This window comes from Panicum hallii, chromosome 7 (assembly GCF_002211085.1).
Source record: "Panicum hallii strain FIL2 chromosome 7, PHallii_v3.1, whole genome shotgun sequence".
NCBI classification, from domain to species: Eukaryota; Viridiplantae; Streptophyta; class Magnoliopsida; order Poales; family Poaceae; genus Panicum; species Panicum hallii.
In genome coordinates, this window is record NC_038048.1 from 30,389,859 (window position 1) to 30,461,602 (window position 71,744).

At 48.9% G+C, this 71,744-nt stretch overlaps 2 protein-coding genes, 1 long non-coding RNA gene and 1 pseudogene across 3 annotated transcripts in view; 2 read left to right on the forward strand and 2 right to left on the reverse strand.

Annotated features, from left to right (window-relative positions):
* Positions 1-10,834: 10,834 nt before the first annotated feature.
* Positions 10,835-42,244, reverse strand: LOC112900608. Its single transcript, XM_025969452.1, has 3 exons — positions 42,229-42,244; positions 41,179-42,186; positions 10,835-11,532 (listed from the first exon to the last, which is right to left on the reverse strand). The coding sequence occupies exons 1-3, from the start codon at positions 42,242-42,244 to the stop codon at positions 10,835-10,837; spliced, it is 1,722 nt and encodes a 573-aa protein (XP_025825237.1).
* A 1,197-nt stretch (positions 42,245-43,441) lies between these two features.
* On the forward strand, positions 43,442-47,920 carry LOC112900609. Its single transcript, XM_025969454.1, has 7 exons — positions 43,442-43,456; positions 45,428-45,679; positions 46,023-46,078; positions 46,167-46,215; positions 46,557-46,640; positions 46,735-47,394; positions 47,464-47,920. Exons 1-6 carry the CDS (start codon positions 43,442-43,444, stop codon positions 46,768-46,770), a joined length of 492 nt encoding a protein of 163 aa, XP_025825239.1. The 3' UTR covers positions 46,771-47,394; positions 47,464-47,920.
* Positions 47,921-52,823: 4,903 nt separating this feature from the next.
* LOC112900610 lies at positions 52,824-54,680 on the forward strand (annotated as a pseudogene).
* Positions 54,681-54,689: 9 nt separating this feature from the next.
* LOC112901124 overlaps positions 54,690-71,744 on the reverse strand; it is a 34,807-nt gene continuing 17,752 nt past the window's right edge. Inside the window, exons 2-3 of the long non-coding RNA XR_003230250.1 lie at positions 55,497-55,593; positions 54,690-54,828 (exon numbers count right to left, since the gene is read on the reverse strand). This is a non-coding gene — a long non-coding RNA (uncharacterized LOC112901124). The remainder of the gene's footprint in view (positions 54,829-55,496; positions 55,594-71,744) is intronic.

A 71,744-nucleotide genomic window follows, 5' to 3' on the forward strand; every position in this document is an offset into this window, starting at 1 on the left:
CCGACAAGGGTTCACCTCGGCCTCGAGGTTGCTGCTGGAAGTGGCCCATTTGAGCTTGCACAAGTTGATTTAGAAGCTCAGTTTGCCGGGCCATAACCTCGGCCAAGTTTGGAGGTGGCGGTGGTGGTTGCTGAGAACTACCAGGCTGACCTGCCCGGAATCCTTCCGGGGTTCCTCGAGTAGCTCCAACCATCTGAAATAAAGGAGACATCCACTATCAACCATAATCTTACTCCAATTTCAGATAAACGGAAATGTAATGCATATGCTCCATTCAATCCACTTATAACAATGGGACAGATATTGAACAGGATAACCAAAACTCAGGATTTGGATTACTATACAGATACTGATATCCTTATATCTTACATCAACACATTCAAACTATTACAAACTTTTGCCTAAAAGTACATGCCACACATACAACAAGTGGCTTTATAACTAAATAATCCACACACTACTTATGTTACATCTTATACACTAATTACATCTAAACCATCACCCTCTCAGCCACAACTAAAAGTCATCAAAATTTCCTACTGATGACTGACTTCCAGAAGAGGAATGGTAGGGACTGACGACAGGATCCCCATGCTCAGAATCAAGTTCGGAGACCCCTTCAATTTCCTCGGGATCTTCCTCTTCAGCCTCAGGTACTGCCGGTGCAACAGGAGGAATCGGGGGCTGCTGCAATTCCTCAATCTGAGCTTGAGCATCGTCAACCGCAAGGATCAGATCCTGGACTTGTGTCTGTAGAAATTCAATAACAGTATCCCGCTGAGTGATTATATGGTCACTCTCATTGATCTGATCTTCCCGATGATGGATAGTCTCGTTTTGAGTAGCAATAATCCCATCCTTCTCAATCACCACAGCTCGAAGTTGATCTACCTGGGTGATGTGCCGAGCAGCTTCCCCATGGAGACTTCGCGCAGCATTAATCAGATGGCCTATCTCACGGCATAGCAACAGGTGATAGTGGTACTGCACGCCCGTGAAATGCCTCATCCCTTGCAGTACTTCTTCTGGTGGACCTTCCAGTCTATGACTCTCAGGAATTGTCCCGAGGTCCCGCTCTGCTTCACCAGGATCTGTTGTAGCAAACAAACCAATGGGTTGTCCTACAACTTCCTCGGGATGTTGACTGCAAAAGGCATAAATGGCTTCTAGAGCCGCTGCTTCGATAGTATCCACAATTCGGTAGCCTATCATACTGATCTCAATAGGCTGCCATTGTGAATGAAAAGGATGCTGAGGGATAGTCATCCTGACATGAGCCCTATGGATTCCTTCTTCTAAATGTTCAACAGCGTCGTACTGAGGAGGTTCTATATAATGGAAGGTCTGCAAAGACTCCCAAAGTAAGCGGGGAAAACCCTCCCAATGAAGGGCATTGGTGTGGAGATGCCCTTCTGGATCCCAGAAGACATTAGAAGGTGCTGCCATCTGCGACCAGAATGCAAATGGTGAAACTTTTTATCTTGTTAGGAGAGTACAAGATAAACAGAATAGGATAACCAATTCTGATAACAGCAAGGGCTGAAAATCAGATGAAAACCTAGAATTCTATAAAGGATACCCAACCTAATACAATTGTTAGAACTCCATTAGCCCATTCCAAAGACAAACTACATATTCTTCATACATGAAAGTTCTTTTATTAACAGATTATGCATGCACGCACTACTCGTCCTCACAACCAAAATAACTGCCGAATATGTTCGGACTTACGTAGTTAATTCCGGTAGCATAACCATACGTCTCTCACTATATATAACTAATCGATAAACCCTACGCATCCTAGTAGCGTGAACGTGGTCAGTGTACCTGCAGAAGAATACACATATATATATATATATTTCATGAACCTTTCATGGCAGCACGACATGAAAGCATCCCCAATCATTACTGCTCACTATAGAAACAGCATCTGTACAATTACCGCCGTACAGACAATGTTAACATACGTCATCGAAACAACGTATTCACGGGGGTACCGCAAAATGCGGGGGTATGAACAGCGATCGCCATACACTGCGCCGAACCATATACTCCCAATATAATCAACCTAAGTTGGTATATTGGCAGCATCTCAAGTAGGCATTGTAAAGGCTCTGGTTTATTTTCAGCTGAAAATCATCTAAGAGTACAGCTTACTTTTCAAGTTTTAGCTTTCAGATTCTAGCTTGATTAGCCATTCTAGGTAAGCACCTATACTAAGCAAGCAAGGTATAGATTATCATCCATCAAGATTAATTCATCATCAGTTACTCTTTTTACTCGATCTGGCAGAAGGAATAAGCAGTCTCAATCCTCGTGAGAGGCGGACGATCCGAATCGAATTTAACCTTGCAAGGTAAACCTAACACACACGCTTGGAATACCAACAGGGCATTCCGAAGCAACCGTTTCCCTCATATTCCGGGTTATGGATCAGGGCCACCACAAGCGACTGCAGGACCGTACGCACATCACTCGTGCAGGACATACGTCTGTAGCGCGACTACAAAACCCGTATTCCTGTCTGCCATGCAGAACGTACTCCCACACGTCGGTGCGTGTAAACATAAAATAAAAGTCGAGTGGTGGAGACAAGTCCATTTGCCGGGCCATTCGGGTACTAGGCTTACCGCTTACCATATTTCGCGGTATGTGGCTAGTACTTTCAAAAACTTAGCCACCACTACCACATGGATCGACCTTATCAACTTTTAACAAAACAGACAGGGTAAATTTTTAGGTAATGATGCAGCACATGACCCTATCCGTCATCCTTATAGTGGTTGCAGAATAGTAAACATGCAACTCCTATATCGCGCGAGTGACAGGAAATCACCCGACTTCTACCGGTCTTATTAGCGGAGCATTTATCCGATAAGGACTCAGGAGCATTACATTGGATTCCTAGTGTCCATGCATCTAGGGTTTCAGTACAACTCCTAGACTTAATGCATAAATATAGATAGATAGACATAGATTGCAGTGTAAATAAAATAGTGGGATATGTCCGGGGCTTGCCTTCTTGAGTGGGGTTGGGGGCAGGAGTGTCAGAGGCTTCCGAACTCGGGTTCGGGGCTTCAGTTAGTCCCTCGACGACTTGTGTTGGGTCTTCTGGAAAGCCTTGGTCTTGTCCTAAGACCAATTCGTAGTCCCCGTCGTCGAGCGTCGTTGATTCTATATGAGATGCAATAAATTAAATAAGGTGAAATTTAAATTTAAGATTTCATATTTCAAATGTTATAACTCATCCAATTAACATACAAGAATTTATAAAATAAAGAGAGTTTTGGGTTTGAAACACGATTTATAAAGGAATCACAAAGATACTGTGGAGTTTGTTGCAAACCAGAACTAAAACATTTAAATTAAATTTGAAAAGAACCAAAATTTAAATTTAAAACTTTTAAATAAAAGATCATAGGTTTTGGAAATTTGATTATACATTAAGCATCAAATAATATCACATCAGAGAATGACAGTAGATCTTAATCAGAAAAGGTTATACAATAGGTTTAGTTAATATTTCAAATTTGAAAGTTCAAATTAAAAGAAGTTAAGTTTAAATCAAATTTGAGTTTGAAACTTTGCACAAAGTTATCTAGAGCTTATAGAACATTCATGCCAAATTTCATAAGCAACAAAGCATGAAATATCAAGGTTAAGCATAAACTACTCCTTAAACTTAGGTTTAAAAATAGAGGTAAAAGTATTTTGTTTCAAACTAAACTTCATTAGCAGAAGTTTTAGAGTTTGAAATCTAGTTTCTAACAAAACTAGTTTTGCCATTTTTGAAATTTTCTGTGGATTGTTATGAATTTTACAAGACAGAACATGTTCACACATGAAATAACAGCCACTTCATTACAAACTAGTCCCTAGCTTTAACAGGTAACCCCTGGATAGAATTCAATCTTTGCAATCAGGTCCAGGAGCTATGGCCGGCGATGGGGGCACGGGTCCGGCCAAATTCCGGCCGTGGGGGTCGCCGGCGGTGAGGGGAAAGGGGAGGGAGAGCACGAGGGGGTCTTAAGCTATCTATTGGTGGTCTTGGGGAGGCTTGGGGTGGCCGGAGAAGTGCTGCCCACGGGAGGCCGAGCCAGCGGCCGGAGGTGTGCGGCGGCGGCGGTGCTCCGGCGTGCGGGGGAGGAAGGGGTTGGGCTAGGGAGGTGCGGTGGGGGATGGGGAAGCTGGTGGCGCTGCTGGTTTGGGAAGGGGGAGGGCGGAGGGGGAGGCTCCACGATGAACCGAGGTTACGGCGGCGCTAATGGAGGGCAGCAGGTTTCTGTGCACGCGCGTAGGGGGTCTAGAGCGCCCTTTTATAGGCAAAAGAGGTGAGAAGGAAGGGCACGACAAGCAGAGCTTTGGTTTGCGGGTGCTACGGGGGAAGAAGAACCACAGAGGCTTGGCGGCGACAGAGGCGCCGGCGAGCAGTGCTGGCAACGCGCGGACGCCGTGGTGCGCGGGTAAGGCGCCAACAGGGGGGGGCTAGAGCGGTGGACGGGCAGGAGGATGACGCGTGGGCGAGGGCGAGGCTGGAGGTGACCGGCGGTGACCAAGAATGGAGTACTGCGCCGGCGGCAGAGGGAACCAGAAGGCAGAGCAGAGAGCAGAGGCGCCAGGAGGAAGAAGGGGGAGGAATAGAGCTAGGGACCATTTTGCAATATCAGAGAAAAATAGGGACCTCCCTGAAAAGAACTTGCAAATTTCAAACCAGTGCTCAAATGGAGATGGTCCAAAAAGCAAAAGTGCATGGTTTTTCAAACTCTACAACTTCTCCTTAAGGTTCATCTGTAGTTGAGCAACAGTTTTGAAGATATTATAGACTTAGTAAAATTTTCACATTTTATGTAAGTCCTATGGTTAAAAACACTTTTACATATATACCCAAGGGTAATTTCTCATGTTTTTGCAGTTTGACCATAGATTCCATCTTTTGCAAAACAACCCTCATACTTTTAAACTTTTCCCTCTATCTCCACCCATTTTGCATAAAAGGACCTCTAGTTAAAATTAATTACATAAATATCTCTTTTTCTTTAATATTGCACATAAGAAGCACACCTTTGCTAAACTTTACACATAAAGACATATCAAGACTTTAGAGCGTGACCATGCTAATTACCTGAGTGTCACAACAGCAGGCCGAGATCGCTCATCTTGAAGATGCTCTTCATTTCGTCTTTGAATAGCAAGATGTCCTTGTTGCCGTAGCCGGTGATTACCAGGTCGTCGACGTACACGCCGACGATGAGCCGAGACACGCCCCTAGTGTGCGTGTACACGCCGTGCTCCGAGCTGCTCCTCTGGAAACCAAGAGACGCCATGGCGGTGTCAAACTTGGCATTCCAGGCCCTGGGCGCTTGTTTCAGGCCGTAGAGTGCCTTGCGGACGCGCAGAACCTTGTGCTCAGCGCCGTCTATGATGAAGCCAGCGGGCTGGGAGACGTACACCTCCTCCTTGAGATCGCCATTGAGGAAGGCGCTCTTGACGTCCATATGATGGACTTCCCAGCCTTGGTTTGCCGCCAGCGCAATTAGCAGACGAACAGACTCTATACGAGCCACAGGTGCGAAGACCTCGTCGTAGTCGATCCCGGCGCGCTGGACGTAGCCCTTGGCCATGAGACACGCCTTGTGTCGTACGATGTCGCCGTTCTCGTCGTGTTTCACCTTGAACACCCACTTGAGGCCGATCGGGCGGTGTCCTGGTGGAAGGTCGACGAGGTCCCAGGTGTTGTTGTCGGTGATCGACTTCATCTCCTCCAGCATGGCGCCTCTCCAGCAGGCCTCCTTCTCAACCTCGCGGAACGAGGCCAGCTCCTCGGCTGAGGAGAGGTGCAGCTCCTTGTCAAGTGTTCTGGACGCCAGTCTAGGTGGAGAGGCGCTGCCGAGGATGCTGTCGAGGGCGCGGAACCGAAGTGGGGCGTCGTCCTTGTGATCGGCGTCCAGATCGTCGAGGTAGCCTGGTGGAGGTGAGACGAAGGTTGGAGGAGAACCTGGGGTCAGTGGCATGGGAGCAGGTCCTAGCGGCGATGGCGCAGAGGCAGAGCCTGGCGTGGGCACGCCTGGTGTCGGTGCCTCCTGCTCCATCTCCCCTGCGACTGGCTCGTACTCCGTGGAGTACTCGATGGTGAACGGCTCGGGGTCGATGATCTCGTCGCCGCCGGAGTCGCTCCACCTCCACTGACCCGCTTCGTCGAAGACGACTTCATGGGAGACAGTGACGCGCCTGGTGCAGGGGTTGTAGAAGCGCCACACCTTGGAGCCGCTCTCGTACCCGATAAAGATCATCGTCGAGCTGCGGTCGTCGAGCTTCTTGAGGTGTGGCCGCGTGTTCTTCACATGCCCGATGCAGCTGAATGTGCGGAAGTAGTGGACTGGAGGGCGCTCCCCATGCCAAGCTTCGTAGGGGGTCTTGCCGTCGAGGCCGCGCGTTGGAGCTCGGTTCAGAACATGGACCGCCGTGGTGACGGCCTCCCCCCAGAAGTAGCCGGGCAGGTCCTTCACCTTGAGCATGCACCGTGCCATGGTGACCACACTCTGGTTGCGGCCCTCAACCACCCCGTTCTGCTGCGGAGAGTAGGGGGCAGTGAGCTGCCGCTGGATGCCACGCTCGGTGCAGTAGCGCCCGAAGTCGATGGAGGTGAACTCCCCCCCACGGTCGGTGCGCAGGGTCTTCAGCTTGCAGCCAGTCTCCACCTCGACGGCCGATTGGAAGTTCTTGATCGCCGCCGGAGCGTGATCCTTGCCGGGGAGCAACACGAGCCCCATGTAGCAGCTCATGTCGTCAACCAACAGTAGGAAGTATTGGTTGCCACTGGGAGTCGTTGGCGTGATCGGGCCGCAGATGTCGCCATGGACGAGCTCGATGGCGTTCGCAGCGCGACGACGCGCCTGCTCGGGGAAGGGGGCTCGCCATTGCTTACCGGCGAGGCAGGCGTCGCACATCTGATCCACCTGCTCCAGGGTCGGCAGCCCGCGCACCATCTCATGGCGGGCGAGCTGGCACAGCAACTGGAAGCTCAGATGCCCAAATCGAGCATGCCAGCGCCACGCCGCTTCTTCGCTCTTGGCCGACAGGCACACAGGTCGGCCAATCTTGAGGTCGAGGATGTAGAGGCGCGAAGGTGAGCGCTTGACCCGGGCCAGCAGCTTGCAGCCCTGCTCAAAGATTCTGAGGATGCCGTCCTCGATGTTGATCCGGCACCCTGACTCATCCAGTTGCCCGACGGAGATGATGTTCACTGTGAGACGGGGAAGGTAGTAGACCCCCGTCAGCGCGCGGTGCTCTCCGTTCCTGTAGCTGAAGACGATGGTGCCACTTCCCTCGATCTCCGCCACAGACCCGTCGCCAAAATGGACCATGCCGCAGACGCTGTTGTTGAGCTGGGAGTAGGCGCTCCGCTCCCCAGTTATGTGGTTTGTGGCCCCGGTGTCCAAAACCCATTGATGGGGCTCCAGATCCGCACGAGGGCCGAGCTGGGAGAAGACGTGGTCCTCGCGAATGTCGATGCGGCGGGGAGGCGGCGGAGGAGGCGTGACGGCGCGGATGGATCTCACCGGGGTCGATGCAGGGGAAGAGTTGAGGGAGATAATGGCGTGGGCCATCAACAGGGAATGCTCATCTTCCTCACCTTAGACCACATGGGCCTGACCCTTCTTGGGCTTGTTGGGGCAATAGCGGGCCCAATGGCCCATCTTGTTACACTTGAAGCACGGGGTGCTCGGAGGCTTGTTGGGGTCGCGAGTCGCCCCTCCTCCACCGCTGGCGCCGCCACTGCCGCGACCGCGCCGAGGCTTCCCGGACTTCTTGCCGCCGGAGATGGAGCCGCCACTGCCGTCGTCGCCGCACAGCTTCAGCTTCGCGAGCCACTCCTCCTCACTGAGAAGGAGTCTGCCCTGCTTATCGTAGATCTGGTCCGTCGGAGGCGTTGGCGACAGCCCCAACTTCTTCTTGCGCCGTTCCTCCACCTGGCGTAGCCGCCCCACCACTTCCTCGACGGAGAGGGTGTCTACCGCGAGGAAGGTCTCGATGGCAATTGCAATCTGAGACAGGTGGTCGGGCACTACCTGGAGCTGTCCCAGCCAAGGGTGCGGACCTAGTTGGCAAGGCCGACGATGCGCAGCGAGAAGTCGTCGACGCTCTCCCCGTCCTTGAAGGTGATGTCGTTGAAGTCCTTCAAGAGCTGCTTGGCGTGGGCGTCCCGGACGCGCTAAACACTGACGCGCACCGTCTTCACCGCGTCCCAGGCGAAGCGCGCGGTGCGAGGATGGCGGCCAGTGCGAGGCGGTCCTCGCGGTACTCGATGATGTCGCCCTCCTCCGGCTCGACGGCGTGCCAGAGCCCCTGCGCCTGCATGTTCACGCGCATGAGGAGCGCCCACTCCTGGTAGTTGGTGCGCGTGAGCATGGGGTAGGTGGTGGAGCCGCCGCCGCTCTCCCTAATGCGCTCGATGACGACCTCGCCGCCGCGCTGGCGTCCGCGGCGGGGAGCTGGAGAGGGCGAGACACGGTGCCGTCGTGGTGGAGGGGATGGGGAACGTCCGCCTATTCCCGCCGAAGCTGACGCACTGGACATGCTTGCCGAGGAACGGTAAGTAACCGCTCTGGTACCAAATGTTGGAGTTCGCCGGGAATCCGATCGCCGGCGAGCTCAGGAACTAGCACTCAAGAACACGATGAACTCAAGGTGTTTTGGTGCTGCGAAAGCGGCAGCTTTTCTGTGTTGATTCCATTACTTTATATAGAAATCCTACAGCTAATCATGGCAGCGATTCTGCCTACATGCGCGGCACGCACGCCACTACCAGCCGTGCCATCCCACGACTCACGTGCTGCCGAACAGAGCTCCTAGCGAGCGGAAAAGAAGCACACGATCCCCGCACGAACACAGCGCGCGCCAGGCTCGCGGTGGATACGCTAACAGACTAACCAACCAGCTAACTAGCTATTTACAAGTCCGACTCGATCACATGGTTAAGTTCCAACATAGCAGACCGTGAGTCTGACGGGTCCATTGCTGCGAAGCGCAGGGCGGACGGGCTACCCTCCGGCGCGCGGTCGCATTGATCTGCGGCGCCGCGCGCCCTACTGACTCGCACGACGCGATCAAGAAGCCGTACTGGTGGCGCAAGTGCTCGACCGGCGATGTGAGTCCCCATTCAATTCGACGCGACGGGCGGCGCAGAAGGCACAACAATCGGGATTCAAGGCAGCTGCGTTGGGGACGGGAGGAAGCTCTACTGTTCCGACTGCGCATCAAGGGACGTTGCTTCATTTGCCTTGCCTCGAACCACCGGGCTGCCTCCTGCAGCGACCCGGTCAGGTGCTTCAGTTGCCGTCGCTCCGGCCACCGCTCCTGCGTCTGCCCGTCACGACCTCGCAAGCCAAGCTGCGCTAACTCCTCCTGCTGCTGCTGCTCGGCCTCCTCTGCGCCCGGCTGCAAGGTCGCCTGTCCTTGCGGCGAGGCCTCCCCCGCGCCGTCCGCCATCGTCGGACGGGATGGCGAAAAATTTAAAAGTATCATGGGCATAGGTTTTTAATAGGTCTAAATATATTTTTTGCCGGGATGGGTTAGGGATGGCAAAATTCTTAGGATTTTTGCATGTTGCCATCTCTAGTTATATTAGTTTTGAAATTTGACTAGCTAATAATCATGCTTTTATGTTGCTTTCTTGATCAGAAAAGAAAAGGTTAACATGTTGCTAAATTGGTTTAGCAGTGGGCCTTCTTAATTGAGTGGAAACAAAGATAATTTGAGGTAGCATATATCAAATTCAATGGATCAGTACCAACTAGATCGAACTAGCTCGTACTAGCAGCTAGGGCTAGTACAATAAATCTATATATACGTGTGCGTGTATATTTGGGGATCTTTAATCTTGCTTTGTTTATATTAAGCGTTATTGGAGTTTTCTCATTAGTGGGAGTACTGCTCCGAACAGAATTAATTTTAGTCTAGTTAGTTAAGTAGCCGTGGGGATATATAATAATGTTATATCTTTTTTGACAGATTTTGAGAGAGTAAGGCCATTGATTTCACAAGAATTCAGTAGAGGAGGTGGCGGCTAAGCCCCGCACGTTATGGAGGACGAGAACAGCCACGCGCATTGGGTCGGAGGAGGAGGAGGATGAACCCCTCGCATCGTAGAGGGGGTGGCAAAGGGAGGATGGGCATGGTGGTGGAGCTAGGGCACGCCGTTGCATTGGAATCATTAACATTTTGAATGGATAAAATCAAAATGAATATACCTTAGTGGATAAAGTGGCCTGATATAGAGCGGAATAGAAAGTTATATGAAAAAGTATTGCCTTTCAAGGAAAAACTATGTTAAAATTTTCATTTAGTGTGTTTTGGGTGCCGTAGTTCAAGTATGCTGGACTCAACCGATCGATTTGATTCATTTCAAAAACTATTATGATGATCTTACAGCTTGTTTGGTTTGTGGAATGAATCCGTCCAGGTTGAGTCGATCCAAGTTCTGGGAGGATAAGGTCGTCCTATAGTTTTCAGTGGAATGGTTTGATTACTAAGGCTGAGTCCAGTGATGAGGGAGATATCTCCGCGCCACGTCAGCTCTCACCCTTACTATCACCCCACTGTCACCCCACCCCTCCAATGCACTCGCTGTAGTGCCAGTTCTTACTTCTCTTTCCTCCACGTCAGCTTTTCTTTTCCAGATTTAATTATTTCACTCTCTTTTGTTCGCGTACGCAAAATAATTCAATAAACTAATTTTATTCAACTAAAAAAATTACCGATTATATCATAATTAAAAAAGAAAATTACATCACAATTAAAAATAGCAAAAATACATAATAATTAAAAGAAAATTCTAATCCTCCTCCGAATCCTCGTCTAGTCCAACCTCTTTTTCCACCATTTTGACGGCCTTGAAATCAGTACGTTTTTCTGCTTCGTCCATATCCGCGGTTGATCGGAACTTCATTATGTTCCATTGCTTAAATAGTTTAGCCTTCACTAAGCCACCCCAAATATTCTTCATTGCAAATGCTTTACTTGCTACCGCACTGCTTGACGAGGATTCCTTCCCCTTCTCCTTCCCCTTAGCCTTCTCCTTCTGCTTAGCCGTCTTGGCCCTATCACGGCCTATTGGACGAGTCTCATTGTCCTCCTCGGTGTCTTCTGTTCCGCCGGAGCTGTACTCACCCGAAACGTCGAGGCGGGTTCTCTTGCTACTCACATCGGATCCACTGCTAGGACCATATTTCGCTGCCCACTTGGGTTCGTGGCGAACAGCTCTCCACCAATGATGGCGTTTGAATGCTGTCATCACTTTCGAGTCGTTCTCGTACCTCGCCATTGCCCCCTCCATGACCATTGCATCGTCTGCTCCACTCTGACGTACTCTTTCTTCTTGGATGTAGTATCCATTAAACACGATCACCTCGCGGTTGTACACGTTCCAATAATCTTTCAGCTGCTTCGCGGTGCGACGACGGGATGGCTCCACGGTAGAGTTGAAGGTCTCCGCTATTTGGCGCCAAAAACTCAAAACGGTCTGATTGCTGCCTGTGATAGAGTCATTCGAGTGATAAACCCAAGCATGTACCTAGCCTGAACATATTGTTAGTTATTTAAAAAAATATGATATTTAAATAGATGAACACTAATTAAATTACCAGTTTTTCCTCCTCCGCAATCGTCCAGTCAAGTCTCTTTGGACGCTTTGGTTCGGTCGCTCCCGCTCCTTCATTTTGAGACTCATCGGAGACGGAGCTTGGAACCTGTGTGCCACGTGCGGAGGTGGTGGGTATGGACCATATGGAGGTGGAGCGTATGGAGGTGGAGCATATGGAGGTGGAGTGTACGAAGGTAGTGGGTACGGACCTTCAGTCCCGCTCCTTGTGCTTGGAGTTGGAGCATATGGAGGTGGAGCATATGGAATTGGTGGGTATGAGTATGGACCGTACGGATAATGATATTGCGGTGGAGGTGCCCCCAGAGCCGGAGGTGCAGTAGGGGGAATAATACCCGGGGTTGCAGTGAAGAATGACATCGGAGCGGCGATGCATCGGAGAAGACTCATCTTGGGGAGATGCCTGTGACCCATCGGACTGCAAGAGATCGGTGAAGGTATGGAAATCTGGAGACCAACCGGTCATGGTGGAAGAGATTTCGGATTGTAGAGGAGAGAAATAAGCTCAAATGGAGTGTGGAAGGAGTGAAAATCGGGTAGGGTATTTATAGGGGGTTTGGGGATGAAATTTAGGATTTTTTGCAATTTTTTTCAAATTTTTTGGAGTTCAAACGGTCAAATAACGGCTAGTTCAACGGATAGTCCGCGTGGACCAATCGAAATGCTCCACGTCACTCCCGCCCCACTCCTCTCGCCTGCGCACGCCGACGGCAGCGCACCGCCTCGCTCCCGCCCGCCTCCCGCCCCCGCGCGCCTGCCAACGTGGGCGAGAGCGGGGCAATAGCGCCCGCTCCCGCCCGGCAGGATGGATCCCGCCCTCTCTCTCACTCCCGCCCGCCTCCCGCCTATGCCGCGCCGATAGGGGGGCGGTACCGCCCACCATTGGCACCAGCCTAATAGCGGCCAATCGGATGATCTGGTGACGAACTAGTTTATTCTATGATGCAAAACAAATGCTATGATCAGGTTCGGATCTTGCATCGGATGTTGTGGATTAGTCTGTCCACCTAACCAGATGCGCTATTAGTGTTTTAGACTCTCAAATACAGTAAGTTTTAAAGGGCTTCTGTACGTGCACAAACTCTGGAGGTTTGACCGATCAGTGTGTGTACAGCTCATATGCTATATACTGTCAGTCATATCATGCATCTATCATTTGATAATCTAACACTATGCTCAAATTCTACACAAGTATGTCGCCAGCCTCTTTAATTTGTGTCTAGAGATCTACTCCGGCCGGCCGTGTGTACCATCCGTTACTCGTATACTACACCAAAGCCACTCAATTTCGTCGGCCAGATATAATTTCGTCGGCCAAAAACAAGCTGACGAAAATAACTCATTTATTTCGTCAGCCAACACAAGCCGACGAAATTAGAACTTATTTTTGTCGGCCCAGCGCAGGCCGACGAAAAAGGGTTCATATTTTCGTCGGCTAGAACCTGGCCGACGAAATAAAAAGTACATTTTCATCGGCCTATCCTAGGCTGATGAAAATAAGCCTAATTTCATCGGCCCAGTGGGCCGATGAAAATATCGGTACGCTAATAGCGCGATTTGGATGTCTTCTAGTGCCGCAAGCATGCATTTCTCCGCCCCGCGCCCGAGCCCCCCTCCCCCCCCCCCCCGCCACTGCCGCCCCCGCCGCCGCCCCGCGCGGCCCCCCGCGGCCGCCACCGCCACCCCGCTGTGACGCCCTGAAAATTCACCAAAATAAATCACGCGCTAGAGTGCTTCGTTTAAAAGTCATTCGTCGTCAAAACCCTAACCCTAACCCTTTTTGACCGACAGCAGACTTGACCGCCGTCCCATCCCGCACTGCTCACGCGCGACCGCTTTCCGCGATTAGCGCCGGCGCGATTCTTTTTCCTCGCGCAGCGCGCGAATGCTGCGCGCGTGGCCGACCGGCCCTGGTCGCCGCCGCGACCGGCGCCGACGCGCCTCTCTCTTTCCCTCTCCTTTTTCCTCTCTCCCATTTCTTTTCTTTTCTTTTCTTTTCTTTTCTTTTTCCTCAAACTCTCTTTTCCTTTTCTTTCCTTCTTTCCTTCTTTCCTTTTTTTTCTTTCCTTCCTTCCTTCTTCTTTCCCTCTTCCTCCCTTCTCTCTGTCCTTCCCCTGCTCCCGAACACCGCCCGGCTCCTGAGCCACGGCCACCCCCCTCCCCGTGCCCACGCGCGCGCGCCCCTGCCCCGGCCGTGCCGCGACGTGCGCGCACGCGCACCGCGCGCCGCGCCGTGCCGGCCGCCGCTCGCGCTCTGCCCCTGGCCCGCGCCACGCCGCGCCGCGCGCGCACGCGCGCGCTCTGTTTCCGCGCGTGCCACGCCACCCGCCGCTGCCGCAGCCCGCCTCGCCGCGCGCGCGCCATCGCCCTGTGCCGCACAGCGCCGGGCCCGCGTCCGCCAGCGCACCAGCCCGCGTGCACGCCCCGTTTCCACCGCCGGCCGCCCCTGTGCGCGCCCACGCGCGGCACTGCTGGCCGCCCCCTCCGTCGTTCGGCCACATCAAGCCGCCGCGCCGCTCGCCGCTCGCCAAGACGTCCCGTCCACCTCGCCACCCGTGCGCCGCTCCGCGACGACCACGAGCGGCCGGAGCGCCATTAATGGCACCCCGCACCGCCCGCCGGCCGCCACCATCCCATTCCCCTCCATCCCACCGCCCTCTTCCTCTATAAATTGGCTCCCCGCGCGGCTCACCCACCCCACCACCTGCTCCGCCACCCGGCCCCTCGCTTCCCCCCAGCCCGATGCCGCCCCCACCGAGCCGCCCAGCGCCGCCGCCCCTGCCCCGTGGGCACGCCTCCTCGCTCCACCTCAGCCCGAGGTGAGGCCGGGGATCAGTCATCCTTGCTCCCCTGCCCCTTTTCCCCTGCCCCGGGCCACTCTTGGGCCCTGTCCGGCCGGCGCCGCCCGCCGCCGCCGTCCCTGCCCCTCCTCTGTTTCGGTCACAGGGGAGGAGAGGAGGAAGAGGGGGCATTTTGCCCATAACCCCCTCCCTTTCCCTGTAATCTCCAAAAAGAAACCCTCTACTTACTCTCTTTTGCAAAAGAGGCCCTGTCCTTTCCATTATTTCAAAATAAACCCTCTATTACATAAACCTAAATATATTTAGCATCCTTTAGCATATCCTGAGCATTTTTAGGATTCGCAAATAGGTCCTTACTTCTTCCGGATAATTACGAACAAGCCCCTGGACCCCCGTTTAACCCTTGAAACCATCTTTAGCTCGTCATTTTATGTGCGAAACGATCTCCGATCGACCCGAAACTTTACCACACCCTTTCTAGTATAGTTCTAACCATGCCATTAAGAAAATACCCAAAAATATTATCCCTATCTCCATAACCAAATTATTTCCGATTCAAGCTTAACGATAAAAGCTTTTAGTTCTTTCGCTTGATTGTGTGTCTATTGTTTGCGCCGTAGGACACGGAGTGAACGAGGAAGGTCCCGAGTGTGATCAAGCGAACGAGGACCAGTTCTGCGACCCCGAACCCGAGGGACAGTACTTCGATCAGGACCTCCCGCAAGAGTTTGATGATGGCAAGTTCAATTCCGCCCTTTGATGCATGTTTCTGTCCTAGTTTTTATAAACACAACCCAGTGGCCTGTTTTATAAAATTGCATGGTTTTGCATGCCATAAACATGGTAGGATAGCCACCCTTGTTGTGGTAACCGTACCTTGAACACCTGATTTTTGTAAAGAAAATACGTGTGTGTGGGAAAGGGTAAAATGTGGTTTTGAAAAGACGAGTCGGACGGGATGGATGGCATATCTGTGTGAATTGCCGTTGGTGTGCTCGTACCTGTGTGGTAGGGCAAGGAAGGGAGATATCCATCTTGTCACCCCTAAGGACCGAGTTGATGTGTCATCTCACCTAGCTTCCTGTCGTGCAAACCACTTGACCGTTGTATGGGCAACGGCTTAGCATAAATCCCACTAGTTAGCCTGATAGCCATCAGGAGAGCTGAGATCAACGGGTGATCAAGGAGAAGGGATAAGCTATGTGTGACTTATGCCCCGGTTAAACCTCGGAGGTAGGTCGAATGACCCCTTGATGGATCCCGTGGTGGCTAGTCAGATCTAGCTAAGGTGGGTAATGGATTTGTTGGGATCTGCACCGGCACTAAGGTGTTCGTGCTGTGGTACCCCACCTGTGGGTAAAGTTGCACACCTCTGCAGAGTTAAAATCTATTCGAATAGCCGTGCCCACAGTATTGGGCAAGTTATGGTGTGGTCACATAACTAGTGTTTCTCTCTGAGAATGGTTGGGCTGGTGTGAGTTGTTTGGAAAGTGTCCGGCAGTTGTGCCGTGTGCTACGGCGGACGGGGAGTCCGGTAGCAGTTTAAAACTTGGATCCTGTGCGGATCAACACCGTGTGCTCCTTGATACAAGAAAACTCGTTTCAAAAATGCTTTTAAAACAAACCCCTGCATACAACAGAGTTTTCCGCTAATGAACCATAACCTTATCCTTGGATTGTCCTGTGCATTAATTTCTGTTATACCCCTCCGTGGGTGTGATTGGACTTGCTGAGTACGTTTGTACTCACCCCATTCTTACTTTTACAGTGGAAGACCCAGACTACGTCCCCGAAGACAACGAGTAGGGTTTCGTCCTGCACCCAGTCTTGCCTGTGGTTAAGGCCACCGTTGGAGTTCCGCATGGCGCAAGACTCTGATGATCCTCTTTTCGTAGCTAGTGTAGTAGTATGGGTTTTAGTTGTAATCCTCGCGATAGTGGCGCTTCACTGCCCATTACCGCGTAGAGTTGTACGGTGATGTACCATCTGATGTAATAAAAGTGTTATCAGCCTCCTGGGACTGATAAATCGACACTTTTAAGTCTTCCCTGATGGGGGGGACGCTTCAGGTGGTATCAGAGCCATAGACTGGCCGTAGGACGTGACCCTAGGAGCGAGACCCCTTTTTAGGCCCTAGAACTTGTCCCGATTTAGAAATTTTCTGCACAAACACTCACCACTGGTCTTTGCCTTGTTCCAGATGGCTGGCAATGGATGGGTTAACGGAATCTGCCACGCAGAGCCCGGCCTTCCCAAGTTACTATTGCTCAGCCTGGATGTGACAGTTCGTGTACTTGTAATGCTAGGCAAATATTTTGTTAGTGTGAAATATGTGTTTGTTTGTATATGTGAAACGTTTGAAAATTTAAAGTGCAAGTGAAAAAGGGGTATTTTTGTAATTACAGAAAAACCTAGGGTTATTTTTGTAAAATGTATTTGGATTAAGGTAATTTTGAAATAAGTAAAGGGTGGTTTTGCAAGTATGTTTTTCTTACTTTATGTTTTGTAAATATATATATATTTACTCAAAAGTTGCATTGGAAATGCGCGTGTTGAAATATGCAAAAATTTAGGGTAAAGTGGTAAAAATAAGGGTATTTACGTGATTTTATAAAAGTACAAGTCCTTTTATGCAAGTTTCTGATTTACAAAAGTAACTTTCAAAATTACTCAGAACTAAAGTGTAAAAGTGCAAGTCATCATGACATGTCTATCCAATCATTATGACGAGTCTATCCCGTCATCATGACGTGTCATAAATGCTTGCATTTAGGTCCTGAATTTTATAAAATTTCATTCTTTAGGACAAACACAATTCAAATCTGACTTTTGTTCAAAGATTCACGTGTAAAATTATAGGTTTTGAGTTTTTAAAATTGAGCCCTAAAGCAATGTTGTAAAGCTTGAAAAACTCTCCAACTTTCGTTTTGGGCATTTCCTCATTTGGGTTTTAAATCAACGGGAAATTTTGTTTTACAACCAGGTCCCTGCAGTTTTTGGAAATTACGCATAGGTCCTTGGAGAATTTCATCCCTTCTTCTCCTCTGTTTTTCTTTTCCCTGGTGCTCCCTTATCCCCTGCCGACGCCATCCCCATCTCTATCCCTTCCTGCTTCCCCTTTCTCTCGTCAACACAGGCAGCAGAAGCAGGAGGCAAGCGCTGGGGCGGTGGCGGCGGCAGCAGGCGCACGGCGTGGGAACGTGCGCGCAGGCGCGCGGCTCTGGCGGCGGGCCGCGGGAGCAGGGGCGAGCGGCGGCTCGGGCAGGCGGAGGCGGCGGCTGGCGCTGGGCCGAGCGGGCTGGCGCGGCTTGGCGCGGTGGTGCAGCAGCGGCGCGCGCGAGCAGGAGCCCGAGGCGGCGGCGCGCAGGGGCGAGCGCGTGGCAGCGGCGCGGCGTGCGGGCGCCAGCGTGGGGGTCGAGCGGCGCGCGGCGCGGTGCAGGGCGCAGGGAGGCGAGCGCGAGCGCGGCTGGCAGCGGGAGCTGGAGGCGCGCGGCTGGCGGCAGCAGGAGGCTCGGGCTCAGGCAGCGCGGGTTCAAGGGCGGCGAGCGGCACGGGCTGGTGGGCCCTGGATGGCGCGGCGCTGCGCGCGGACGCGGAGCAGTGGGAGGCAGGTGCAGGTGGGCCGCGGGAGTTGGAGTGCAGCAGGCGGGTGCAAGCGTGCGGAGTGAGGCCGGCTCGCGACGCGGCGGCATATGGGAGCGGACGGCGCGGACGCGAGTGGCCCCAGGCGCTGGAGTGCAGGGCGAACGCGTGCGCGGCAGAGCAGAGCGGGCACAGATATTGGCGGCACTGGAACAGGTGGCCCGAGGAAGCAATGGCACGCGTGAGCGCGTGGTGTTGGCGCGCAGGGCGGATTCAAACGCGTGAGCGGCACGCAAGCTAGGCGGCGCTGGAGCGAAGCTCGCGGCGTGACAGCGCGCGAGCAGAAGAGGACCGGCATGGCACGTGCGAGCAGAAGACGGGCGGTGTAAGCAAGGCATGACGCGGGCCAAGAACGCACGCGGTTCGGGCGTGCGCGGAAGCGATTCGGCAAGACCGGAGCAAGCGTGGGTCCGACAACAAGAAAAGAGGAGTAACTGTGCAGGGTAACGACGTGCCGAGCAACGGCACGCGCAGGAGGAGTTGCGAGGGAGGGCTTTTGCACAAGATGCGAGAACACGGTGACATCGACCCTAACTACGCCACGGAGGTCTCTGGTGACGCAAGAGTGGCTGTATCAAGGACACGAGCTCATTCGCTCGTAAGATGCACGAGGGGCGATGAGCCGGAAGGAAAGATGGCGAAGCAAAGGCGACAGTTATAGCGCGGCGAATTCTGAAGGAGTAGCTGTACAGCGGCAAGGTGATCAGGGCAGAAGTAATGCGGCGCGGGTTCGACGCGCAGCGTATGACCGACGGCGGCGGTAGACCGGTCCTAATGGCATCACAGCGGATGGAGAAGACGGCGGAGTTACAGGATCCGGAGGTCTGAGCGGGATTGAATCGGAGCGTTCGCGAGTACGAGCGGAAGTATTATACTAGTGGCCGGCTCGGCTCAATTCCGCAAGAGTGTGCGCGTGCAAGGCAGCGGGCCACGCGCGAGCAGATTAAAAGCCAACTATCATCGCCACGGATCACGTGAGAAATGTCTCTCCGGTTATCTTCCACCCAGGGCAACCATGCCCGGCAAACTTCTTCGTCAACCACGGAATCTCGTCATCGTCGAGCTCATCTTATCGCCAATTCTGTTCACCGCGGGAATTCACTTTCCGCGTATTCTTCTTCATAACCAAGGCTACCCCAAGGTTTGCCCTGATTCTCTGAATCTTCTTAATGCCGGCGATTCCTTTGCCGGGATATCATCGTTAACATTCTGTTACCTGTTCTCCCGGACCAGGGACTTGATTGCTATGTTTTAGAAAGTTCTAGGGTGTTCTTTGTAAAATTTCCAAAGCTTTCTCTATTTCAAATTGATGAACTTCTACATTTCATAGATTTTCGTAGGAAGTTCATAAAAAGGTAAAATCAGTTTTGTTTGAAATCCTAAGTCAAACTCTACAAATTTTATGTTGTGCTCTTGAATTGAAAATCTTTGATGTGTGGTTTAAGTCAAATGTTAGGGAATGAATGTTTTATTGTGCTTTATATTGTATGCTTGTGTTATAACTAAAAAGTAAGCCATAGAATATAGATCTTAAATAGAAATATGTGATGTTTCATTAAAACCTTTCATATGAGTGCTCATATCCCTGCCATCAAGACATTGTTCTCGTCTTGATTGCAATCTTCTTAAGGCCCTTTTTGTATAAGGATTCCTATTAGTCCATGTGTATCTGCTGTTTAGCTAATACGTCTCGACAGCTATGCTTCAGTGTCAGGTTATCAACCCAACCGCTAAACATCCGTTTCCTTTGAGTTTAGAATACTCCTGTGTAACAGTTATCAGCCGATGCATTTCTTTTAGTATGCTTCTACCATCGGCTGGTTAGCTGATACGGTCGATACCTTTCTAGGATCGGCTATTGCCGATACAATTCTTTTGTCTGTCCTACATCGACTACACAGAGTCGATGTATCAGAGAAACACACACAATCTTAGGGTTCTTGCCATCGACCGACCCAAGCCGATTTTGGTTGTTTTTCCATATCGGTCAAACACGGCCGATCAATCCTTAGTTGCCCCATCCATATCCACACACTTCTATCAGTCAATTTATCGACTGAGAGGTCGGTTTTATACCTATTGATCATATACCCTTAACCACACCCCAATCGGCTGTACGTCACTCAATTATTGTGCTGACGTAGTCGAGTCGATATAACCACACTTAGTTACCTAGAATAACACTTAAGCACATCTTAGTTAAGACCATTGCTTGAGGGATCATCCTTCTGCCAAGGTAATCGATGCTTTCATCGATCATCTAGGAACCCGATGCACCTTTCCATCGGCTAAACTCTCGTTGTTTCCAATCGGCTCTGTTGCAATCTTCAACAAATAGCCGATCATAATTAGATGTCCTCTAAAAACTCTATCTAAGTTTAGTTTCAGATCTTTCGGTTGATATGTGAATAGTGTGTTATATGAATGCTAGGTTGCAATTGTATTGTGAAGTAAGGTAGTGTTATGTGCACGCTTTGAATGTAATGTCGCATTGCATGTAGATACGATTACTTCGGCAACGGTACCTACGAGATCTCCCCGGAGTCTACGGAGGATGTTCCTGAAGACCAAAGGATTATCTGAAGCCCCGAACCAAAGTTCGGAAGATATTGACTTTACTGACATCAGACCCACCAGTAAAGGCAAGCCCCGGACATAACCTACTATTTTATTACACTGCAATCTATATATATTTACGTATTCTATGCATTAAGTTCTTAGGAATTGCTTGAAACCCTAGATGCATAAATCCTAGGAACCAATGTATTGCACCTGAGGTCATATCGACTAGATGCTCTGCTAATAGAGCCGGTAGAAGTCGGGTGATTTCCTGTCACTTGCGCGATATAGGAATTGTAATGTTTACATTCTTGTTATCACTATAAGGATGACGGACGGGAGTTTTATGAAGTATCATGGTTGATATGATACCCCGTCTGTGTTGTTGAACTTGATAAGGTCGCAGCGTGTGGTGATCGGGGTTAAGCGTTTGAAAGTACTAACCACATGCCGCGAAATATGGTAAGCGGTAAGCCTAGTAGCCAATCGGCCCGAGGAGTGGACATACCTCCCACCACTCGATCTTTATGTTATGTTCACATGCATCGACGTGTGGGAATACGTGTTGCAATGGCAACCAGGAGTACGGGTTTTGTAGTCGCGCTACAGACGTACGTCCTGCACTTTGGAAGTGCGTATGGTCCTGCAGTCGCTTGTGGTGGCTCTGATCCACGAGTCGGAATGAAAGGTAAACGGTTGCTCGGAACGACCCTTTGGTGTTCCAAGCGTGTGAGTTAGGTTTACCTTGCAAGGTTAAATTCGATTCAGAATCGTCCGCTTCTCACGATGATTGAGACTGCTTAATCCCTTTGTCACATTGAGTAACAAGAGCAATGTTAAGATTTTCGAAGATGATGTTTGACTAAAGATTATACCATGCTTGCTTAGTTATAGGTGCTTATCTAGAATGGATAATCACATAGAACTTGAAAGCTAAAAGTTGAAATTAAGGACCTACTCTTTGTTGCTTTTCAGCTGAAAATAAACCCAGAACCCTTGAAATGCGTTCATGAGTCTAGTTACGGGCTAAAGTATACCCAAACCCGGGTAAGCCTTTCTGAGTATTAGTATACTCAGCCTTGCTAGTTTTATGTTTTTCAGGTAAAGCCTTTGAAGACCCTACTCTTTCCCTGTCATGGCCCTGTGCTCTTCCAGAAGATTGGTCCGAGGAATGGGATCCGTCCCCGGCCAATACTGATGATCTCGAGTGATGTCGTGGCCGGGCTTAGCATGGCATCCGTCTTGACGACGTATTGTAAATCATCGCGTATGTTTTCCGCTGCCAAAAGCCAAAACTTCAACAGTTGTACTGTTTTCTCTAAGTTTGAAATTTCGTGTTACTTTTGAAAACTCTTATCATGTAATTCCTTGTGATGTAAAATGTGATGGTGATTGTATCTCTGGACTCACCTTCGTGTGAGGTAACCTTATTTGATCCTGTGTATCGGTGGTTTATCGGGACGTTACCCGACAGGCCAAGGGATTATACCGTTTGAAGCACGTTGGAGCCCTCGGGATTGGACTCGCGTACTTGAGCCGGTATAATTCAGGTTGGTTCTACCACAGCTGGTATCAGAGCTATAAGGTTACTCTGGAGATACATTTTACCTTAAAAATACTTTCAGTATAAAAGTTTGACCAACAAAATGTTTGGCAAAGCCGCGTTGGATTCGTTAAGGATTATGCTTAGTACGTAAAGCCCTAGGGTAATGTTTATAAGGGAACTAGAGGTGGCTATAATACATATATATAACTCTAACTACCAGCATTACTTTTCTGTCAAAACTTAAATTTATGCACAACCCAACCTTATATTCTGTAACGACATCTTCGACGATGAGGTAAGAAGGTAAGGATCCTCAGCCAACTGAGGGAGCTTGGCCTTCCTGTCGGTGATGCGAACCGAACGCTGTTTCTCAAGCAGTGGCCTACTTGAGATGCTGCCAATGTACCAACCTCGGTTGACTACATTGGGAGTATATGGTTCGGCGCAGGGTATGGCGATCGCAGATCATACCCCCGCATTTTGCGGTACCCCGTGAATACGTTATCTCGATAACGTATGTTAACGTTGTCTGTACGGCGGTAATTGTACAGATGCTGTTTCTATAGTGAACAGTAATGATTGGGGACGCTTTCATGACATGCTGGCATGAAAGGTTCAATATATACATATTGTGTTTTCTGCAGGAATGCTAACCACGATTCGATAGGTTTTGAACGGTTAGGATTATCGACTAGTTATTATAGGGAGAGACGTATTTATATGATGCCACCGTACTTAACCACGTAAGACCAAGATTACTTGGCAGTTATTTTTGTTTGTGAGGATGTGTAGAACATGCATGCATCATGTTATCTTGGATTAACCTGATTGCTTGTTTGTTATGTTGATGTGAAATATGTTACTTGCATTTGAATGCCTGCCTAGACTTTGTGTTGTAGAAGTTAATGTAATCCGCTGGGCTATCTTAGAGTTAAGAAAGTCTTTTGTGAATCAGGTGAATTGGGTTATGTCTGAACCCTATCACCGATCTTAGCTTGATAGCCAAATCAAATCCTTGATTTTGCTCTAAATCTGTTTCGGCAGAACCATTGAACTTCTCCTTTGATGGTTAAACCTTGATGACTATCATCAAACCCTTGAATCCATCGTTCAGTGATTCACCTTTTCTCTCTTGATGTTGTACCTTATATTGTTGGCTATTTTGGCTACAACATGTGAAAGTTGTACCTTCAATTTTTGCTCAGATGATTTTGGATAAATTAAAAAGATGTATGACAATAGTTACTTTTTGAATACAATTCTCCCAGCAAAAGTCATGCATCATAACACATACCATCTTTGGTCAATGCATGGTGTTGCATCATCATCGGAAATCCGTAGACTGACTAACGGGTGGGTGTCCAGTACAACCTTCGAGTTATTCTTGAGTTCCTAAGTCTATCTTGTTGCTATTGGCACTACAAGGTTGTTATTCCTCTTTTGTGGTGGTGTTTAATCACATGACCATGATGCCGTGTCGGAACCTAAGGCCTCAGGTGTGCTGCAGCCACATAACTGAGCCATTAGGAGCGCACTGGCGACTAGGTATATGTGACGTAACCCCACTGCAAACTCTTCTTATGCAACCTTACTAGTGTCCTAACTTTTGATCCTCGTTTAAGGATATAGGACTGTCCAGGTGTTAGCTACGAGAGAACGGTTGTAGGGTGCGAGTCACGTGCATCATCAACTCATGAGGGTATGCATCATACTTCATGTATTTCATACGTGCATACATTGCAAGTATCATCATCCTTGCATCATAGTGTATGCATCATTTGGTCAGCATCATGGTAATTGCATTGTGTCATATGCATCATCTCGGTCGTACATGGGATTCCTCATCCTCACGTTGCACCATCAATGCAATCATACATCTCAATAGTGCATCACATTCATGGTTACATACCAAGCATTGCACTCTGAATTGGAGCATTCTATCATTATCCCTTGATTGCATCGATATAAATAGGCATGTTTTGCAATCAACCTCATCTAAATCATTCAGATAATAAATTCTGAGCAAGAATGTTTTAAACATCACCTATCAGTCTCTTATGCTATCCTCACTTGCTATCCATGAGCTTTGTGATAAATGTCACTGACATTTATCATCGTCATGGTGATCTTAACTTTATGAGAACTTGATCACCTTTCTCTTTCTTCTCTCGTCATACTCATTCGCTATGCCAACTCCTATGCCATAGACAATCTATCGATGCTCTCGTTGTACTCCTCTCGTCGTACTCCAATGGCTTTTACCATCAACATCAATCATCCCTAGTGTGATTGCTTTTTGTCACTTTTGATGTGTGATTTGCTTTTCTTCCCTTAAAGAGTCTTTCGTCCGAATCTCGGGACGAGATTCTTTTTAGGGGGGAAGGCTGTGACAGTTCGTGTACTTGTAATGCTAGGCAAATATTTTGTTAGTGTGAAATATGTGTTTGTTTGTATATGTGAAACGTTTGAAAATTTAAAGTGCAAGTGAAAAAGGGGTATTTTTGTAATTACAGAAAAACCTAGGGTTATTTTTGTAAAATGTATTTGGATTAAGGTAATTTTGAAATAAGTAAAGGGTGGTTTTGCAAGTATGTTTTTCTTACTTTATGTTTTGTAAATATATATATATTTACTCAAAAGTTGCATTGGAAATGCGCGTGTTGAAATATGCAAAAATTTAGGGTAAAGTGGTAAAAATAAGGGTATTTACGTGATTTTATAAAAGTACAAGTCCTTTTATGCAAGTTTCTGATTTACAAAAGTAACTTTCAAAATTACTCAGGACTAAAGTGTAAAAGTGCAAGTCATCATGACATGTCTATCCAATCATTATGACGAGTCTATCCCGTCATCATGACGTGTCATAAATGCTTGCATTTAGGTCCTGAATTTTATAAAATTTCATTCTTTAGGACAAACATAATTCAAATCTGACTTTTGTTCAAAGATTCACGTGTAAAATTATAGGTTTTGAGTTTTTAAAATTGAGCCCTAAAGCAATGTTGTAAAGCTTGAAAAACTCTCCAACTTTCGTTTTGGGCATTTCCTCATTTGGGTTTTAAATCAACGGGAAATTTTGTTTTACAACCAGGTCCCTGCAGTTTTCGGAAATTACGCATAGGTCCTTGGAGAATTTCATCCCTTCTTCTCCTCTGTTTTTCTTTTCCCTGGTGCTCCCTTATCCCCTGCCGACGCCATCCCCATCTCTATCCCTTCCTGCTTCCCCTTTCTCTCGTCAACACAGGCAGCAGAAGCAGGAGGCAAGCGCTGGGGCGGTGGCGGCGGCAGCAGGCGCACGGCGTGGGCACGTGCGCGCAGGCGCGCGGCTCTGGCGGCGGGCCGCGGGAGCAGGGGCGAGCGGCGGCTCGGGCAGGCGGAGGCGGCGGCTGGCGCTGGGCCGAGCGGGCTGGCGCGGCTTGGCGCGGTGGTGCAGCAGCGGCGCGCGCGAGCAGGAGCCCGAGGCGGCGGCGCGCAGGGGCGAGCGCGTGGCAGCGGCGCGGCGTGCGGGCGCCAGCGTGGGGGTCGAGCGGCGCGCGGCGCGGTGCAGGGCGCAGGGAGGCGAGCGCGAGCGCGGCTGGCAGCGGGAGCTGGAGGCGCGCGGCTGGCGGCAGCAGGAGGCTCGGGCTCAGGCAGCGCGGGTTCAAGGGCGGCGAGCGGCACGGGCTGGTGGGCCCTGGATGGCGCGGCGCTGCGCGCGGACGCGGAGCAGTGGGAGGCAGGTGCAGGTGGGCCGCGGGAGTTGGAGTGCAGCAGGCGGGTGCAAGCGTGCGGAGTGAGGCCGGCTCGCGACGCGGCGGCATATGGGAGCGGACGGCGCGGACGCGAGTGGCCCCAGGCGCTGGAGTGCAGGGCGAACGCGTGCGCGGCAGAGCAGAGCGGGCACAGATATTGGCGGCACTGGAACAGGTGGCCCGAGGAAGCAATGGCACGCGTGAGCGCGTGGTGTTGGCGCGCAGGGCGGATTCAAACGCGTGAGCGGCACGCAAGCTAGGCGGCGCTGGAGCGAAGCTCGCGGCGTGACAGCGCGCGAGCAGAAGAGGACCGGCATGGCACGTGCGAGCAGAAGACGGGCGGTGTAAGCAAGGCATGACGCGGGCCAAGAACGCACGCGGTTCGGGCGTGCGCGGAAGCGATTCGGCAAGACCGGAGCAAGCGTGGGTCCGACAACAAGAAAAGAGGAGTAACTGTGCAGGGTAACGACGTGCCGAGCAACGGCACGCGCAGGAGGAGTTGCGAGGGAGGGCTTTTGCACAAGATGCGAGAACACGGTGACATCGACCCTAACTACGCCACGGAGGTCTCTGGTGACGCAAGAGTGGCTGTATCAAGGACACGAGCTCATTCGCTCGTAAGATGCACGAGGGGCGATGAGCCGGAAGGAAAGATGGCGAAGCAAAGGCGACAGTTATAGCGCGGCGAATTCTGAAGGAGTAGCTGTACAGCGGCAAGGTGATCAGGGCAGAAGTAATGCGGCGCGGGTTCGACGCGCAGCGTATGACCGACGGCGGCGGTAGACCGGTCCTAATGGCATCACAGCGGATGGAGAAGACGGCGGAGTTACAGGATCCGGAGGTCTGAGCGGGATTGAATCGGAGCGTTCGCGAGTACGAGCGGAAGTATTATACTAGTGGCCGGCTCGGCTCAATTCCGCAAGAGTGTGCGCGTGCAAGGCAGCGGGCCACGCGCGAGCAGATTAAAAGCCAACTATCATCGCCACGGATCACGTGAGAAATGTCTCTCCGGTTATCTTCCACCCAGGGCAACCATGCCCGGCAAACTTCTTCGTCAACCACGGAATCTCGTCATCGTCGAGCTCATCTTATCGCCAATTCTGTTCACCGCGGGAATTCACTTTCCGCGTATTCTTCTTCATAACCAAGGCTACCCCAAGGTTTGCCCTGATTCTCTGAATCTTCTTAATGCCGGCGATTCCTTTGCCGGGATATCATCGTTAACATTCTGTTACCTGTTCTCCCGGACCAGGGACTTGATTGCTATGTTTTAGAAAGTTCTAGGGTGTTCTTTGTAAAATTTCCAAAGCTTTCTCTATTTCAAATTGATGAACTTCTACATTTCATAGATTTTCGTAGGAAGTTCATAAAAAGGTAAAATCAGTTTTGTTTGAAATCCTAAGTCAAACTCTACAAATTTTATGTTGTGCTCTTGAATTGAAAATCTTTGATGTGTGGTTTAAGTCAAATGTTAGGGAATGAATGTTTTATTGTGCTTTATATTGTATGCTTGTGTTATAACTAAAAAGTAAGCCATAGAATATAGATCTTAAATAGAAATATGTGATGTTTCATTAAAACCTTTCATATGAGTGCTCATATCCCTGCCATCAAGACATTGTTCTCGTCTTGATTGCAATCTTCTTAAGGCCCTTTTTGTATAAGGATTCCTTTTAGTCCATGTGTATCTGCTGTTTAGCTAATACGTCTCGACAGCTATGCTTCAGTGTCAGGTTATCAACCCAACCGCTAAACATCCGTTTCCTTTGAGTTTAGAATACTCCTGTGTAACAGTTATCAGCCGATGCATTTCTTTTAGTATGCTTCTACCATCGGCTGGTTAGCTGATACGGTCGATACCTTTCTAGGATCGGCTATTGCCGATACAATTCTTTTGTCTGTCCTACATCGACTACACAGAGTCGATGTATCAGAGAAACACACACAATCTTAGGGTTCTTGCCATCGACCGACCCAAGCCGATTTTGGTTGTTTTTCCATATCGGTCAAACACGGCCGATCAATCCTTAGTTGCCCCATCCATATCCACACACTTCTATCAGTCAATTTATCGACTGAGAGGTCGGTTTTATACCTATTGATCATATACCCTTAACCACACCCCAATCGGCTGTACGTCACTCAATTATTGTGCTGACGTAGTCGAGTCGATATAACCACACTTAGTTACCTAGAATAACACTTAAGCACATCTTAGTTAAGACCATTGCTTGAGGGATCATCCTTCTGCCAAGGTAATCGATGCTTTCATCGATCATCTAGGAACCCGATGCACCTTTCCATCGGCTAAACTCTCGTTGTTTCCAATCGGCTCTGTTGCAATCTTCAACAAATAGCCGATCATAATTAGATGTCCTCTAAAAACTCTATCTAAGTTTAGTTTCAGATCTTTCGGTTGATATGTGAATAGTGTGTTATATGAATGCTAGGTTGCAATTGTATTGTGAAGTAAGGTAGTGTTATGTGCACGCTTTGAATGTAATGTCGCATTGCATGTAGATACGATTACTTCGGCAACGGTACCTACGAGATCTCCCCGGAGTCTACGGAGGATGTTCCTGAAGACCAAAGGATTATCTGAAGCCCCGAACCAAAGTTCGGAAGATATTGACTTTACTGACATCAGACCCACCAGTAAAGGCAAGCACCGGACATAACCTACTATTTTATTACACTGCAATCTATATATATTTACGTATTCTATGCATTAAGTTCTTAAAAATTGCTTGAAACCCTAGATGCATAAATCCTAGGAACCAATGTATTGCACCTGAGGTCATATCGACTAGATGCTCTGCTAATAGAGCCGGTAGAAGTCGGGTGATTTCCTGTCACTTGCGCGATATAGGAATTGTAATGTTTACATTCTTGTTATCACTATAAGGATGACGGACGGGAGTTTTATGAAGTATCATGGTTGATATGATACCCCGTCTGTGTTGTTGAACTTGATAAGGTCGCAGCGTGTGGTGATCGGGGTTAAGCGTTTGAAAGTACTAACCACATGCCGCGAAATATGGTAAGCGGTAAGCCTAGTAGCCAATCGGCCCGAGGAGTGGACATACCTCCCACCACTCGATCTTTATGTTATGTTCACATGCATCGACGTGTGGGAATACGTGTTGCAATGGCAACCAGGAGTACGGGTTTTGTAGTCGCGCTACAGACGTACGTCCTGCACTTTGGAAGTGCGTATGGTCCTGCAGTCGCTTGTGGTGGCTCTGATCCACGAGTCGGAATGAAAGGTAAACGGTTGCTCGGAACGACCCTTTGGTGTTCCAAGCGTGTGAGTTAGGTTTACCTTGCAAGGTTAAATTCGATTCAGAATCGTCCGCTTCTCACGATGATTGAGACTGCTTAATCCCTTTGTCACATTGAGTAACAAGAGCAATGTTAAGATTTTCGAAGATGATGTTTGACTAAAGATTATACCATGCTTGCTTAGTTATAGGTGCTTATCTAGAATGGATAATCACATAGAACTTGAAAGCTAAAAGTTGAAATTAAGGACCTACTCTTTGTTGCTTTTCAGCTGAAAATAAACCCAGAACCCTTGAAATGCGTTCATGAGTCTAGTTACGGGCTAAAGTATACCCAAACCCGGGTAAGCCTTGCTGAGTATTAGTATACTCAGCCTTGCTAGTTTTATGTTTTTCAGGTAAAGCCTTCGAAGACCCTACTCTTTCCCTGTCATGGCCCTGTGCTCTTCCAGAAGATTGGTCCGAGGAATGGGATCCGTCCCCGGCCAATACTGATGATCTCGAGTGATGTCGTGGCCGGGCTTAGCATGGCATCCGTCTTGACGACGTATTGTAAATCATCGCGTATGTTTTCCGCTGCCAAAAGCCAAAACTTCAACAGTTGTACTGTTTTCTCTAAGTTTGAAATTTCGTGTTACTTTTGAAAACTCTTATCATGTAATTCCTTGTGATGTAAAATGTGATGGTGATTGTATCTCTGGACTCACCTTCGTGTGAGGTAACCTTATTTGATCCTGTGTATCGGTGGTTTATCGGGACGTTACCCGACAGGCCAAGGGATTATACCGTTTGAAGCACGTTGGAGCCCTCGGGATTGGACTCGCGTACTTGAGCCGGTATAATTCAGGTTGGTTCTACCACACTGGAACGCGTCGGGATTATGGAACCACCGGAGTATGCCTACCGTGAGTACATCGCCGGAGGCACCCTTCGGTGCGACATGATGGTTTTTGTGGAGAGAAGCACCCGCTACCCTGATGTGGACCCTTGGTTCATCTCCACCGTTGGTTTCCGTTTCCCCGACACCTATCGAAAGGCCGCCCGTAAAGCCCTGCGCCGGCTGCGTGTGCTCTACAGGCGACACCTTCAGCAGACTCCTATGCGATTTTTCCCACCCGCTGAGGGAAGAGGACGCACTTGGATTGCCCGGATGAGGGGACTTGGACGAGAAGAAGAAGACCTGGAAGACACGGTTTTCCACCTATCCATCTATCTTACTGGCTTGGATGCACTCTACCGCGAACAGGCAGCACAACTGAAGCAGCTAATCCATAGGATTGAAAAGATAACCCAGGAGCTGGAGGAACAACGGACAAGAGCCGCAAGCGCCGAGTATTCCTTAGCCGCCCTCCAAGCCCAGATGCAAGAGTACGAGAACCGCAACGGAATAGGTGGATGGATAGAGGAAGAAGAAGAAAAACCCATGGAAACCCATTGGGATAAGGATACTCAGACCGAAAACGAGATGGATCAGTTCCTTCCAATAAAGAAGCGCTCTATCAGGACCGAGGAAGAATCCCCGTGATAGGATTAGCACTCTGAACTAGAACTCTACCCTAATAAGCCACGTAGCCCCGGAAACTGTACCCCCATGTTGCAATAATAAATGTTATTTACTCCCTCGTTGTACCTGTGCAAAATTGTTTACCCTGTTCATGTTTCAGATGGCTGAGGAAGGATGGACCCAGGGCGATTGCCAAGCAGCACCTGGCTTTCCCGGCCTCTTAATCAACACCCTGGAAGACCTTGGCGTTACGGAACGCCCAAGGTACTACAGCCGAGAGTACGAGCACCATGGTACCCTCCGCTGCAGGGTGATCCTGGTCATCGCCAGGAGCAACCGCTACCCCGACATTCAGCCTTGGCGAGCGACCGCCACGGGGTTTAGACACCAAGACACCTACCCCTTGGCCATCAGAAAAGCACTCCGTTATTTGTGCCGGATTTTTGAAGAACACCTCGCCCCCACACCAGCGAAGTTCTTTCCGCCGGCCATCAGAACCCCAGTCTGGGAGGCACGCATGAGAAACCTGGAACGACGTCGCCACGAAGAAGGCCCCCTGTACCAAGTGGCTACTTACCTAGCCGCCCTGGACCAACTCTTTGATGAGCAAGCAAACCTTCTGAGGGAGCAGACCCATCGAGCCGAGCAAGCGGAGCTCGCAGTGAGGATATAGCAGATCCGAGCTGCCCACGCCGAGGCAAGGGCCGCAGCCGCGGTCAGCAGCGAAGCCGTCACCCAAGAGAGCCTCAGGCAAGCCCGAGACCGGCGCATGCAAGATTGGACCCGGAGTGGAACACCAGTCCCGGCAATTGGAGAAGATCATGTTTTACTCGGGACGCCCATCATAGGATGGGGACCCCTTTTTGGAAACACACAAGCCCCACCCGAGAACCCTGAAAGTTTCGCTGCCGCCATCGAAGTGGATGCTGCAGCGCAACCCTTGACAGATGGGAACCCAGAGGACGGCGGGCGAGGACCTCTCACCCTTCCCGCCCCGGGAGAAGGCACGCCCCGCGAGTAGAATGACCGACGCCATCCTAGTAAGGCACCCCCCCAGTTTAAGATGTGCCCTTAGACAAGACCCTGGCCGAGTAGCACGAGACCTAGTTGTATCCCCCTTGCAGTAATAAAATGATTTGTGCTTGTTGTTTGTGATGTTGTGTGCTGGTTTGTTGCGTGCTGCTTGTTATATAAATACTGGCAGAAGGTAGGTTCTGCCTTATATACGAATTAAACAACTTAAACATCACATAATAGTAACCCCACTCTACCCAATCAACAGATGGCTCCCCGAAGCGTCGCAAGGGCCTCCCGCAGCCGGAACCCTGCAGCCGCTGGTGCCGAAGCGCAGCCTGTAGGGCAAAATCTTCCACAAGGAGAACAGGAAGTAAGCCAGAACCGAGGAGAAAATCAAGGAGGAGAGCAACTACCACCACCCCCACCCCTCGGAGACCTGGCACAAATAATCCACAACCAGACCCTCATTCTGGAGACACTGGCGAATGCCCTCATTAACCGGCAGCCATGAGGGCAGAATATGAACGACAAGCTGACGGCCTTTCTAAGGACCAAACCACCCACCTTTGCCGGATCCTGCAACCCATTGGATGCTGACGATTGGCTACGAGTGATCCAAAGGAAGCTCAAACCATTCGAATGCCAGGACCGAGACAAAGTCCTTCTGGCAGCCCACCAGCTCACCGGAACAGCATTATCCTGGTGGGAAAACTATTGTGCCGCGGCCGAAGATGCCTCTACCATCACTTGGGGAGAATTCGTGAGGGAGTTCCGCCGCTACCACATCCCTTCAGCCACCATGAAGCGCAACGCGGATGAATTCCGCGCACTACAACAAGGAAGCATGACAGTGGAAGAGTACACCCACCGGTTTATAGAATTAGCCCGATACGCGCCGGAGGAAGTGAACGACGACGATAAGAAGCAAGATATGTTCAAGAAGGGATTAAGCCCAGAACTCCGGACCTTGCTTACCCCCCAGATCTATCCGGACTTCAACACCCTGATGAACAAGGCTATCCTCACGGAAAGGGCCAAAGCCGAAGAGAGGAAGGATAACAAACGCAAATTCCTGGAAAGTAAGGCCCGCCAGCAGGACCGCTTCCAAAAGCCGAGAAACTCCAACTACACCGCACCAAGATCTCAGGCCCCAATGCAGTATAGGACTCAGTCCCAAGTGACAGGATCACGGGCCCCTGAAGCACAGCCTAAGAGTCAGAATACCATGAGGGCCCCGCAGAGCAACACAAGCCTGGTTGCCTCCGACAACAACAATGTAAGGGCCAGTTTCAACTGCCGTGAGACAGGGCATTTCATCGCCAATTGCCCTTATGCCAAGAACAAGCCGGCTACATCAGCCTTCTCCAACACGGTGAATGGGCCCAGACCAGCCCTGACCGGTGCCAACCGAGTGCCCATCCACAACAGCGACAACAGCCAGCAAATGAAGCAGCAAACATTTGGACGAGCCCACGTCAATCACATCGACGCGCAGGAGGCTCAAGAGGCTCAAGGCGTAGTGCTCGGTGAGTACCTAGTCAACTCAGCTCTGGCAACAGTACTATTCGATTCTGGAGCATCGCACTCGTTTATATCCTCGAGCTATGTGGAGAAACACAAAATACCTACAGTACTACTAAAAACACCCCTATTAACCCGGACGCCTGGAGGCGACATCAATTGTCAATTAGGTTGTCCACGGGTAAGGATCAATTTAAGTGGGGTAGACTTTCTAGCAGATTTGGTAGTACTTAAGTCTGGGGGAATAGACGTGATCCTTGGAATGGACTGGTTAAGCCGACACAATGGTCTCATAGGCTGTACCGACAAAGTGGTACACCTAACAAACCCCGAAGGAGTACAAGTGATCTGCCATACCCGGGATAGTAAGTTCGACCCAATGGTGTTTAGCCTGGAAGCCAAGCCCTTAGAAGGAGTCCCGGTAGTAAACGAATACCCGGATGTATTCCCCGAAGAGCTTCCCGGTATGCCGCCGGACAGGGATATAGAGTTCGTCATAGACCTTATCCCCGGGACATCCCCTATAGCCAAGAGACCCTATAGGATGGCGGCCTCTGAGTTAACAGAATTAAAGAAGCAACTAGAAGAACTACAACGAATTGGCTTCATTAGACCAAGCTCATCGCCATGGGGAGCCCCAGTGCTGTTTGTCAAGAAGAAAGATGGGAGTATGAGGTTGTGTGTAGATTACCGAGCCCTGAACGAGGTTACCATTAAGAATAAGTACCCCCTCCCCAGGATCGATGACCTGTTCGATCAGCTAAAAGGAGCCAAGTACTTCTCTAAGATCGATCTAAGGTCAGGGTATTTTCAGCTCAAGATTAGGGAAAACGATATCCCCAAGACAGCTTTTGTCACCCGTTACGGGCAGTTTGAGTTCACCGTAATGTCCTTTGGACTAACCAACGCCCCTGACTATTTTATGAACCTCATGAATAAGGTGTTCATGGACGAGCTAGATAAGTTTGTCGTAGTATTTATCGACGATATACTTGTCTACTCTAAGAGTATTCAGGAACATGAGCAACACCTGCGGGTAGTATTGGAAAAGCTGAGGATGCATAAGCTATATGCTAAATTCAGCAAGTGTGAATTCTGGCTGGAGAGAGTAGCTTTCCTTGGTCACATTCTGACCGCGGAAGGCGTAGCCGTGGACCCAGAAAAGGTCGAAGCGGTCTCTAACTGGCAGCGGCCGACCAACGTTAGTGAAATCAGGAGTTTTCTTTGGATTAGCCGGATACTATCGGAGATTTATTGAGGGATTCTCCAAGATAGCCCGACCCATGACGGAACTTCTTAAGAAGGAGAAGAAGTTCGCCTGGACGGAGTCTTGTGAAAGAAGTTTTCAAGAATTAAAACAAAGGTTGACAACCGCCCCAGTGCTGACCCTACCGGACATTCATCGGGACTTTGTCATTTACTGTGACGCATCCCGACAAGGATTAGGGTGTGTACTGATGCAAGACGGGAAAGTTGTTGCATATGCTTCCCGCCAACTCAGACTCATGAGCAGAATTATCCGACCCATGATTTGGAATTGGCAGCCGTAGTCCATGCCCTTAAGATTTGGAGACACTACCTGATTGGAAATAAGTGTGAGGTTTACACCGACCACAAGAGTCTGAAGTATATCTTCACCCAGCCGGATTTAAACCTAAGGCAAAGAAGTTGGTTGGAGTTGGTCAAGGACTACAATTTGGAAATTCAGTATCACCCTGGGAAAGCAAACGTAGTAGCCGATGCCTTAAGTCGAAAATCCTATGGGCCCAAGAACGACCATCTGCGCGAGGAAATGGCACGATTAAATGTGCACATTGTTCCTCGAGGTTCCAGCCAAGTGCTAAACGTCTAATCGACACTAGAAGATGGGATTAGAGAGGCCCAAAGATCGGATCAGGAGTTAATGAAAATCTGCAAACAAACCGAAGAAAACAAAGCGCCAGGTTTCAGAGTGGACGATAAGGGAACCTTATGGTATGAGAATAGGATTTGTGTACCCCAGAATGGGGATTTCCGGCAATTAATCATGGACGAAGCCCATAACTCGGCCTACTCCATCCACCCAGGATCCACCAAAATGTATATGGACATAAGGCAAAAGTATTGGTGGAATGGAATGAAGGCGGACATTGCACGATTCGTGGCTCATTGTGATACTTGCCAAAGGATCAAGGCCGAACATCAGAAACCGGCAGGATTGTTGCAACCCTTGCCTATCCCGGTATGGAAATGGGATGAAATAGGAATGGACTTTGTAGTGGGTCTACCTAAAACACTGAAGGGACACGATTCCATATGGGTAATAGTGGACCGACTCACTAAATCGGCTCATTTCATACCCGTAGGAACTAATTACGGTGGAGAAAAGCTGGCAAAACTCTATGTGGAGAACATAGTAAAGCTACACGGAGTACCTAGCAGGATTGTCTCAGATAGAGGGACCCAATTCACCTCTAGGTTCTGGAAAAGCTTGCATCAAGCCATGGGCACCAAGTTAGATTTCAGCTCTGCATATCATCCACAGACGGATGGTCAAACCGAAAGAATAAATCAGATTATGGAAGATATGCTGAGAGCATGTGTCCTGACCTACGGAAAGGACTGGGAGCAGAGTCTGCCCTATGCGGAATTCTCGTACAATAATAGTTACCAAGCCAGCTTGGGCATGTCACCATTCGAAGCCCTCTATGGGAGAAAGTGCAGAACCCCTTTGATGTGGTCGGAAGTCGGAGAACGTGCACTAGTAGGACCTGCACTTATAAAAGAAGCAGAAGAAAAAGTAGCGGAGATCCGCGAAAAGTTGAAGGTGGCTCAATCTCGACAAAAGAACTACGCAGATAAGAGAAGGCGAGAAATAAGTTTCGACCCAGGCGATTTTGTTTATCTCAAAGTCTCACCCATTCGAGGGACACGAAGATTTCAAGTACAAGGAAAATTAGCCCCTCGATACATTGGACCGTATCGAGTTCTGAAGAGAGTCGGAGCAGTGGCATACCGACTAGAGTTACCAGGAGAAATGACAGATATACACCCAGTATTTCATGTCTCGCAATTAAGGAGGTGTTTAAGGGTACCCGAGGGAGAACACGTGCCGGTAGAAACAATAGATCTGCAACCGGATCTGCGGTACCAGGAAGTACCGGTCAAAATCCTAGACACTATCACTAGAAGGACAAGAAACTCCGAAGTACGGATATGCAGGGTTCAATGGAGCAGACATGGAGTCGAAGAAGCGACATGGGAACGCGAAGAGGCGCTAAAGAAGGAGTTTCCCCATCTATTTATGAGCCAGCCGAATCTCGAGGACGAGATTCATTTAAGTGGGGTAGGTTTGTGACGCCCTGAAAATTCACCAAAATAAATCACGCGCTAGAGTGCTTCGTTTAAAAGTCATTCATCGTCAAAACCCTAACCCTAACCCTTTTCGACCGACAGCAGACTTGACCGACGTCCCATCCCGCACCGCTCACGCGCGACCGCTTTCCGCGATTAGCGCCGGCGCGATTCTTTTTCCTCGCGCAGCGCGCGAATGCCGCGCGCGTGGCCGACCGGCCGTGGTCGCCGCCGCGACCGGCGCCGACGCGCCTCTCTCTTTCCCTCTCCTTTTTCCTCTCTCCCATTTCTTTTCTTTTCTTTTCTTTTCTTTTTCCTCAAACTCTCTTTTCCTTTTCTTTCCTTCTTTCCTTCTTTCCTTTTTTTTCTTTCCTTCCTTCCTTCTTCTTTCCCTCTTCCTCCCTTCTCTCTGTCCTTCCCCTGCTCCCGAACACCGTCCGGCTCCTGAGCCACGGCCACCCCCTCCCCGTGCCCACGCGCGCGCGCCCCTGCCCCGGCCGTGCCGCGACGTGCGCGCACGCGCACCGCGTGGCCGTGCGCCGCGCCGTGCCGGCCGCCGCTCGCGCTCTGCCCCTGGCCCGCGCCACGCCGCACCGCGCGCGCTCTGTTTCCGCGCGTGCCGCGCCACCCGCCGCTGCCGTACCCCGCCTCAACGCGCGCGCGCCATCGCCCTGTGCCGCACAGCGCCGCGCCCGCGTCCGCCAGCGCACCGGCCCGCGTGCGTACCCCGTTTCCACCGCCGGCCGGCCCTGTGCGCGCCCACGCGCGGCACTGCTGGCCGCCCCCTCCGCCGTTCGGCCACATCAAGCCGCCGCGCCGCTCGCCGCTCACCGCTCGCCGCTCGCCGAGACGTCCCGTCCACCTCGCCACCCGTGCGCCGCTCCGCGACGACCACGAGCGGCCGGAGCGCCATTAATGGCACCCCGCACCGCCCGCCGGCCGCCACCATCCCATTCCCCTCCATCCCACCGCCTCTTCCTCTATAAATTGGCTCCCCGCGCGGCTCACCCACCCCACCACCTGCTCCGCCACCCGGCCCCTCGCTTCCCCCCAGCCCGGCGCCGCCCCCACCGAGCCGCCCAGCGCCACCGCCCCTGCCCCGTGGGCACGCCTCCTCGCTCCACCTCAGCCCGAGGTGAGGCCGGGGATCAGTCCCCCTTGCTCCCCTGCCCCTTTTCCCCCTGCCCCGGGCCACTCTTGGGCCCTGGCCGGCCGGCGCCACCTGCCGCCGCCGCCCCTGCCCCTCCTCTGTTTCGGTCACAGGGGAGGAGAGGAGGAAGAGGGGGCATTTTGCCTATAGCCCCCTCCCTTTCCCTGTAATCTCCAAAAAGAAACCCTCTACTTACTCTCTTTTGCAAAAGAGACCCTGTCCTTTCCGTTATTTCAAAATAAACCCTCTATTACATAAACCTAAATATACTTAGCATCCTTTAGCATATCCTGAGCATTTTTAGGATTCGCAAATAGGTCCTTACTTCTTCCGGATAATTACGAACAAGCCCCTGGACCCCCGTTTAACCCTTGAAACCATCTTTAGCTCGTCATTTTATGTGCGAAACGATCTCCGATCGACCCGAAACTTTACCACGCCCTTCCTAGTATAGTTCTAACCATGCCATTAAGAAACTACCCAAAAATATTATCCCTATCTCCATAACCAAATTATTTCCGATTCAAGCTTAACGATAAAAGCTTTTAGTTCTTTCGCTTGATTGTGTGTCTGTTGTTTGCGCCGTAGGACACGGAGTGAACGAGGAAGGTCCCGAGTGTGATCAAGCGAACGAGGACCAGTTCTGCGACCCCGAACCCGAGGGACAGTACTTCGATCAGGACCTCCCGCAAGAGTTTGATGATGGCAACTTCAATTCCGCCCTTTGATGCATGTTTCTGTCCTAGTTTTTATAAACACAACCCAGTGGCCTGTTTTATAAAATTGCATGGTTTTTCATGCCATAAATATGGTAGGATAGCCACCCTTGTTGTGGTAACCGTACCTTGAACACCTGATTTTTGTAAAGAAAATGCGTGTGTGTGGGAAAGGGTAAAATGTGGTTTTGAAAAGACGAGTCGGACGGATGGATGGCATTTTTGTGTGAATTGCCGTTGGTGTGCTCGTACCTGTGTGGTAGGGCAAGGAAGGGAGATATCCATCTTGTCACCCCTAAGGACCGAGTTGATGTGTCATCTCACCTAGCTTCCTGTCGTGCAAACCACTTGACCGTTGTATGGGCAACGGCTTAGCATAAATCCACTAGTTAGCCTGATAGCCATCAGGAGAGCTGAGAGCAACGGGTGATCAAGGAGAAGGGATAAGCTCTGTGTGACTTATGCCCCGGTTAAACCTCGGAGGTAGGTCGAATGACCCCTTGATGGATCCCGTGGTGGCTAGTCAGATCTAGCTAAGGTGGGTAATGGCTTTGTTGGGATCTGCACCGGCACTAAGGTGTTCGTGCTGTGGTACCCCACCTGTGGGTAAAGTTGCACACCTCTGCAGAGTTAAAATCTATTCGAATAGCCGTGCCCACGGTATTGGGCAAGTTATGGTGTGGTCACATAACTAGTGTTTCTCTCTGAGAATGGTTGGGCTGGTGTGAGTTGTTTGGAAAGTGTCCGGCAGTTGTGCCGTGTGCTACGGCGGACGGGGAGTCCGGTAGCAGTTTAAAACTTGGTTCCTGTGCGGATCAACACCGTGTGCTCCTTGGTACAAGAAAACTCGTTTCAAAAATGCTTTTAAAACAAACCCCTGCATACAACAGAGTTTTCCGCTAATGAACCATAACCTTATCCTTGGATTGTCCTGTGCATTAATTTCTGTTATACCCCTCCGTGGGTGTGATTGGACTTGCTGAGTACGTTTGTACTCACCCCATTCTTACTTTTACAGTGGAAGACCCAGACTACGTCCCCGAAGACAACGAGTAGGGTTTCGTCCTGCACCCAGTCTTGCCTGTGGTTAAGGCCACCGTTGGAGTTCCGCATGGCGCAAGACTCTGATGATCCTCTTTTCGTAGCTAGTGTAGTAGTATGGGTTTTAGTTGTAATCCTCGCGATAGTGGCGCTTCACTGCCCATTACCGCGTAGAGTTGTACGGTGATGTACCATCTGATGTAATAAAAGTGTTATCAGCCTCCTAGGACTGATAAATCGACACTTTTAAGTCTTCCCTGATGGGGGGGACGCTTCACCCGCGTCCCTCTGCCCCACGGGCCCCCGCGCGGCTCTGCCTCTGCCCCCGCGGCCCCAGCGGCCGTCGCCGCCGCCCCGCGCCTGTGACAGTTCATGTGTTTGTAATGCTAGTCATATATTTTGTTAGTGTGAAATATTTGTTTGTTTGTATAAAGCTCATGTGCGTTTATGTGAAGTTTTTGCAAATTTAAAGTGCAAGTAAGAAGGGGTATTCTTGCAATTACAGAAAAACCTAGGGTTGTTTTTGCAAAATGTAAGTGGATTAGGGTAATTTCAAAATAAGTGAAATATGTTTTTCTTACTTTATGTCTTGTAAAAATATATACTTATTCAAAAGTATGGTTTGAAATGTGTGTGTTAAAATATGTAAAAATTTTGGGTAAAGTGGTGAAAATAAGGGTGTTTGTGTAATTTTATAAAAGTGCAAGTCCTTTTATGCAAATGTTTGATTTACAAAAGTAACTTTCAAAATTTACTCAGGACTAAAGTGCAAAAGGTGCAAATCATCATGACATGTCATAAATGTTTGCATTTAGGTCCTGAAATTTTATGAATTACACTTCTTGGACAAAAGTAATTCAAATCCGACTTTTGTTCAAAGATTCACGTGTAAAAATATAAGTTTTGAGTTTTTAAACTTGAACCCTAAAGCAATGTTGTAGAGTTTGAAAAACTCTCCAACTTTCGTTTTGGGCATTTCTTCATTAGGGTTTTAAATCAACAGGAAATTTTGTTTTACAACTAGGTCCCTGCAGTTTTTGGAAATTACGCATAGGTCCTTGGAGAATTTCATCCCTTCTTCTCCTCTGTTTTTCTTTTCCCTGGTGCTCCCTTATCCCCTACCAATGCCATCCCCATCTCTATCCCTTCCTGCTTCCCCTTTCTCTCGTCAACACAGGCAGCAGAAGCAGGAGGCGAGCGCTGGGCGGTGGCGGCGACAGCAAGCGCACGGCGTGGGCGCGTGCGCGCTGGCGCGCGGAGCGACGGGGCCCGAGCGCCAGGTCGGGGTGGAGGCGGGCCCAGGCGCGCGGCTCCAGGCGCGCGGCTCTGGCGGCGGGCCGCGGGAACCGAAGGCGAGCGGCGGCTCGGGCAGGCGGAGGCGGCGGCTGGCGCTGGGCCGAGCGGGCTGGCGCGGCTTGGCGCGGTGGTGGAGCAGCGGCGCGCGCGAGTAGGAGCCCGAGGCGGCGGCGCGCGCGAGCAGGAGCCCGAGGCGGCGGCGCGCGCGAGCAGGAGCCCGAGGCGGCGGCGCGCAGGGGCGAGCGCAGGGCGGCTCAGGCGCGCGCGGGCGATTGGGGCGAGCAGAGGACTGGCGCGTGGGAGATGGCGCCGTGTGTAGGTGCTGGGCGGCGCGGGAGCAGATGTTGGAGCAGGCGCGTGCGCGGAAGGGGCTGGATGCGCAGCGCAGCGCGCGGGAGTAGGCGGCCCGAGCAAGCGCATGGCGGCGTGCGGAGCAGAGAGAGCAGGAGCTGGGCGGCACAGGAGGAATGGGTGCGCGGGAGCAGAGCGCACGACGACCGCAGCTGTGTTGGCGCGAACGGCTCCAGCATGAGCTGATGCGGCGCGACACAAGCGAATTGGCATCGAACAAGTACGGGAGCTGGAGCGGCAGAAACGTGAGCGACGTCGAGTGGGTGGCGCGAGCGTGCACGCGATGGCGTACGGAAGTTGGCGGTATGGACAGGTGTTGAGCGGAGCGCGCGCGGAGGGCGCTGGAGGCGCGGTTGGCGCGCGCGCGCGGGTGGCTTGGCCGGGGCAGGAGTAGGCCCAGGTGGCGTGAATACGCGTGTGCGAGCGCGGGAGTGACGCGACAAGGCCGGGCGAACACGGGTTCGGCAGCAGGAAGCGGAGGAGCAGCTGCACAGCGTGCAGAGCGGCGATGTGCAGGGAGGTCGCGCGCGATGCGAGAGGAGTTGCAATGCGACGGCTGCGGGCCGCCCAGGGAGCAGTAGAGTCGCGCGTGGAAGACGTCGGAGGCCGTTAAAGGGAAAGCAGCGAATGAGATCAAGCGGCACTGCGAACTGCTCGCGGAAGATGTGGAGATAGCCCCGGTGTGAGCGGGCTTCAGTTCTCGCGGAGGCGGAAGGGGCGAGTGTGGCACGGCTAAACGAAGGCGGAGGTCCGGACTGAATTGGACTAGCGCATCCGCAAGTATGGAGCAGAAGCATTCTGCCCGTGGCAGTGGTAGGCCGATTTGGATGGCGTCGCAGCTAGCAGAAAAGGAGGCAGAGCTACACCTTGTGCACGCGAGAGTGACGCACAGGAGCTGCAGCCAGATACGGTGGCCCTGCAAGTGACTGCACAGGCATACCGGATGTGTTTCTGCAGTGCATGTGCATGAGCAGAGAAGACTCAGCCCGTGAGCCGGAAAACCCTGAGGTTCGCGGAAGAAATGGTATAGCGAACCAATCTGGCCCTATCGGCTTCTCCCATGAATTCATGGCATCCAGCAGCACCTTTTCCTCATCAATTGCCGAGCAAGACCACAAGTCACCGCGGAGATTACCCCTTCAGCCATTCTCTACCCACTGAAATCCCCAGCAAGCTTCTTCGTCAACCACGGAATCTCGTCATCGTCGAACTCATCTTATCGTCGCCAATCCTATTCACCGCGGGAATTCACTTCCGTTTGTTCTTCTCCACAACCAAGGTTTGCCCTGATTCTTTGAATCTTTCTAATGCCGGCGATCCCTTTGCCGGAATATCGTCAATATCTTCCTGCTATCTGTTTTTCCCGGACCAGGGACTTGATTGCTTTAGTTTAGAAAGTTCTAGGGTGTTTTCTGTAAGATTTCCAAAACTTTCTTTATTTCAAATCAATGAGCTTATACATTTCATAGATTTTCGTAAGGGGTTCATAAAAGTACAAAATCAGTTTTGTTTGAAACCCTAGGTCGAAATCTACAAGTTTTATGTTATGATCTTGATTGAAAGCCTTGAATTGTGGTCTAGGTTAAATGTTAGGGAATGAATGCTTTGTTTGTACCTTATATTGTATGCATGTATTATAGCTGGAAGATAAAGTATAGGGTGTATGTTTGAAGTGGAAAAGTGTGGCAGTTAGTTAATCCTATCACCCTAGAGCTCATATCCCTGCCATCAAGACATTGTTCTCGTCTTGATTGCAACCTTCTTAAGACCCTTTTTCGTATAAGGATTCCTGTTAGTCCATGTGTATCTGCTGCTTAGCTAATATGTCTCGACAGCTATGCTTCAGTGTCAGGTTATCAACCCAACCGCTAAACATCCGTTTCCTTTGAGTTTAGAATACTTCTGTGTAACAGTTATCAGCCGATGCATTTCTTTTGGTATACTTCTACCATCGGCTGGTTAGCCGAAACGGTTGTTATCTTTCTAGTATCGGCTACTGCCGGTAACATTTCTGTTGTCCTGTCCTACATCAGCTGCCACGTAACCGATCAATCTGAGGTGCACACACGATCTTAGAGTTCTTGTTATCGGCCGACCCAAGCCGATTCTAGTTGCTCTCCATATCGGTCACATAGAGCCGATCGATCCTTAGTTTTCCCATCCATATCCACACACCTCTATCAGCCGATTTATCGATTGAGAGATCGACTATCTATATCTATCGGTCATGTATCCTCAACCACACTCCCATCGGCGGTAGTCACTCAATTGTTGTGCTGACGTAATCGAGCCGATGCAACCACCCCTAGTTACCTAGAGTAACACTTAAGCACATCTCAATTAAAACACAACTGCTTTAGGAATCATCCTTCCGCCAAAGTAATCGATGCTTTCATCGATCATCTAGGAACCCGATGCACCTTTCCATCGGCTAAACCCTCGTTGTTTCCAATCGGCTCTGTTGCAATCTTCAACAAATAGCCGATCATAATTAGATGTCCTCTTAAAGCTCTATCTAAGTTTAGTTTCAGATCTTTCGGTTGATATGTGAATAGTGTGTTATATGAATGCTAGGTTGCAATTGTATTGTGAAGTAAGGTAGTGTTTTGTGCACACTTTGAATGAAATGTTGCATTGCATGTAGATACGTCTACTTCTGCAAACGGTAACTACGAGATCTCCCAGAAGTCTACGGCGAATGTTCCTGAAGACCAAATGAACGTCACCAAGGGATTAACTGAAGCCCCGAACCAAAGTTCGGAAGATGTTGACTTACTGACTTCAGACCCACCAGTAAAGGCAAGCCCCGGTGCACACCCCAATATTTCAAGTTATTTCAATTTCATTATTATATTATATAGCTTGCATTACGTCTAGGAGTTGAGATGAAACCCTAGTTGCATGATCTCTTAGGAATCCAATGTATTGAACCCGAGTCCTTATCGCTCAGATGCTCTGCTAAATAGGACCGGTAAAAGTCGGGTAATTTTCTGTCACTCGCGCGATATAGGAGTTGCTTGTTTACAATTCTGCAATCACTATAAGGATGATGGACAGGGTCATGTGCTGTATCATGACCTGAGGATTACCCTGTCTGTTTTGATAAAAGTTTTAAGGTCGAAATGTGTGGTAGTGGTGGCTAAGCTTTTGAAAGTACTAGCCACATACCGCGAAATATGGTAAGCGGTAAGCCTAGTACCCGAATGGCCCGGCAAATGGACTTGTCTCCACCACTTGACTTTTATTTTATGTTTACACGCACCGACGTGTGGGAGTACGTTCTGCATGGCAGACAGGAATACGGGTTTTGTAGTCGCGCTACAGACGTATGTCCTGCACGAGTGATGTGCGTACGGTCCTGCAGTCGCTTGTGGTGGCCCTGATCCATAACCCGGAATATGAGGGAAACAGTTGCTTCGGAACGCCCTGTTGGTATTCCAAGCGTGTGTGTTAGGTTTACCTTGCAAGGTTAAATTCGATTCGGATCGTCCGCCTCTCACGAAGATTGAGATTGCTTATCCCTTCTGCCACATCGAGTAAAGAATGTAATTGTTGATGGAATAATCTTGATGAATGATAATCTCTATCTTGCTTGTTTAGTATAGGTGCTTACCTAGAATGGCTAATCAAACTAGAATCTGAAAGCTAAACCTTGAAGGTAAGTTATACTCTCTGTTGCTTTTCAGCTGAAAATAAACCCAAAGCCTCTACAATGCCTTCATGAGTCTAGTTACGGGCTAAAGTATACCCAATCCCGGGTAAGCCTTGCTGAGTATTAGTATACTTAGCCTTGCTAATTTTATGTTTTTCAGGTAAAGCCTTTGAAGATCCTACTCTTCCCCTGTTTTGGCCCTATGCTCTTCCAGAAGGTTGGTCCGTGGAGTGGGATCCGTCCCCGACCAACATTGGTGATACCGAGTGATGTCGTGCCTGGGCTTAGCATGACATCCATCTTGACGACGTGTCGTAAGTCATCGCGTATGTTTTCCGCTGCTAAAAACCATAACTCTAACAGTTTGTAATAACTTTCCTAAATTTGGAACTTTGTACTATTGTTGGAGACTCTTGTAAAGTAATTTTCTTGTGATGTAAAATGTGATGGTGACTGTATCTCTGGACTCACCTTCGTGTGAGGTAACCTTATTTGATCTTGTGTATCGGTGGTTTATCGGGACGTTACCCGACAGGCCAAGTGATTATACCGTTTGAAGCACGTTGGAGCCCTCAGGAATGGACTCACGTACTTGAGCCGGTATAATTCAGATTGGTTCTGCCACAGCGCCCCTCTGCCCGCGAGCCCCCGCGCGGCTCTGCCTCTGCCCCGCGGCGCACCCGCTCTTCACCCGGCCGCCCGCTAAACCCTAGCGCTCCGGGGCACGTCTCCTCCGCGCCCCATGGCATCCTCTACCCCGTCGCGAAGCCTGTCGCCCCCTCCGCGGCCACGCAGCTCCGCCGCATCCCCCCCATTGCCGTCGGGTACCACCACGCCCACCCCGTCGCCGTCCCCATCGCGCAGCCACCGCATCCCCTGGTGCACGCGAAGCCTCCTTCAGTTAAATGTTTCATTTATAATTTTTATATATTGAGCCTGATTGTTTCACATTGTTGGAGTCTGATTGGCAGGATTACTTGTTTAATGAAATAATCTAGCATGTTAATGGGGAAATACAGTGGTTTAAGTTTAACTTGTGTGGTTAGACATTGGGAATTCCGTCCTTGTAAATTGCTGGAGAGAATAGAGCTCAGTATATGTTTTTAAATTGATTTAGATGGTGCTACTATGTTCTGGGTATTGTTTTGGTTAGGGTATATTAATTTTAAAGTTCCATTGAATACTGATAATATTTTTGTGCACTTGTGTTGGAACTTCTTAGGTTAATACAGTCCCCCCTGTTGCACCATCCAGTGAGCAGGGCAACCGAAACGACAGGTATACAACAAAACAACAATCCTGTATATGTTTTCCTTTTGTAATGAAAATTTGTTACATGACAATTCTGCATTTGTATTGATTTCAGGGAAAGGAGCAGAGAAGACTCTACAATTGTGGTGATTAATGACTGCAAAGTAAGTACTTAATGGTCACATGTTCTTTTGCACTTGGTTAGTCAGTTGAATGATTTCACTGTTTTGGTTGGCTTGAATTTGCTTGACAAATATTCCCCGTATTATTTGATCCTGGGTTCTATGATGACACGCTGTTAAGAAGTTCTTTACTTGTACTGATTAGTCATATGGTTTTCCATTTCAAGGTTAAGATTGGTAGATTATTTATTATAGAATTGGTCTACTACTCAAGAAGACCCGTATCACAAGTTTTCCCTTGATTTATTTGTTATCTTGTTAAAAAAGGTCGGTGGCACACCTGAACTGACATTTCTTTGGGTTATGTATTGGCTGCTCTAAAGGTTAACTTGCTGGACAGTGAGTCAGGGTCCTTGTATGCTCTCTGTAGATCCTGGGTGCGCAATGGTGTTCCACATGAAAGTCAGGTTAGCCCACTTTTCTTCTTTCATATGTAATTGTTCTGAGATGGAGTGGTTCTTTTAATATGTAATTTCTCTGAATCAGTTCAATCTGATTTAGCAAGTGATGACCATGAAAGCAATAAACAAGGTCTAGGGGATGCTGCTGTTTTTTCAATTGGGCAAAGAGATTCACCCAAACCAACATGTGATTCAGTACATCGTGAACATCCAAAATCCTAGCTCAACTTTGGGTTCTGCAAAAGTTGGTACATCCTTTTCTTGTTCTATCTCTGTACCACGTGAGTTATCACACAATTTGGCATCTAAAGATCAGTCATCAGCAGGTAACAGTGATTGTTCAAAGAAAGAGGAACTGGTCTCACCAACTGATAGCAAACATGATTCTGCAAAGTTTTCTAAAGATAGTTCCCAGGAAGTGAGAAAGTGCTCTGAGAAAGTTCAACTGAAAGGCTCACTGCCTTCTGCACCAAAATCATCTCAAGTTAGTAGAATGCACGTGTCTACAGTCAAACCTAGATTACCAGTATGAAAGGAACAATCACACAAGATAGCCATCACTGGAGGCACCTCAGCAAGATCATTCCATGGAGAAGTCCCACCACTGCAATCTCGTAACAAGGCAGTAGCTTCTAGTTCTTCCCAGAAAAAGGACAAGGTCCACCACCGCACTATTAATGTCACACAAGAGAGCTCCAATAATTCAGCATCAACTGAACTGCGGGCATCTGATTTGGCTGCTCCATTGAGTGATGAACAGGTACGAAGTTTGTCCAAACTCCAATCTTAAGTTTAGCTTTTCTCACCTTTTCGTAATTTTTTTCTGTAGCTTGCATTACTGTTGCATCAAGAATTAAACAGCTTCCCCAGAGTACCGAGGGTGCCATGTTGCCATCAAGCAGCTGGTACGCAGATGCTTCATCCAACTGGAGCTACTGTTTTTTCTAAGCGGTCTTCAGCGTACGGAGGAAGGGATCATGCAGCAGTAAGGTTGTTAGCACCTGGAGGACATAAAGGTATCTTTTTATGTCAGTTCATCATTTTTTGGTTTCTAATGTTGTGATGCTTCCCTGGGAGTGCAGGTTTTGAAAAAGAGAAGCAGAGAGGATTCACTAAAAGATAGTGAGGACACAAAGAGAATAGAAAAAAGACATAGAGATGCTGGCACAGAACCTGCTTCTTCTGCGAAGGACTCATGCAGATCTGCTGAAAATGTAGCATCAGAACAGAAAAGTCGTGGCGGATGTTCAACTGGAGCTGACATTGGTTTAGCAAAGGATGATTCGACTGACAGCAGTGTTTCACTCAATTTACTTGGTATGTAGCTCAAACTGCTCAATTTATCTGTTTCTGTACAATGTAAAAGTCTGTAAGCGTGCTATATATTCTATGCACAGGATTGATCGATGAAATTATTAGCAAACATAGAAATATATCATATGGGGAACTCTTTTTTTTTGTTTCAATGCAGCTGGTTTTTTAGCAGGATTCCATTATTTTCGTCGGCCATTAAAGCCGACGAAAATAGGCTGACGAAAACGTGAACATATTTTCGTCGGCAACCGACGAAAAAGCGCTTATTTTCGTCTATTTTATTCCGTCGGTCTAATTTCGTCGGCCGACCGATGAAAATAGCTATTTTCGTCGGCTTTAGGCCTATTTTCATCGGTTTCTGGCCAACGAAATTACATTATTTTCCTGTAGTGGTACAACCCTCGCGCATATACATTAAGGGTGAAATTTGTGTCTAGAGACATGAACATGGCACAGCATTAGCGCTAACGTGTAATTAACATTGATACGAGTCTAACACAACTTAAATGGATTAAAACGGAGTTAGAATTGAAAAGATACGAACATTGAAGGATCGAACATTGAAGGATCAGGGGTATTTTGGCACAAAGGCACAAGCGAGAAAGGTCTTTGTGATGAAAGGTTATGAATTGTAGGACTATGTGATGAAAAGATTTGAATTGAGATGAAATGTCGCAGCACAGGCCCTCTGTGTCATTTCTTACGAATAAGGATCCTGATTCTCTATATGTGAAGGTGCTTGAAGAAGCATGTAGTGTAGACATGCTTCCTTTGAACGTCTAAAGTAAGGTTGTGTCTACAGCGGAGGGTGCAAATACACCGCTCATTCTAACTCTACATCTACTGTGCAGTACTGCTACAGTTTACAAATAGTAATATGCACATCTATATATATGTTCCACTAAATTTAGCCTAATATACACCTGTAAATTATAATCCTGCTTGTTCCCTTGTCTGCGGCTTCCTTGTCGCTATGACGGACGCTTATGCCATCCATCCGTCTGCCTACTGGAGCTGTCTGTAAATACCAGGGAGCTCCTTGTAAATTTTTTAGGACTTCCCTGTAAATTCTAGGGAGCTCCCAGTAAAATCCAGTTTTTATTTTGATTCTGCGAGTACGCAGTAGGGGAGTCATCTCTGTCCTGCGCTACGATAACTGGATTCGATGCCCAAGCCGGCAAGCCCCCTGCCTCCTCTATCTTATCCTCTTCTACCTCACGCCAAACACACGCACGCACACAGGGCACGGCACGGCCGGCGGATGGGTGGCGACAGCCTCGGGCAGCAGCGGGAAAGGGCGGCGCGGCAAGCGGCTAGCTGCTGGGCTATAGGGATCGTGTGCCCGTGTTCGAAGGTGACCAAGAGAGGGAGGGGTGAATTGGATCACTAATCGTTCCCTCTAAAAACTTGAGGCCCAAACTAGTGCATAAGATAAACCTATCACGTCCTACACATGATAGTTAACACTAAGGTTTATCTATACAATCCTCTACTTACCCACCCAAAAAGCCGTGCAACCTAGTTCCGATCCTAATCAACTAGCTAGTAAATGCGGAAACGTAAATGCGGTAAATAAAGAGGTAAAGGCAAAGGGGATGCAAACTTCCGATAAAGATATGCGGATTTATCCCGTGGTATCGGTAGCCAAATAGCTACCTCTAATCCACGTTGGCTCGTCACCAAGACAACTTGAGCCAAGTAATGAGTCTTTTCCGATCACCGTCTTGCAAGCCACTAAGGCGCTCAGGCAAGCAAAGGCTAGTGCTACCAAGTCACCGAGACAAGGTCACCTGCCACCATCTCTCTCGGTCACCACGACACCGTCTTCACTACGGAGCTTCACCACGAAAGGAGGGATCTTCTCGTCCCGGCATAAAGTGTCGCCGTCTCTCTATACCAAGTCGAAGGGTCGTCGATGAGTACACATGCTTGACAGCAGCCAAGACTTCTCTCAAGGTTGATCTCGCAAGATCAAGACCTATGGTAGCACTAAGCTCTCATGCTCATTTGCTACAAAGCTTCCCTAAGCTTGGACGTGATCTCTTGAAGCATGGATGGTTGGAGTATGTGTATGATAGCCTTGGGGAACAGCCAGCCTCTCAACCTTACGAGAATGACCCAATGGGGGGTATATATAGGCAGCCCAAGCAATAGAGCCATTGGAGAAAAGCTGCTAGAAAAGTACGTAATGGTCGGTTAATCCGACTCTTCCCTTCTAGTCATCATCGGTTTAACCGGTGAATGTAATTTGCTCTTTTCAAAAACTAGCCGTTACTGTACGGGCATCTTACATCATTACACCGACGTTCTCTTTTTGATGATCGTCGGTTCAAGTGGTGTATGTCCTGAACTTGGTCAAATCTCCAACTGCACCGATGAGTTATATCTTGAATACGTCGGTTTGATCGATGAATGTAGTTGCCCTGCCTTCATGAGAAATCCAAATCTCCGGACAACTACACCGACGTTTACACTGAGTATAGCGTCGGTTCAACCGGTGTATGCAGTAGACCATAGGTCAAGTTCCATATTAACCGATGAGTGTAAAGCTGAACATGTAGGTTTAACCAGTGAGTGTAGTTGCCTCTGGATCACCAAAAGCCAAGTCTTCTGGACAACTACACCGACCTTTATATGACTTCATCGTCGGTTTAACCGGTGAGTATAACCTAAAAAACTCCTAAAAACATACTCACTGGACAACTGCACCGACGTGTCATATCCTTGATCGTCCGTTTGACCAGTGATAAGACTTATATTGATTTTGACTTTTTTGCTTCAAGTCTTGAGTTGAACTCGACCATTTTTCTTGTATTTCATCATATGGACCTAACACTCTGTAAATATGCATCTAGACAAGTTTATTAGTCCAAATATTGAGTTGTCATCAAATCACCAAAACACATGATGGAAATATGGCAACTATGGTGAGAGGCCATTTTCCCTACAGGGGCGGCGCGTCACCGCAGTGGGGCTCACCAGCGGCGGCGAGGAGGCAGAGCAGGGAGCTCCAAGGACGGCGCCGGGCGGTGGACGGAGCGGCCGGCGGGGGGCCCTGTGCAGCGAGCAAGAATGGCGGGTAGGCTGCAAAACGGATTCGCAGCGTTGTAGAAGCTGTGGGTGCGAGGAATCGAGCTGAGACTCATCGACGGCGACGAATCAAGCCAACGGGCGAGCTCAGTTCGGTGGTAATGGTGTCTGGCAGCGGCAGTGGAGGAAAAAGGAAGCGGCTATTCAAGGACGCCGGCGCTTGAGCTTTAAAAGGAGAGGGGGGGGGGGGGGGGGGGCGCTGGGATCCCGCGGGGCTTGGCCAGTCTGGCGAGGACATGCTGGCAGCACTGTTGGCGCTGCCTAACGGGCGAGCGAGTTCGTGCATGAGAGGAGGAAGACGATGCTGATGAGTGGGCCCGGCGTAAAAATCGAACTTTCAACTTCAACAGGTCAAACGACACAGCTAGAAGCTAAAATCACAAAGAAGACAATGCCACAAGAAACACCTCCGAAGCTGCTCAGGTTTGCACATAAAAATCAACGGAAAACAGCTAAGACTAAAACCTGAACTAATTTTTAACACAAGCAAACAGTAGTAAAAAATTTACTAAAAATATTTTAAATTCATTATTTTGCATCTAGTATTTAAATAAAATAACAAGGGGCGCAGTTTCAAAGAAGAATTTTGAGTTCCTTCACAAAGTTGAGTTTCAACAATAAACAACAAATTAATAATTTAAGAGAGTGCTTATGCAATGATGCTCCTTTATGCACAAATGATATTCTTATGCTCAAACGATGCTCATGTTAGCATGTTAAATGTGTTTTTAACTTGTGGGTTGTGACAGAATACATGCTTCCACAAAAACTTGCTGGATCGTTTTGTATTTCACCATTACTCCATTAGTACGATATAATCTAGCTTCCTATTCCTTGACGAGTTATCACACTTAACATAGGCCAGCCTTCATTACCTTAAATAGTTCAGGTTCTAGATTTCTGGATCTTAGCCTTAGAGCTGAGAGGTTTGAAGTTCTTGACTCGATCAGAGGAGAGCATCGCAAGAAATTTCTGAAAAATTACAATAAGACAATCAAAAGCATAAAGAAACAATGTCAGTGCCTATTCCTTTTCTATTTTATAATCATATTTGCTATCTTAAGTGGTTTACAAGTTCATTGTTCTTTTTCCTCTATTTCCATTTTGGTGCAGTGATGGCCGTGGGTTCTTCGTGTCGCATTGACTGTGGGTTTACAAGTACATCGAATATTGGGATGATAAAGTACTACTTTTGTTGGATTAATCTGATAAACCAAACATTAGGCTAGTTCCAACGGCACACTGTAAAAAACTCCCTTAAATCATATCTAGTTCTAGTACCCATACGCTGTCCAATGGCTCCCTGTAAATGATCCCCGTATATACAAGGGGAGTAAAATATGCTCCCCTACACTTCAATCACGTTGTTTCTTTACGATACTAATCTTGTTTGAGCCTCATAACTGACAATAATCCATATTATGGCAGTACAAATACCGTGATTGTTTTAATTTTAGAAATATAATAAATAAATGAGTTAAAATGTGTACGGGGAATAGGATAAGAGAAATGGTTGGAGGGAATGGTTGATAGAGGGAGGAATCTTTTAGAGAAAAATAGTAAAATATATTAGAAAGTATATATAAATGGAGATGTACACAGGGAATGATTGGAGACGGTCTTCAAATAAATTACATGACTATAACGCTACATTTTAAAGGAATAATTGGAGATAGTCTTGAGATAAATTACATGACCACAATACTAGACATTTTTGGCTTCAATCATGGGGGAGAGGCTTGCTATGTAAGCTTCCGAACGTTGCAGCGGCTTGCAATGTAAGCTATGGACTGCGAACCCCGGCACCTCATGGCAGCTAATCGCCTTGCAATGCCGGCGGCGTGGAGGACGCTGGACCCGTTGGAGTCGCCGCCGTCATCCACCAGGCAAGCCGCGTCGGCGGCGGACTGGAACTGGAAAGCGCAATTCGAGGCGTACGTACAACCGGTTGCAGGCAGCGGCGGCGGATTTTGGGGAGAAGCTCCCGATCCCGGAGATCGTGGCGGTGGGAGGCCAGTCGGACGGGAAGAGCTCACTCCTGGAGGCACTCCTCGGCTTCCGGTTCAATCTCTGCGAGGTCGAGATGGGCATCCACCGCCCCCTGGTCCTCCGGATGGTTCATGACCCCACCACCCATGATCCCCGGTGCCGCTTCAAGGTGAAAGTTCCTTAGCTTCCTCTCCTAGTTCCCCCCTTCTTTCTCTCTCAGATCGAGGTAAATCAGCTGACCGATGTGGGTTGCCGCCTGCGCGTGCGTGGCAGGAGGACTCGGAGGAGTACGGGAGCCCAGTGGTGGTGGCCACGGAAATTGCTGACCGCATTAAGCAGCACACGCAGTCGCATCTCCAGAAGATCCAAGCCATCGTCATGAGGACCGAGTACGCCCGCTGCCCCAACCTCACCATCATTGACACCCCAGGTTTGGTGCTTAAGGTGGGTATGCATGTGAGCTTGGAGCTTCTCATATCTCAATTCGAAAGGAGTGGGTTTCTACCTTTTTAGCTAGTTTTTCAGCTGTTTGATGTAATCTAGTGTCTGCTGTAGCCAATGAAGGGTGAGCCAGACACCACGCCGGAGGAGATCCTGTCGATGGTGAAGTCAATAGCGAGCCCGCACCCACCGTCTCCTCTTGTTCCTCCAGCAGAGCAGCGGCGAATGGAGATCTTCGCTATGGCTGGATACTATCAGAGAGAGAGAGATCGATCCCTCGTTCAGGCGCACGATGATCGTCGTCTCTAAGTTTGACAACCGCCTCAAGGTATGCCTGGCTGCACAACAATCAATCATCAATTTGGTACACAAGTTCCATTAATGTCTTCACTAGGAATCACGAAATGGACTTGGCATTGTGCCTTACAAAGTTGTTCCTAGTTTTGATCATTTGAAGGAATTCAGGGAAAGGTGGGAAATTGATAGTTACTCGAGTGCCAGCGGTTACCTTGGGGATAACATCCACCCTTTGTGGCTCTTCCAAACAATAGTGGAACAACCACGAACGAGGAGTTTTGGAGCCAAATCTACCAAGTTGATATTGACGTGTTGCGTCACCTGCGGGAAAAGGTGAATGGTGGTTTTAACGAGGAGAAATATTCACCATACATTGGGTTTACATGCCTCAGAAAGCACCTGGAATCTAAACTTCAAAAGAGGTACAAAGAAGCAGTTCCAGCCACCCTAGCACTGTTAGAGGAGAGATGCATTGGGGTTTCAGCGGGCCTATCCAGACTGGAATCCAAACTGCAAGCAACTACTGATGTCGCTCAACCGAGGAGATCGGCAAGGTTTCACGCTGCTTCTATTTGCACGCATTTGGTATGCATATACACACAATTCCATTTGTGTTCCAATACTTTTTCTAATTGGTGTACTAGAACTAATCAAACACTATTTTTGGTACAAAAGCATCACCTGCTTGACGGAGCAGCTGATCTAGACCCGGAGCTATGGGGTTTAACTACTGAAGAGGAACAAAAGCATGGTGGTACTGTCAGATGGCCTGGCATTTCATTGAGTATGCCGCACAATGGAATCCATGCAATACTCTTTCAAAAGCAGCACCGCCATACACTCAACATCTCAATAACTAGCTCATTCATCTCATGCAGCGTGGGCCCTCCATGGCTGCTATGGAAGACCAGATAATCCGCAAGGTTTTACCATGCAACAATGGAAAACCATATAGCAAACACCTGGCTTGTCGCACCACACATGCAAGCATTGCTGCTCCCAACGCAGTTGGGGAGCTTCATCTTTGGTCAGTTGTTTGCAGGATGAGCACCCATCTTCTCACCTTCAAATTTCAAAAGAAAATTTAGGGCCTGTTCGGATCCAATGGAAAGAGAAAGAGAAAGTGCAAAACTTTTACTCTTTTGCATTTTTTTTGCATTTTTGGATCCAAACACCCCAAAGTGCAAAAGGGCAAATGCTACCGTAATTTTGCTAATTATGGATTAATTAGGCTTAATAGATTCGTCTCGTCATTTAGTCCTCATCTATGTAATTAGTTTTTTAATTAAACTATATTTAATACTTCTAATTAGCGTCCAAACATCTGATGTGACAGGAGCAAAAATTTTACCATTTGCCCTTTTGCCATTTGCCCTTGGATCCGAACAGCACCTTAGTCAACAAGGCCATGCTATGAGGCCTTGCACCATCAGAACGTGGTCTTGGGGGCACTATTAAGCATCCCATCAGCTTCCCACCCCTCCATCCCTAAAATATATTCACCCCATCCCCCCTAAAAGATTCTCTTCCCCTTCCATTAGCTCCCCAACTAATAGGTAATCTATTTGCTCACTACTGTTCAAGTGCCTGAACACAAAACATGAATAGTAATTTCAGGGCCTAAACTATAGCACATAACAAAATCTCTATTAAGGCAACTGTACTGTGGCATTTCTATGATTAACCCATAAAGAAAGCATACTAGATAAACTCGGGAGAGCCAGCAAGTACCTGTTTTGTGCCCACCTGATGGCGTTGCAATCTTTGCTTTCTTATTATAAGCAGAAGTCTTTAACACAGTTTCAGCCACTCTCTTGCCAGTCTCAGGCTGCAATGAACAAACAATCGAACCACACAGGAGTCACATGAGTGTACAACACATGCATGCAGATCCCAGGAAACTCTCATCTTTCCAGGCTACAATGAAAGGACTAACAAACATGACTCACATGAGGCTGTTTCTTCCCATATCCTGCACACGTGGACACACAACCCAGAAACTCACATAGGTACCAGAATCATCTGATGTTGTAGATACAAATAGAAACAAGTAACAACTACCAAACACACACCTAAAGAGTTTCGTGTTCCTACCCTTCCCTTCATCCATTTCATCAATGGAAGGATAAGTCAGTTGCCACATTATTCAATAGAGCAAATTACTCTATTGCAACACCCGAACATGATGTCCACATTATTCAATAGAGCAAATTACTCTATTCCAATAATTTCACTACCGGACGCGGCTGATTTGCCGAGTGCCCCCAGCACTCGGCAAAGACGTAAAGGCACTCGGCAAATCCTTTGCCGAGAGCCCCACTCGGCAAAGGGCTCTCGGGGAAGCCGGGGTCAGCAAAGGATACTTTGCCGAGAGCTTCTCCTCGGGCTCTCGGCAAATTGTTTACCGAGAGCCAAAAGTGGCCCTCGGCAAAGAAAAGTGCCGTCACGGCGCGCCACCGTGGACAGATCCTTTGCCGAGTGTCACCGTCAGACTCTCGGCAAAGGACCGCGTCAACGCCCACCCTGGTCGCCTTCTTTGCCGAGAGCCCAGTCAAGAGCACTCGGCAAAGAGGGCATCCAGAGCTGCGCCGTCCTGCCTCTTTGCCGAGAGCCACTGGAGGCAGCACTCGGCAAATATTATTTTTTTTATAACCTCCCTATTTTCTCTTTGCTTGATTAGAAGTAGAAGTAATGAAAGAACGGATGGAGACAAACACAGGATTATGTAGTAACAATCAGAACTGAGAGGGCCTGGCGGACTGTCCGCCAGGACGCTTCAGTTCTGATTGTTCCCGCGAAAACTAGTGATGTCAAGAATTAATCCAATGGGGCTCAAACTTTGTAGGCACATTCGCTGTAGCCAAGTATATCACAAAGTACATAATGAACAATCAAAGTACATTCAGTCTAGCTAAGTCTCAAATGCAAATAACTCCATCATCTATGCCGAAGGTGGCTAGTTGTTCCGGTTGGTCTGATTTGGAGAAATATACGGATCATTGGAGGCCGCCGACTGATTCTGCAACATATAGATGAAATGTATGAGTGAAACGACAAAATAAACGACATATTGAACATTGCATACTCACTGAAGTAGAAAACGGATCGGTGGGTGGTCTAGGTGGGGTGACGAAGGGAGGTGGCGGAGGTAGACCCGTCGCGGCGCCAAGACTCTGAATGTACGCGAACATGCTTGCCATCCTCTGTCGGTCAGCCTCCCGCTCGGCCTCCATCTCCGCCCTCATCCTTGCCTCCAACTCCATACGTTCTCTCCTCTCTTCTTCCAGCTGAGCCTGCAAAATTTTTACCCCAATATTACAATAATACAAAAGAGAAGTTATGTAATATAATAGATAAAAAACGTATGAACAAGCAACAACCTGGAGTGCCTGGAGACGGGTCGTCGAACTGTCCGGACGAGGTCGGATGCCTGCGCTCGAGCTCGTTTGCTGTGCTTTTATCTGAGATAGAGTCGGAGTAGAAGAGGAGTCGATCGCGCCGTCGCAAATCCAGTACCGTCCATGCTTCTTTCTTCCTCCGACCTTCATGACAATTTCAGCGTCAAGATCCTTCTGGGTCGGATCGTACTCTGGCCCGTGCACCTCCCTCGCCATCGTTGTGTACTCATTGAGGCGAGTATAGATGCTCGGGTTGCTGTACGCCTCGGGCCCGTCCTCCGCGTTGTAGCTGATGCTGGATGTTGCTTTACCCTTGTGGGATAGAGCATACGCCATGAATTTGTTGCGCTGCTGCCCTCCATGTGCCGCCGACTGCGAGAAACAAGATGATGAGAAATCATGCATAGTTGAATAACCACAAAACAAGTAAAGTCGCGTACCCATGCTTGGGCGTACTCGGTCAGGTTACGGTTGCCTTGGTGGTGTGGCACACCGGCCATAGTCAGACGGTGCTCACGACGCTCCTGGTGCACAGCGTTCCAGTCGTTGGATAACCACTTAGCAACTATCTGCTGCCAGCACTCAGGAAAGTGGGCACACCAATGAGGAACCATCTACACGACATCAAGTAGAAGACATATTAGTAGAGGACATTAAGCCAACTTAATGTTCAAATAAATCAAATTTTGGTATTTACCTGCAAGTACTGCTCCTCAGTCAACGTCATAGTTCTTGCTTGCGTCTTGGTGACCTTCTGTCCAAGGACGACGGCGTGGTAGTTGATGATTGACTGGAGGCGCTGCTCGTAGAACATGTCGATAACGAGCTTTTTGCAGCGATACTCGGCAACCACATCCTCCTGCGCGTCCATCCCGGCCTGTAGTCTGTAGAAATCCTGCAATAAACACGATATATATATTTCAATCATATTATCAAGGATGTGCAACGAATGCGATATATTGATCACTTACCCAAAGCTCGCCCTTCACTCGCTCAGCCAAGTTGGGCCACTGTCTGCCGGCAACATCCCGCATGTCGGGGACGGCCCGGTAGTGCTCCCACGTATAGGCCGGACACGGCTCTCCGGCCAACGTGACTAGGCTAGGGAAGTGATCCCTAACCAGAAGACCCAAGATGCCATTCACATGGCGTCTGTGAGCACCAACGGGCCTCTCCACAACTATCCAGTTCCTGCACAGGTGATTGATAAAAATTATTAATTTGTACCACAAAATTGAAATTATAACGTAAACATGTACTGAAAACATGTAAATTTACTTACTTATCCCCTTGGGGAGCTATGAACGGGCATTTTGCTTCAGGAATCGGTCGCTGGGGGAGACTCGCCGGACCTCGCTGGTAGACGGTTGACGAAGCAGAGGCCTCCGTGCCCTCCTCGTCCGCCTGCTCGTCGTCCCCTGGCCCCTCCTGGTGGACCACCTCGTCCGCCTGCTCGTCCTCCCCTCCGGGAGCGCCTGCTCCTCCTCCTCCGGGAGCGCCTGCTCCTCCTCCTCCGGCGGCACCTCCTCCTCCGGGAGGCACCTCCTCCTCCGGGAGCGCATGCTCCTCCTCCGGCGGCGCCTGTGTTGTCGCCCTCCTGCCACTCCCCCTCCTCCTCCTGTAAGACGGTCCCTCAGCCGCCTCGGACGTCGGCTCACTACTCCCCCCCGAAAACCTCTTGTGAAGGGCCGCTACACTCTTCTTCATCTCGCGGCCCACCATCTCTGGTGAATCACCTGCAATTAAAAGAAAATTAATTAGTACAGATAAATATATAACACATACTTAGATAAATACATAAAGAAAATAGAACATAATTACATAATAATTATGTGGATGAAGAGAGATAGAGGAGCTTCATCCAAGATAAATACATAAAGAAAACCGAGTTGTGTTATGTGGATGAAGAGAGATAGAGGAGCTTCATCCAAGAGGTATAGGGGGTTTTGGACAGCCTCCCACGGACATAAGACGATGGGCCCACGAAGAGATACGTTGGATGAAAGAAAAATGATCAGTTCTGCTGGCTGACCCCGAGCTGTCCTGGCGGACAGTCCGCCATGCCTGGCGGACAGTCCGCCAGGACCTCTCAGCTAGCCAAAAAACCTTCTTTCCAAGGGATTGATCCAAACTTTTAGATATCTTAGAGGGATGATTGGATGTATATGAGACAAGGCAGCAGACAAATAAAACACAGTTTTCAAGATAACATAAGAAAAGTTTACCACTTTAGATCAACAACCATAATTACGTAATAAGTACAGATAAATATATAATACATACTTAGATAAATACATAAAGAAAATAGAACATAATTACGTAATAATATAGTCTTACATTGACTAAAAATATTCATCGTAGTCGGGATTAGCTGGATCATAGTCCTCATCATCACTATCAATCATGTCGTAACCAATAAGATCAGAAGACTCGGTGTCTTCATTTGCATTGTCTACTTGTAGTCGTTCTAGCATGTGTAAATCCTTAACGCTGTGCACCTCTTCCTCCTCCCCCGCATCATCAACCGCTTCAACTTCCATTTCGTTTGCCTCGGTTAATTCTATCTCGAATCGCCCTTGCAGCCCTTCTTCTTGAAAGAACTCTCCGTCATATATGTTTGGATCTAAGTTGTAATCATCATCGTTAGGGACAGGTACTCTACCGTGCGGTGATGTCTTGTACACAATATACCAACCCTTAAGATGCTCTTTGCTTTCACACGCATATGGGAGATAATAAACTTGTATAGCCTGTTGAGCAACAACATAGACATCGTCTATGGTCATGACTGAATCCTGTCGAATTTCGACTAGCCCAACATTAGAATGCGTCCGTCTCATTGCTTGAGGGTCAAACCAATGATATTTGAATATCACGGGATTAAGTGGTTTCGAACCATAGTAGCTGAGTTCGTATATTTCTTCAATTCTTCCATAATACTCAATCCCATCAAGGCCGGGAGTAAACACCCCAGAATTTGTGGTCTTTCGATTGGGTCGACATTCATCATGACTGCTTGTACAAAAATGATATCCATTCACGTCATAACCAGAATATGACTTGACCTTATATCCAAAGCCACCGGCCACCTGTCTCAACTGGGCACTCAAGGTCGCATCGCTAACGCCCTGCAAGTTCAAGTACGATTGGACAAACTAAGTAAAAACAACTTAGAGTGAAAAGCTAAGTACGGGCTAGATTGGACCATACCTTCTGTTTGAACCAAGAAATAAAATTGGGGGATCCATTTCCTGCACCTTGTTTGAGCAGGGTATCTAATTCCTGCTCCATGATATCCCTTGATTGACGCCAGAATTCTTGAATAAATTGTTGCATGTACGGTGTCACCTCGTCAAGGTTGGTCAACACATACAGCATGATCCGACACCACTCTTGATGACTCAACCTCTTGGTGGTCGAACCACTTGCAGTTCCAAGCTGACCTTGAAAAAGGCTGAGTCTCGAGTCATTTTCGCTAGCATTGTAACGAGCCGGTGGATTATGCACACTAGGTAGGTTGTCACCATAGTATACTGATGTAAAGTTCGACACCTCCTCCAGAATGTATGCCTCGGCAATGGAACCCTCAATTTTGCTTTTATTTCCACATTTCTTTCGGATAACCTTTAGGCATCTCTCAATTGGATAGCACCACCGACCCTGCACGGGACCCCCCATTCGTGCCTCATACGGGAGATGCAATATCATATGCTCCATCGGATTAAAGAATCCGGGTGGAAAGATCTTCTCCAACTTACATAACAACACCGGTGCGATTCTTTCCAAGTCTGCAACTAAGGTCCGTGATAACTCCTTTGCACAAAGTGTGCGGAAGAAGTAGCTCAACTCTGCAAGTACCAGCCAGACATGCTCAGGGACAACCTCGAACCATCGCTGGAAGAAGCCGCTCAATCCATATGTGGTAGTCATGACTCTTCATACCTAAGACTCGCAAAGTAGACAAGTTGACTCCTCTACTCAGATTAGCTGCATAGCCATCAGGGAACATCAACGCCTTGATCCATTGTAGTACTTCTATCCTTTGGGGCTTGCTCAAGACATAATCGGCCTTAGGCCTTCTCCATGTCTTTCCTCGTGCAGGAGGCCTCATTTCTAAGTTTGGTCTGTCACACAATATTGCTAGATCCAACCTAGCCTTAACATTGTCCTTTGTCTTCGTGGGAATATCCATGATTGTTGCCCAAAGTGCTTCAGCAACATTCTTTTCAGTGCGCATCATATCAATGTTGTGTGGAAGGAGCAGGTCGTCATAATACGGGAGCCGAGTCAAGCCCGACTTATGTGTCCACTATGTTGCTCACTATATCCCACAAAGCCACCCTCTGGATTGATCAAGAGACCATCTATCTGCTGACGAATCTCGGCACTAGTCCTCATCGGACTTGCGAGGTCTGTCACTGTAACACCTTTTGTAAAGTTTTTGATGTCTCGTCTGAATGGATGGTCAAGAGGTAGGAACTGTCGATGTTTGTCGAACGCAACATACTTACCACCCTTCTGCAACCAAAGGAACCTAAGACGTTCCTTGCATACCGGACATGGGAATTTGCCGTGAACACACCACCCGCAGAAGACCCCATACGCCAGAAAATCATGCAGAGAGTATTGATACCAAACATGCATCTTGAAGTTAGTCTTTGTGGCCCGATCATATGTCCATACCCCTTCCTCCCAAGCATGGACCAATTCATCAATCAGCGACTCCATGAACACACCCATATTTTTCCCCGGGTGTCCAAGAATAATCAACGATAACAACACGTTCTGTCGTTGGAATGCTATGCCTGGGGGGAGATTGAGGGGAATCAGAAACATGGGCCAACACGTGTATGTGGCAGCCATCGCTCCATACGGATTGAATCCATCAGTTGCCAGCGCAATACGAACATTACGAGCCTCACTGGCTTTGTCCCGATGAATGCTATCAAAGTAGGTCCATGCTTCACCATCTGATGCATGTACCATCTTGTGAGGATTGTATCGTTTCCTTTTCTTATGCCATGTCATCTGTTTCGCGGATTCCTCAGTCATGTACAGCCGTTGGATCCTCGGTATGGCCGGCAGGTGACGTAGGATTGTCACGGGGATATCAAGCTGCCTCTTGTTGCCATCACCAGAGTCAACCTCCAAGAACCTAGAGGATTTACACTTCGGACAGTACTTTTCTTCCGCGTATTCTTTCCTGAACAGGACACATCCGTTCGGACAGGCATGTATCTTGTCGTACGGCATCTTGAGTGCACGAAGAAGTTTCTGTGACTCGTACATACTCTTTGGCAGGATGTGACCCTCTGGAAGCAGGCTGCCAATAACTGTCACTATACCATCAAAGGTGTCTCTGCTCAGGCTGTACCGCGACTTCAATGCCATTACTCGTCCAATGGCATCCAGCTGAGAAACTTTTGTATGTCCGTGAAGGGGTTTCTGTGCTGAGGCAAACATATCGTAAAACGCCTTTGCGGACCCCTCAGGCTCCTCCTCTACAAGTTCTTCAGCAAAGTGTGCCTCATGATAGTCATCTAACATGTCCACTACACCAGCCTCCGCATCACAATCCTCGACACGTGGTCTCACCACGTCCTCTCTCCTACGATGGCCTTCACCATGATGGATCCATCGGGTATAGTTTGGCGTAAATCCATTAAGGAAGAGATGTTCCCCCATGACATCCTGTGTTTGTCTTTTCCTGTTAGCACACTTGCTGCATGGACAGAAAATTCTAGCCGCTCCTTTAGCATTCTCGCCCCACGCCTGTTCCAAGAATTCATTGGTGTTCTTAATCCACTCAGGGCTGACATCTCTCTTACTACGGTGACCAGTGTACATCCACCTACGGTCCTCCATCCTCTACTATACACAACGAAAACTAGTTAATATCAATTATATATGATAAAAGACTAGTAAAACTAAATTAATACGAAGTCTCTATAGTACTAGCGGCTAAAAGAGGCATACACCCCGTAAAATAACCTAACTGGAATTTACTAACTAATTTTCTAAAATTCACTAAGTTTCTAACCAAGTAATAGGAGCTTCATCCAAGAGGTATAGGAGGTTTTGGACATCCTCCCACGGACATAAGACGTTGGGCCCACGAAGAGATACGTTGGATGAAAGAAAATGCTCAGTTCTGCTGGCTGACCGAGACATGTCCTGGCGGACAGTCCGCTAGGACCTCTCAGCCAGCCAAAAAACCTTCTTTCCAAGGGATTGATCCAAACTTTTAGATATCTTAGAGGGATGATTGGATGTATATGAGACAAAGCAGAAGACAAATAAAACACAGTTTTCAAGCCAACCTAAAAAAAGTTTACCACTTTAGATCAACAACCAAGAGAAATCGGGATTTTCACAAACAAAGCATGCATCATTTTGGAAATTCTTTTTGCTTAAAAAAGAAATTATCTACTAGCCAAGCAGGTGTGCAACATTTCATTCAACACTCCTAGAGTCAATAATGTTTAGCTCACTTCTTAACTCACAAACTCCGAAATCAATACTATAATTAAGCAATTGTTTCCTTTTAATATCCTTTTCAAATCTCCAATCCACAAGGGGTAGATCTATCGGGCATACGCGAACACATACTTCACAAGCATTGCAATCATCTTATCTACTAGCAAGGCGGGGGTCGTCACCTAGACTGGAGGTGACGTTGCCAGCGGCGGACGGACGGTCGGCGACAGCACCCGAGGAGCGCTCCCCAGCGAGACGACGGCGTTGGGAAGACTACTGTGTGGGAGCAGCGGCATCGGGGTGTGAGCAGCAGCGTCGGCGGCCTCGGGGCGGCGAGCCCGCGGCCACGGAGCGGCGAGCCAGCGGCCTCAGGGCGGCGAGCCCGCGGCCTCAGAGCGGCGAGCCAGCGGCCTCGGGGCGGCGAGCCCGCGGCCTCGGCGGCGGGCGGCGTGGCAGGCGCGGGCGGCGCGGGCGCGGGCGGGGTGGTGCGGCGGACGCGGGCAGCGTGGGCGGGGCGGCGCGGCGGCGTGGGCGCGGGCGGTGTGGGCGGGGCCGGCGCGGGCGGGCGGGCGTGGGCGGCGGGCACGGGCGGCGGGCGAGGGCGGGGGGCGGCGGGCGCGGGCGGCGGCGGGCAGGCGTGGGCGGGCGTGGGCGGCTCGGCGGGCGGGCGTGGGCGGCGGCGGCCGGGCGGGGGGCGGCGGGCGTGGGCGGACTGGGGGCGGCGGGTGCGGGCGTGGCCGGTCTGGGGGCGGCGGGCGCGGGCGGCGGCGGCCGGGCGGGGCGTGGGCGGCGGCGTGGGAAGGCGGAGGCGTGGGCGGCGGCGTGCATGCGTGGGCGGGCGTGGGTGGGTGAGATAAACGCACTTGTTTGCCGAGTGCCCTAGATCTGGCGCTCGGCAAACCCACTTGTTTGCCGAATGCCTCCGATCCGTGGCACTCGGCAAAGCCTCCCGCACGGAGCGCCATTACCCGCTATCTTTGATTGAGCCCCCGCCCCCGCCCCCGGCCCCGCTGCGCCGCCGCCGCTCCCCCGCCACGTGCCCCCGCCCGCATTCCTGGCCACCGCCCACGCCCGCCCGCCCGCCGCGCCGCGCCCCCGCCCCCCCCGCCCCGCCCCCGCCGCCCGCGCCCGCGCCCCCGCCCGGCCCGCGCCCCCGCCGCCCGCGCCGGCGCTCCCGTGCCCGCGCCCCCGCCCCCTGCCCCGCCGCGCCGCCGCCGCTCCCCCGCGCCGCGGCCCCGGCTCGCGCCCCCGCCCGCGTTCCCGGCCGCCGCCCGCGCTGCCCGCCGCGCCGCGCCCCCGCCGCCCCCGCAGGCGCTCCCGCCCCCTGCCCCGCCGCGCCGACGCCGCTCCCCCGCCCCGCGGCCCCGGCTCGCGCCCCCGCCCGCGTTCCCGGCCGCCGCCCGCGCCGCCGCCGCTCTCCCGCCCCGCGGCCCCGGCCGGCGCCCCCGCCGCAGCCGCGCCCCCGGCCTACGCCCCTGCCGCCGCCGCGGCCCCGCCCCCGGCCTGTGCTGAGAATGTCTGCCTCTGACTTTTCAATGTATTTGCACACAGGTCATTCATTTTAAAGATCTCGCTACTTGTTTCTCCATTACCACTCGCATCTCACCTTATGCATGTTGATTTCAGGTTGATTATCTAAAAAAGGCTGATCCAGTAAGAAGCTATATTCTTCAGTGACTGATTGGTAACCAAGGCATGTTGATTTTTTTTAATAACCTCCCTATTTTCTCTTTGCTTGATTAGAAGTAATGAAAGAACGGGTGGAGACAAACACAGGATTATGCAGTAACAATCAGAACTGAGAGGGCCTGGCGGACTGTCCGCCAGGACGCCTCAGTTTTGACTGTCCGCTATTTCTTTGTGCTGTGCAGAGAGTGCTTGTTGTCTGTTACCTTTGGCTGTCATGTTGCTTTCACAATTTTTGTAACTTGTGAGACCGAAAGAAACTTACCATAGGCATGTCTTGGGGCTTTTAGTCAACAATTAACACCCCTTTTACACTTGTGATATCATCTGAGTGCTCCTTGTGGCCAACTACAGGATGACTTTCCAGAATTAACTAGGGTTGGCTTACACCTTGAGTAACTAGGAGAATAGAGCAATCTGGGACTGTGATCTGTACTTGTTCAATATATAGGTATTGCTACTTGTATTTTTTTGGGGGGGCAAACAATTTTGAGCTGATAAGCTTTCATTCAGAATACTGATAAAGTTTTCGACCATATGAGACCCTAAATATGTGTTTTATCTCCCTTCTTGAAAGTGGATGATATCTCAATTCTTTAACTTGAAGGGGTTTAATAAGGTTCTGGGCTATGTATTTAGAAAATAAGACATCACTTTTTTGTGCATTGATCCATAATGTATATGGATTTTATTTCCTTCTTGGCAGGATTTCGTTCCATCAGTTTCAACAAATAGCCATTGTATGTCTGGTTCAGTGTCAACTGAGGAATCGTGTTCGACTGTACCGCCGCTCTCAGCTCGAAGCCCCAGTCTTTTTCAGGTTTGTTTTAGTTGACTTGAGGTGTTCCAAAGTTAATCGTTCCAGTTGGCTTGATTCATGGCGGGACTAAATCAAATATCCAACAAGTTTTTTCCATACAAATTTCCCAATGACTTATTGACTTGTTCTTTCAGTTGAACACCCGGTCGAAAAGAAGCTCACCTGCAAGGGTTAAGGTTTACACCCAGTCGGAATCATGGGGAAGCTCACCTGCAAGGTTTAGTTGTCCTTAAAATTTGTATACGAAATTATTTGCACATTTCCAAAAAGATCTGACGCAAGTTTTTTTAATATTATTAAGTGCATCGATTGAGCTGGAATATGAAATGTAAGTTTCTCAGCATCGTGCAAATTTCTTTTTAACAGGAAAGTCAGAAGTAAGCTGGATTATAAATTGTAGGTTTCCAACTGATCCGATGGACACGCGAAGAAGAATCCTTCTTGCTTTGCATAACATAAAGTTTGCGGATCGCAAGGATCATTGGAGAGCTGCTGATACTGATGTACTGGAAAGAGTTGAACGAACTCTACGTACTGTGAATTGCATCATGCCTATTGATGAAATAAAAGAACATGTTACTGCATTGGAAAATGATGTCAAACTCCATTTGGTAAGCATTGCAATCCATATCATAATCCGAAACTTAGCTTAATGTTAATACCCTTCCAATCCACAAGTTTTTTTTTGGTTTATGCAGGCGGGTGATCACCGTATTTCAGAGGATTGGCTCATAATGATTGCAGTGTTCGACTATGTTAGGCATGACTATATCCAAGACACTGATAATGTAGCCAACGAGCCTAATCCCAGAAAGAAGATGAAGATGAAATGCAACGCAGAGTCCACCAGCAGTGGCCAGTCAGATTCAAGCATTGGTGAACGTTTTTCAAACCTGATGGAAGATAAAGAAATTGCCGCAGAACTCTTCAAGGGTCCACTGAGTATGAAAAATTGTTGTCACAAAGCTATGAGGTGTGGTTTCAAAGGCAAAGAACTTCGTAGTGTTATAAATTTATGCAGGATAAATTGGGAGCAGCGCCAGATATTCATGACACTTGAAGATTCTGAAGCAAAGGACTATGCCTTAGAAGCTATTTACGGGTTTGTCCCGCCGCCACAGCCTCCGCCGCCGACCGAGTGAGTTGTATGAACATTTCCGAACTTGTATGGACTATATATGTTCATTTATGCTGGCTCAGGACATTTGAACTTGTATGAATTTGTATGGACTTGTATGAGTATTGTCATATATGAAATGTGTGTAATGTGTATTGTCATATATATATATATATATATATATATATATATATATATAAACTGCATGTGATGTCCGTTGTGATATATATATATTTTTGGACCATATACGAGAAAAAAATAGTCATAACTTTGTCACGTGAGCATCCAATTGGCAAGCAAGTTGCACAACACAACATCGCACTCTCTATCCAGGCAATGAATAAAGTTGGTCCGTGTCACTGGTGAATTTCACACGGTTCTGTTACTAGGAGCGATGGAAGAGGATGCGTTGTTATTCGGGAAATATTGTGATAATAAAGCCATAAAGGGAGCAGCCCTTTACCCAAAAGCTGCCACGCACAGGAAGCATGTAGCTAACGCGACGTCGATGGAAAAACATGAGCATCTTGGTCGCTGCGGCAGTTCCTGCTGCACGCGTGCGCGGGGTGCCTGGGCCTTGAGATGCCCCAGAGAGGTGAATCTCTTGGGAAGAACTTGAATCTTGCTTGGATCTTGCTCAAACCCAACCCTAGACCAAGGATTTGGAGTGGGGAAGCTAGGGTTTCACTTTGGGGAGCTTTGGAGTGCTTAGAATGTGCTTGAGGCTCAGCTTATGCAGTTTGGTAGGGTGGTTTTCCCGTTGGGGTCGAAGGGGTATATATAGAGCCTCACGAAAAACTAGCCGTTAGGCTGTTTTTTAGTGTCCTGGCGGACTGTCCGCCAGTAATGGCGGACTGTCCGCCAGGACCACTCGGGTTTGCATTTTTCTGTTCAAGGCATGGGTTCCGGATTTGGTTTATTTGTGTTCTACCACACACTTTCCACATCCCTCTTGATAGTGCGGTATACCTAGACTAAAGAAAATGTAAAACAAAGAATTATCTTCGCTTGAACCACATTTCTTGAACCGGTACCGTTCTCCAATTTTAACGAATCGTCGGAATTGATTCCTCTTCTTTTCTCCTTTTTGGTTTCTTTGACCCCTGCTCATTATTCTCAATTGAAACATTATATACACATTTAGGTTGTTATTAATCACCAAAATAGGTCATAGGCCTAGATGCACTTTCAATCTCCCCCTTTTTGGTGATTGATGACAACCCAAATGAATCAATAAAAACAATAAATTCAATAGAGCTTGAGGAAATAAATATGTGATGAGCTCCCCCTAAATCCATGCATCCACAAGATATTTATGAACTTCATTTCATAATGAGCGAACCAAATAAAGTCAAAGCATCATGATGAGATAAAACCAAGATAATAGAATATCACATGATTTCACAAACATAGAAAAGCAATAAGATCACAACCAAGCAAAGCATCATCCATAAAAAGAAATTAGAAATTACAAGCCAACTTAGTTCAAATACGATACAAGCCAAGTCTCACATACATCCAAAGTCTCACAACGACTCTAAAGGATGGAAAGATAAGAATGCTAGGAATGCTAGGATACAATCTTCTCCCCCTTTGGCATCAAACACCAAAAAGAGAAAAGACAAATGGAAGCTTGGAGCAGTAATCACTCATCATCCTCATCATCATCATCATCATCATCATCATCATCATCATCACCTACATCGCAATGCTCCCACGCAGCTGGAAAGTCCCTAGGAGGAGAAGGTGGAAATGCGGGCCAATCCATCTCCTCAATGCCAAGGTGGCGCTCAATCCTGTTGATACTCTGCTGATTTGCCCGAGCGTGAGCACGAACTACATCGTTGGTGTTGCGGCATACTTTGAAGAGAGCTTTCAAGCCAGAAATAAAGGCATTGCCTTTCTTGCGAGGACGAGTCCTAGAAGAGGAAGGCATCACCGAGGTGGAGGGCATATCCATAGTGGGCTGGGGTGGAGAGTGAGCTGATGGGGGAGACTCGCCCTCTGGTGGAAACTCTTGCTCCTTGGGAGGCTGTGGGCAATATGGGGCATGGACCGCATCATATCCAAACTCTATTCCAGTCACGGCATTAATCATCCTTTGAATGTATGGAGCATAGATAACTGGATTACTGCCATGATGGAGCATGTACCTCAACTCCGTCCAGAAAAAGTGAAAGACACTAAAGGGCGGGTGATCAAAGTCCATAGCTAAAAGAAGCAACTTGACCGTACCATGAATCTTGGTGCGATCACCCCTCTTGGGAGTCAAGGTCTCCCGGAATATCCTGTTCATGATCTCCATATATGGACGTAGTCCATGAGTCGTCGCTAAATCCGGATCCTCATCCCGATAGAGAGTCATAAGATTGATGTCATCGTGAATTTCCATCTCATCTAGAGTGTCATCAAGCTTAAGGATAGTAGCAAATTGCTTGTATGAAACCAAGAAGGCGCGCCCTTGAAGATTGAAGTGAATAAAGGAATTCTTGCCCTCACCTTCCAACCAAGCAGTGGAGCAAAATTGAGCAACCAACTCATTGTTCCAATTTTGATTGAGGGCCAAGAATTTATAGAGGTGTTTCTTCTCACATTCACTTATGACCAAGTCAAAGGTTGGATTATTTTTCTCACTCATTTCATCCCAATTGATGTACTTAGAGACGGTGATAGCATTCTTCTTCTCAATAAAGACGGATATGTACCAATCAGCTTGAAATTTGCTCCAAAACCTCCTATCCGTGATGTACTTCTCATAATCATAAGGATTTTCCTTTCTTTCCTTAAATGCAGCACCTCTTTGCTTTGTGGTGTAATCCACTCGCTTCACTCCAGGGTCACCGAAGTTGATCCTTATGTACTCCGGTCTGTGCATGATATACTCCGGTCTTCTCGATGCTGTATAGTTTCTTCGTGCTGAGTAATTTCTTCTTCCTTGGCAGTGATAGTAGCTTGGAGTGCCTCAATCTGCGTATTCTGTCGACCAACCTGACTACGATACCTTTGAGCTATGTTAGTCAAGCGATAGATACCGTGTTGCTGAAGCGTCTGATAACGGTACTGTGCACTCATGAATCGAACGGCAGTACGTAGGGTCTCTCCAGCCAGAGTTCCCAGTAAATGGTCACAGTATGCCACTCTGAAAGTCCATTCTGGGTCACGAGAATCCATTGCAGGAAACAAGCCGATAGGATATCCTGCAACTTCCTCAGGATGTTGATCACAGAAGGTGTGGATAGCTTCTATAGCCGCTGCTTCAAAAGTGTCCGCAAGACGATGACCAATCACATTTACTTCAATAGGTGACCACAAAGATAAGGTAGGATGCGGAGGAATAGTCATTTTCACTCGACAACGAGGAACATCTTCTTCATCATATTCTACTCCATCATAAGGTGGAGGCTCAGTGTAGCCAAACACCTGGAGAGATTCCCACAGAAGACGGGGAAAACCCTCCCAATGCAAGGCATTGGTATGAGCGTGTCCTGCGGAATCCCAAAAGAATCTGGGAAGCTCAGCCATCTGAAACAAGGATTCAAATGGTGAGATTATAAATTTTCAACCATACTCCTTGAGAAGACTGCGGAAAAATGTGAGTTAGCTTGACAGATTGATTGGAATGCAGCTATCCTCACAGGATAAAGGAAACAAGGTGACCTACCTTGATAACGGTAGAGTCTGAAGATCGAAAGATTGTTCTAGATCCTTGGGAATAAAGTGATAAAGGTAAAAACATTAACCTTAAAACTGTCAAAACTAATCATTTCAAAACTATACTGTCAACTAACACACTCCAAATATCCCCAAATCATCAAACCATGTCATTCAATCAAATCAAGGAATATGCATGCACGTGCTATACGTCCTCACATTCAAAATAACTTCCAAAATACTTGGACTTATGCGAGTAGTTCCGGTGGCACAATATATTCGTCTCTCCCTATAATAGCTAGTCGGATATCCTTACTCGTCTTAACCTATTTAATCGTGGTTAGTGTACCTGCAGAAAACCACAATGAATATATGAACCTTTCATGCCAGCACTCATGAAAGCGTCCCCAAACATTACTGTTCACTATAGAAACAGCATCTGTACAATTACCGCCGTACAGACAACGTTAACATACGTCATCGAAACAACGTATTCACGGAATACCGCAAAATGCGGGGGTATTGCTATACCCTATTACTGACCATATACTCCCAATATCATCAACCTAAGTTGATATATTGGCAGCATCTCAAGTAGGCCACTGCTTGAGAAACAGCGTTCGGTTCGCATCACCGACGGGAAGGCCAAGCTCCCTCAGTTGGCTGAGGATCCTTACCTTCTTACCTCACCATCGAAGATGTCGTTACAAAAAGTAAAGTTGGGTTGTGCATGAAATTAAGTTTCAACTGAAAAGTAATGCTGGGAGTTAGTCATATATATTTATATATTACAGCCACCTCTAATTCCCATAATAACATTACCCTAGGGC

Excerpts from the sequence above, each read along its gene's own strand:
- LOC112900608 (XM_025969452.1), bottom strand. Across the intron at positions 11,533-41,178 it reads CTACTCCCGCGCGCTGCGCT|GCAGCAATCAGACCGTTTTG; the intron begins GCGCATCCAGCC and ends ACTCTATCACAG.
- LOC112900609 (XM_025969454.1), top strand. Across the intron at positions 45,680-46,022 it reads CGCAGCCACCGCATCCCCTG|GTTAATACAGTCCCCCCTGT; the intron begins GTGCACGCGAAG and ends GGAACTTCTTAG. Across the intron at positions 46,216-46,556 it reads TGGTGATTAATGACTGCAAA|GTTAACTTGCTGGACAGTGA; the intron begins GTAAGTACTTAA and ends GCTGCTCTAAAG.